This window comes from Vanellus vanellus (assembly GCF_965231255.1).
Source record: "Vanellus vanellus genome assembly, chromosome: 9".
Classification (NCBI taxonomy): Eukaryota; Metazoa; Chordata; class Aves; order Charadriiformes; family Charadriidae; genus Vanellus; species Vanellus vanellus.
In genome coordinates this window covers 7,673,603-7,745,691 of record NC_138914.1, presented here as the reverse complement: position 1 = coordinate 7,745,691, position 72,089 = coordinate 7,673,603, and the positions used below count along the sequence as shown (strand labels likewise).

Here is a 72,089-nt window from a genome sequence, read left to right as displayed (position 1 = left end):
CATGCAAAACCTCTGCTTGATGTATCATGCTGAATTTCTGGGCAGGACGGTAAAGGAAAAAAAAAAAATGTAAACACTAGAATTCAGAAATGCATTGAGCATCAACGCAGTCTGACTGGACTTCTGTCTTCAGGGAGGAGGGGGGGAAGGGAAAATCTTTTCCGAAGAAACAATAGTAAACTTATTGAAAAAACCTCCAATAAATCCACGCTCCTAAGTTCAGAGATATACAGGCTGACAATGAAAGAGCAGCTCAAATTAAGTATCTTGTAAGCAACCCTTTAGAGTTTGTGCCATGTCTAATTCACCTTGAAATTGAAGTCATCACATGGTACTTTTCATGAGAAGTGTAAGAAAAATAAAGGAAGTTTGGCTCCCTATGAAAATAGAGCAAATCTTTAGCACAATAGTAAATTATTTCTAATTCATTGGAATGGAGTCATAAAATAAATGACATGGAGCTGTCAAGTAAAACTCATCTAAACAGCTCTACAAATCTCACGGGGAAACTTCCTTCTTCTGCAAAATACAGTTACAGGGAAGTGGGTCAACCGTATAAATCTAAATGTAAATTCCTCAGGATACCACGACTAAATGAAACCACGAGGAAATCTCACTTAAAAAATCTGACTTGATTTACCTTTCATGCAGATAGTATACTTGTAACGTTTGCAGCAGAGGCAAACAGCTTCAATATGAGAACTCCTTAAAGGCAAGCAAGGGCATGACTTCAACCCCCACTGCAGAAACCTGACGTCCTTGCATCTAAATTGTCCACGACTTCAGACCAGCAGAGGACTGGACCTCTTTGACTCCAGACATGACTTAGATCTCCGGTGCTCTGTCCTCCCGCATCTTCACCTGCTGGCCAGACCCCGAGGTATGGCTGCAACACGCAAAAAACAGGATGAAGGATGCTATAAATATATATATATAATTTTTTTTTTTTCCTCTCTTGCTTTTAATTGCCCTGGTCTTGTTGCAGCTCTGTGCATGCCTGACCCCCGTTAGAGCAACCCCCAGGCTATTCGCACTGCTGCCCGCCGCAGCTGCTGTGGGAAGACTGCGAAGGTAAAGCACTGTGGAGGCTCTGGCCACTTTCTTCTCATCAGCCAGTACCTGTAGCAAAGAGATTGTCTTCCGAGTCTTACATTAACTGTGAAGATGCATTTGATATGGAGCTGAAGCTGAGCAGACCGATTATACCACTGTTGCCATCTGCGTTAAGTCAGACACAGAGCTCGAAGCAGCCAAAAGGCAAATCTGGCCCAGTTTCTCCTCTTTCCCTCTGGGGAGAATTCAATCAAGAATTGATTAATGCTTGAATTCTCATCAAGAATTAATAAGTTCCTGATGTGGTGAAAATGAATAGTCTCAGAGAAGCAGCTAAGCTTGTTGTTTTGTACGGGGGAGGAAAAAAACCCAACATATATATATTTGGCAACTCTGATGCGATGGCTAAGTTACAGAGAGAGGGAATTCTGAATTCCCTGACTGTTTATGCTTTTTTAATAATGTAATGAATGAATTGACTGAAGGCCAGTTCTCGCAGATGACTTGGAAGAGATGGTGTTTCCACCGCTGCTTTCTCAAGCTTAGGTACAACGCTTGGGGTCCTTACAAACCTCTCGGGACAGATGTGGGCACATCCCTTCAGAGCCTTGGTAGGAACCAGGTCCCAGTAAACAGGGAACACTGAAGCTCAAGATGTCTTTCATGTGTCTTAACTCTCATGCCTCTCTGGAGCTTCTGCATTATGCTGAACTCAGACTAAAAGGTGGGTTTTTTGCTACGGGATTTATTTATTTACAGCACCCCACTCTTGCTGCCCACCCACGCTGGCTGGAGCCCCATTCAGAAAGGGATGCTTCAGCCTCAGGTGGGTCAGGTCTCTGTCTCCCACCTCCTGTCATAGAATGGTTTGGGTTGGAAGGGACCTTGACGATCGCCTCCTTCCACTCCCCTGCCCTGGGCAGGGCCACCTCCCCCCAGCCCAGGTTGCTCCAAGCCCCGTCCAACCTGGCCTTGAACACCCCCAGGGATGGGGCAGCCACAGCTTCTCGGGGCAACCTGCGCCAGGGGCTCACCAACCTCAGAGTGAAGAATTTCTTCCTAATAGCTCATCTAAATCTGCCCTCTTACTGTTTGAAGCCATTCCCCCTCATCCTATCACTACATGCCCTTATGAAAAGTCCTTCCCCAGCTTTCTTGTAGGCGCCCTTCAGGTACTGGAAGGCCGCAATAAGGTCTCCCTGGAGCCTTCTCTTCTCCAGGCTGAACCCCCCCAATTCTCTCAGCCTGTCCTCCCAGCAGAGGTGCTCCAGCCCTCGGAGCATCTTTGTGGCCTCCTCTGGACCCACTCCAACAGGTCCATGTCTTTCCTATGTTGGAGGCTGCAGAGCTGGACGCAGAACTCTACTGTCACAGGGTCCTCACTCCCAAGCTACCCTGCTGGAGGCCCAGTCCCACCAGTACAGGTATGCTGCAGCAGAATATGGACCAACATCCCTCTGCCTCAGTATCCAGTTGGGTCTGCCCTGGTCATACCTGCGGAAGCGAAGCCATGAGGAAACGGGCAAACTGCTGGAAATCCTTCCTCCAGCTCGTGCACGAGGTGCTTTGCATCGTTAAGAGTGAGAGCTGTGGGGTGCGCACACCCCAGGAAAGGAGCTGCAGGGAGGTGGTAAAGCTTAGTGTAAAAACCACAGCTGTGCCTCCCTGCCCACTGCTGGCAAACACTTGCCAGTTAGGCAGCAGCTCAGCACTGGGCTCAGGTGCTTTAGCTGTTCTGAAGGTCTAGTCTCAAATCCTCAATCAGCAAAGGTTCCAAGAATAAAAAATAGATGCTGAAATACAGTTAAAGCTCAAGAACTGGAGGCGACAGATTTAGAGGAGACGCTATCGAGGTGCGGGGACGGCTGGCATTCAGTCCAGGAGGGAGAAGGCACAGGGAAATAATAACCTCAGGTGACTTCCTACAATCCCTATGTCCTCAAATCCTTCCAGAGGACACAGCCAAGGAGGTTATAAAAGTTATTATCTAAAGAGACACAGGAACCAGCAACATCCCTGGCACAATTGCTACTTGTAATTATCTTGAAGCATTTCCTGGAAGAGTCATCGTGCGTGTTGCAGCATCTGCCCGTTTCCCCGGTGTAACCACAGCAACACTTGCTTCTCCGCTCCGACTGGCAAAGAACAGAAGGGCTTTGGGATAATAGCAGGGAGCGGAAACGCCAGGTGAATACTGCAGAATATGAAATTCCGGGCTGCATTTGTTTATATTTAGCAATCTTGTGAAAAGAAGTTATCGCACGGCGATCATCTGGCATTCCAAAGCCAAGCGCGACTTTGGTTCGCATCACCAGCAGACGTGTTGGTCTGCAGAAGACGGCTGCACGGGAGAGCGCTGCGCTGCACTGCTCCCATCGCCAGCCCGGAGGGATGCGGATTGTAAAATGTAACTGAGGGATGCCTCACAGTGATGATTAAAATTAAGGTGGAACTGAATAAAATATCACTGTACAGAAATAATTTAAAAGTCTGTGTCGCGTATCTGTAACGTACGGGAGAAGGTTTTTAATTTTATTTTACTGCTTACTGCTCATCTTAAGGTGGAAACCAGAAAAGGGGTTTCTGTTTCGTTTCATTCGTTTTCTTCCCTTGCTGCATGAATGTTCATCCGCGTACGTGCAACAAAAGCAGAAAAATATACTCCCAGACAAACTGATGGAATACTCTGAATTTCCATGGGGAAAATGAGTGTTAATGTGGGGGGAAAGAGCTGGGGGAAGGGAGGGACGGGCAGGTTTAAGACCACTAGATTATTTTTTTTTCCCCTCTCCCTCCACGACAAGATCAGGTCCAATACCGATTTAATTCCACCTCAAATCTCTTTGCCCTTTCAGCTGCTTATCAGGCGTTGCTTCACCCAAAATCCACCTTTGCACACACAACTTAAAATAAAGTTGGTGATTAATTCAGCTGGAAAGTCTAAGATGGACGCGGATAGTGTTTGCACAGACACTCCACTTGGATGTGAGCTTTATTCTCCATTTTCTTCTCCCCCATCCCCTCCCAGCTACAAAATAAGCATCACCACTGCAGTAAAGCCCAGTCCCTTGCTCAAGAACAGCTGAAACTAAGAAAAACACCCCAAACAACACAAAACCACAACTCAATAACTTTCTCATCGAAAACCTCATCAATATATCTATATATACTGGTTAAAGTGAGATGCAGCAGGTACTGAAAGATAAGAAATATTTAGCGACATTCTTGGTACTTTCTTTGCCTGGATAACTAGAATACCTTAAAAAAAAAAAAAAAAAAAGGAGATGTGATGCTTTAAGACTAATTGAACCAATAATCAAAGGCTGTCTCTAATTCCTGGACTAGGAGGTCAATTACTAAAATAAATTTGACAGCAGATAGATGGTAACAGTGTGCAATTACCATTTAAAGACTTGATAATTATGGCAAGAATTAGTCTGTATTTCCAACTGCAGCAAAATCCATCAGTTTTCAGGGGTTATTATCTTGAGTATAAGAAGAAACGGATTCAGCTATGTCTTGTTAAACTGACAGAAACCTGAAAATACAATGGGCGCTGATAACAGGCTGATGAAAGGAACCAGTTGAGTTTAAAGTTTCCTTTCCTTAACTGGAAACTTAAAATTGCAGCTGTGAGAAAACGTTAGTCTTCAGAACGTCTGGCAAGGAGAGACATAGACAAATTTAAACTCATAAATAATGGGACTGAGAAATGCATATTTTTATGAGGTTTGCAAAGTTAGTCAAAACATGGGCTTCTCACTCTGACTTTTAAACTCTCAACTTTGAAAGTCAGAGTCAGGCACAGAGTCGCAATCCGGCATGTTTAAAGATTTAGTGTGCTCTTCTCCCATTCCCCGTGGCTTTTTGAACCTTTTGGTTCATGGGTTCACACTTTCAGAGCCCCACAAGGTTGGTGAGTAGGGCTCTTTTTTTTTTTTTTTTTGTAACTATTTATTTGAAAAAACAAAACAAAAACAAACTGAAATGTAAAATTCTCAATAAATCACAGACTGACCCTGATGAGCTTTCTTCCTTGAGGTAGGCACTGGTTTGTTTTTCTTTTGTTTGGTTTTTTTCCCCTTCTATCGAAACAATCTGAAAACAGACCGGTTAAGTTCTCCCTGTTACTCGGGATTCTGCAGCCCTGGGGCTCCAGGGGATGGGAGGCTGAGGAAAGTCAGACTCGGGTAAACCCACGGAGGCGCTGCTGCCCCGGGGAGAATGAACCCCCGCGCCGGGGAGCAGCAGCGCTGCTGAGCCCCACAGAGCTCAGCACTAACTACACCCAGAAAAAGCCAGAAAAAAATATGTGTAAAACACTGCACCTAAGCAGCATTGTGACAGCAACCATGACATCACTAAGTAGTATCTCGTCTGCAATTTTGGAATGGTTAAAAATTGCAATTAAAAAAAAAATTAAATGGGTTTGGGTTGTGTTTAAGTAATTTTTTTTCTAGAAGTATATTGAGGAAAAAAAGAAAATCCTCAACAAGTGATGATTATGGGACACGAAATAAGCCATTTCTCACCAAAAACCAACCCCTCCCCAAACTTGTGATGAAAATCACCGAAGTTACTCCTGATGAAGAAATAATGAAAGCAAGTGGCTTTAATTACTGCTATGATTCTTCCCCCCATCTCTCAGTGCTCCTCAAGACCTGTGTTCCAGAGCTACTCCCCCTCCGCTTGTCACTGCCGCTTTCAGATCCCTTTGCTGACACTACACTTTGCAACAATTATTTTTCCTCAAGAACATTTTTTCTAAAGTTTTTTTTTTTTTTTACATTAGGCAAATGAGTGTGTCAAATGATCTGATTTCACTGCACTTTATGTAAATTTATTTACTTAGTGGCCTCTCGGTTCCATGCTGAGCTTGGAAAAAAAGGTACTCTTTTCTTAATTATAAATAATTAACCAGAACTCCTGCTCTATTGGAATTTGCTACTCCACTGTCAGTCTAAAAAGCCCAGCAATATTTCTGTATGCAAGTTTTCTATAAATTGCCACCTAGAGGAAAATAAATGCTCAGAACGATGACCGCCTGAAGTCATAAAGGATAACATCCCGCTTGCGTGGTGAGCTTACCTTTATCAGAAACTGCATTTGTGCTTTTAATTATTTAATAAATAATCATAAAAAGAGCTCACTTAATGTAAGCAATCTCAATTGCCATGTGTCCGGCCACCTGCCCGAGACACAGTGCGGCAGAAGCGCTCCGGAGAGAGCAACACGAGTCTCTCCCGGGTTGAATCCAGAGCCGGGCTCAGGAAGGTCTCCACACCAGTAACACACTGGTGAGGACCTCAACACCTACACAGACCTTCTCTACATCACCCCGAGGAGCAAGCGGGAACCGTTTGGGCCAAACTGTTGTGTCTTCAGCTAAATACTCGGCGTCAGCCCTCTGCTGTCCATGGAGAACGGTGTTGCCCCGGTGCCCGGCCGGGCGCTCCCTGGGCTCACGCACCCTGCGTGACGCAGTGGGGGATGCAGCACAGCTCACGCCGCTCCCCTTTGAGTTTCTCCTCGCCCAGAAACGAGGATTTATTACATGGAGTCTTAAAACCTGCCAATTAACATCCCCCTCCCCCCCCCCCCTTTTTTTTTTGTTGTTGTTGTTTTAAACTTTAAAAATAAAAAGTAAAAAGTCTGGACCAGTTCAGACACCTCGACCCCCAGGAGTTTTGAAATCCCAGGTGTACCTCTAAGTGGAGCACATCTACCCTGAAGAGGTGAGTGAGGTTACAGACAGTGAGAAAAACGCACGGTGAGGAAGATGCACCAATACAGCACCGATACAAACAGGCTGAGCTTTTTCCAAGCCCAGGGACCAGGGAGTTAAGGGACCAATACAGACAAATCCCGATAGAGAGTCAGGAGGAAGAAGAAGAAAGACCAAAGCTTGCGCAGGAGAGGCGGCTGTGCTGCCTCAGGGATAACAACAGACCCGTGTCAGAAGCAGCGCAGAAGCCCAACCACACCATCCGGCCGGGAGAAAGGGGAAAACCCCACAGCACACGCTGTCACCCAGCCCTGCTGCGGCACAGCCCTTCGGTAGGGACCACAGCCCCACACATCCCCCCCAGAAAGGCCTCCTGACCTTCCCACGGTGCTATTGCAGGTAAAACCAGTAACCATCCCATTTTCCCAGCGCTGGTGTGCTCTCACCTGGGAGCCCGGCTCACCTCCCCGCAGCCACGGGGCTTCCTCCGGCTCCATCCCCAGCCCAGCAAACACAGGGGAGACACAGTCCCAGTCCCCAGTCCTGCGCTCACGCAATGAGCTGTAACACCACTGCAGAGCTTTCTCATCCATCAAGAGGTGAGGGGAACGCTTTACAGTTATAAAGGTAACCGCAGCCCAGGTTGGAAGGAAAGGCTACTGATTTGTTGCCGGGATAATTAGTAAAGGAGCACCACCTGTGTGTCGTTTCCTTCAGGAGGAGCAGTTGAAAACGAGCCAGTTTTTATTCCGGCTAAATGCTGCTGTCTGCAGGAGGGAGTGCAGCATGTTCCTCCAGCAGATGCTGAGCAGAGGTGGTGGTTCCCACTTTCCCTGTGTCAGCCCCAACTGCCCATCGCTGCCCATTGCTTCCCACTCCTCCTCACACCGACTGCTTCTCACCTCTATCCCAGGTGTCTAAACCACCACCGTTTCCAGAGGTTCCAGGCAACGAGCGTACTGCAGACGCGCTGAAAAAGCACAGCAACACAAAGCCATGGAGCCCTAAGGCAAGGCCAGGTTGTCAAAGTTAAAAAAAAAAACCAAACGAAACGTACTGCTAAACGTGTTCTGATTCAAAATGTTCCTGCCTCGATGTCCCAAGCAAATGGGGAGACCACGCTGCGACCCCCCGGCCGGGCTGGGTACGCAGCCAAGCAGTAGAAACTCTACAGGCAATTTTTTTTTTCACGTGCAAAGAGTGTTGTGGTCCTGCACGGGGCAGCAACGCCTCCCCCGCCTACAGGGATGCTCCACAAAAGGGAGGAGCACAGCAGGGATTGCCAGCGGGGCACTGCGTGGCCAGGCAGTGGGGCAAGGTGGGTTTTTACAGAAATAGCCATATCTGCGGGCAGCGATGGGGTGAAACAGCACGTTTTTTTTTTTTTTACGGAAACACCCGTATCTGCAGGCAGTGATGGGGTGGGACAGCTCTTCCGTGCAGGTTTGCCCACATCAGATGGGGATGTGGCCTCAGGGACGCCATCGAGGCCTCGAGCATGGCAAAAAACAATGCAGAGGTCTTGTTAAATGAGGCTTATAAATCTGCAGAGCTTCCACATTTCCAGCGGGTGATACTGCTGGTATTTCCACTGGGTGACTGACTGACTCTCTGCATTCTGAGCTTATTAACAGATGGTACAAGTCCAACAGCGATGACATTTCATTGTAACACTGATGAACAGAATGAAATATTTGAACATTAGAAACGATGCTCTGCCCTCAAAACAGTGCCAATAATGCCAACTTGGTATTAAAAGCCAAATGTCGAAGAAAGGTATATCAGTCCCATACCTTCTCCTTAAAGTTCTGCTCAGGGATTTGTTGGCTGAGTGTCAGCAGAGGATGTGGGATGCTCTGAGCTGGGATCTGCAGCCCATGTACCTGACGGTGGCAGCAGCATCTTTATCCTCACTCCAGTGAAGCACATGATTGTAAGACTTTTTCTCTCCATTATGGTATTGAGCAAAGTGTAAATCTCATTATTCCAGAATATGAATAATAATAATAAAAAATCTTGGGATGCCCTTGCTGCCTTCCCGAAAGGTGAATGCTATTTAGCACAGTCCAACTTGTCCCTGCATTTGCACTGAATGCATTCAAGAGTTTTTCGCAGGTGAAGAATGCGTTAAAAATAGTCCTGAAACCTTCCGGCTGATGTGAAGTAGCTAAAAACATGAGGGGAAAAAAAAAAAAGAGCAGGAGATTTTCTTTCGCTGAGTGTAATACTGTTACAATAGCACAGAAACCGCGCCAGGGTTGGAAGGCAGGGATTACGCTCCATGTGAGCGATTTGTCTCACACTTGAGCACCGCCTGGATCTTTCACACTTCTGTTAAATACCTTTTTAAAAAAAAAAAAAAGAAAAAAAAAAAAAGAAGGGGGGGGATTTTGCAGCAATATCGGCTGCCACGGATTCATCTGCTGTCCTCAGCAGTGGCAGTTTTGCTGTCTCAGGTATCAGCTGGCTGTACCTGTGCGCCTCGCGCGCGTCAGGATGACAATTATAATGCTCAGTAATAACAGAACTAAGGTATTGTGCTCTTTTCCTACTTTTTTTTGCAGCAAAGAACATTTGTTTTTATTTCTACATAATGAATACCTATAGATTTCAGACTTTCAGCAGAAGTGGAGTTTTCCTTAACTAAGGCATAAGAAAAGAAGGAGTATTACTAGGTTTCTAGGTGCCTGGATATCTATAAAATCACCATTATTCTGGTGATCACTAATGAAGAGGAATAGAAATTCACCCTGCTAATCTTTATAGCGGTATTCTACCACGTATAACTGGATCAGCTCCTTTCACCTCTCTCCATGCCTGGTATGTTGCGCTTTTGTCTTCCATTTCATGGCTAAGTGTATTTTAATACTGGATAATGTTATTTTTGTGGGTATTTCACGTGCCACTTAGCTTAAAGCTCTGTGTGCTTGAGCGGTTATGTGATGGTAACGGACACAGAGTCTATAACAGCGTGTTAGAGATGCTAACGTTATATAGGACGATAGTTTGACTCAGGAGATGATCAGACCATGAAATAAATGAGGCATTTGAATTCAGGGTGTTTGCCATTCAGGCTCATCCCTGCTGTGGTGTAGATCACGTCTAGACGGTTGTTTGTCCGCGGCGTCCGACAGTCCCAGCAAAAGCCAAGGGCAGCTCGACCCTAAGAAACCCCACCACAGACCACAAGCTAGAGAGGGCTATGAATGACAATTAAAACAGATTAAAATGGTATCAAGAGAAAAAAAACAACCAACCAACCAACCAACCAACCAAACCAAAAGAAAAACTTGCTGATTACAGCTAAGGCTTTTGAAGATTACATCAAGTCAAACTTTTATTAGCAAATTTGTATTTCATGTAAAACGAAAATATCTTTTAAAACCATACGTGCACATATGCAGGATACAAACAGCAACTACAGTACAACACGTTTCTCTAAACTTTAATCAATGCACGCTAACATTTAGCTCAAAAAAGTAACAATGTAACGGCGACACCACATTTGCTTTGATCTTTTCTCAGGAAATTACAAAGTATCTTCTTCAAAGTAATAATAATAAAAAACGAAACAGACAGTATGCTTTGGCTCAAACCCACCTACTGGTTCCTGCCTGAAAACTGAACAAATCAGTGCAGATCACTTGAGACTTTGACATGAACGATACGGAGCTGCAATGTAAACATGTACTGGTACTCCAACACGGTTTATACCCCTTATTTTGAAACCCTAAACATTAACAGAGGTGCAGCTGAGGGCTTGATCCATTGTCAAACAAAGGAAATTCTCTTGCCGTGAAGAATTTCCCTGCTTTATATCCGTTCTTACAGGTACCTAAAATAATCTAAATTTACCACTCAGCTGCAAAATAATGACTATAAAAAATTATGATGAGATTTCCTTCCAGAAGCACATGAGGATCAGTGAATGTTATTCTAAATTCAGTTTACAAAACTGAATGTGGAATTATTGTTAAAAAAACCCCACCTTTTTTATATCGAAAGATTGTGCTAGTACTTGTTTTCATCTCACAAATAACATTGGCCTGAAAACTTTTATTAAAACCTCTCATGCACTGGATCTGACCCATTCAGTCAATGGAAGTAGTTAGAAAAGAGCTGCTCGTTAAAATCAGCGTAACAATAAGACAACAGAACAGATATCATAAATCATTAAATGATATGCTAATTAGATACAAATAAAACTTTAGTGACAAAGAAGGCTTTTCAATTTATTATAGATACACTCACATTTTTATCCAGAGGGGAAAGTCATTTTCGGATTTGGTTCCTAATTGTGCTCTTCCTAACGCTCCTTACCAGTCCCGTACCGTTACCCTCGCTGAAACGCAGCGAGATTTCTTGACACTGGGTCCCCAGATTTCGCCAGAGGATGAAGCTGGGGCCATTCCTACAAGTCCTTGATTGTGCAATTACATTATATATTATTTTTTTTTAATAAAAACTTAGGCCTGAGACTACAATCCATACGAAATCTCTGTTCTGTGAACGCAAACAGCTCACTTAGGTGGGAACTAGCGCGCAGGGTTCCTTTCCCCTTAGTTAGGAGGAGCTGGTTTTATTTGTTTAATATTACGCACAGTGAAAACAGCACAACTTTTTGAGAACTGTCCGTCCCTCTCTTGTTCCAGGGGCGGCTGCTTAAATCCGCAAGCCAGGATTCCTGGAGCCAGGGAGATGCTTCCTCCTCGCTGGATGAAATTGCATCCCGGGGGTTGACTGAGATATCAAATCTGAAAGTGGCGTTTCCCCTCTCACACTGGCACTGCCAGCGAAAAGTAACGGCGAATCATAACCAAATGTAACCGAGCTAACAGCCATGGCACTGGGTAATTAATAATTCTCTATCCGACACGGTCTGCATGCTCACACGTCCCTCACTCCCTCCTCCCAGCAGGCAGCCAGAAATTCCCTGCTAGGTATTAATTAATGAAATCACCACAGATTTCCATCAACTAATTTTAATAAACACTCCTGGCCAGAGTTCAAAAAAAAAAAAAAAATTGGATTTAATGTACTATTTCAGAACTGCAGTACAGTTGGTCATAATTTTTATTCGGCCTATGGGGGCACACTTCCTCGCACCTGTAACACACTGCCCTACAAAAGCCATGGTGACAATGACAAAAACCTGCTCAGGAAAACGTGAGCTTGCTCTCTTAGTTCACTTTCGAAAGCAAATCTCTAAAAACCCATTAGTGTCTTGCACTTGCCAAGGTACTCTGTATGAGTGGTACCCTTACAATAGAAAATAAACCCCCGATGTTGGGGGGCGTGGGGGGGAGGGGAAGGAAAAGAAATGACTGGGAAAGAGCAAAAAGCTCAGGTGAGAGAGCCTCCCCGGGAGTTTCAGCCATTTGTTTAATATTCATTGGGCACATTCCTCAAAAGTCAGTGCGCTCTGTCCAAATTCCATTGCACATCTTTTTGTCACTGTATGATTTTTAGGCCCTGAGGCATCACGAAAGACCAACATTAAGATTTAAGGATCCGAATTAAAATTTTAATAGAAAAAGCGCTCGCACCAGCACAGATGAGTAGCACATCACAGGAATGTCATAAACATCTCTTAGCAGCAACAGAGCAAGTGATAGCACAGGGGATTTATATTCATTATTCGATAATTTGACACTCGCTAATGTGATTTGAAATTTGTGCCTGTTTAACATAGGCGTTTTCTGGGACAATGGGTCCAGTCGATCTGCAGCGACCCAAAGTACAAGAAAAGGGATGACTGGGGCTGGGTCGCCTCCAGCCTCACCCCCTGCGATGGTGGTAGCCTCCGTGCAGGGAGGTTAGCCAGGCTTTGGGGGAGTCCGCCCCAATTTTGTTCCTGTTTCATAGACCCTTGAGCATGGGCTGGTGCGGATGATTCCTAAAGGAAATACGATAAAACAGCCCGAAGGTTGCATCAAAGGTTGTCCCAAGCCTCATCGGTTCTTAGACTTTATGCGGTTGGGGCTGCAGCAGACAAGAGTCAGCACGTAAAGGCGCCGGTGGGAAATGCTGGTGAGATGCCAATTGTCACATTTCTCCAATCATGCACTCCCTTCTTTTTAAAATGGAGATGTTTTCAAAAATGAACATTGCTTTGGACTTTTTCAGCATTTGGATTGAGCGAAATACAGACAATAAAACTTTATAAATAATCGAAAGTGAATGACTAGGATCAGGGTGATTTTTGACTCATTTCCACTCATCCTTTTATACTCAGGCACACAGCATCGGGCTGGCTGCGTGGGGTTTGCTTTTCCCAAATAGAGGTGATTTGAAAGGCCTTTGCAAGCTAATTTTTTTTCTCTTTAAAAAAAAAAAAAGGAACAGGTATGCAGAAGCATCGAGCACCAAAGGCCATTCACTGCTTTCGGAGATCGATGAGCGCTGGGGCGCAGCCCGAGCCTAAGGTGAGCTGTGGACGGACCGTGGAATTCCTACTGGTAACCCTCTGCGCTTCTGTGGGCGACCAACGGGTCTCAGTTGTAACCGTTACTGGAAACTTGTGACCTTGTGAGTAATTCTTGCTCCCTCTCTTTCTTCCATTGAAGTAATGGAGACCATGAAGGAGCCAGTGGGGATATTTGCCTAATTACTACCAGGATGCAAAATGGCTTTTAGGATCTATTCTTCCTGCAGCAACTATTTAAAAAAAATATTATAATCAAAGTGACAGTCATTTGGTAAGTGCAAGAAGAAATGAAGCCATATTGATACTCTACTCAAATAAGCATATTCAAAAATAGGAATGCTTTGAAAGAAATTCAGGAGATTCCAATACAAAAAGACCAAAAAAATGTGCTGTACAGCTTTGCTGAGTTAGTGTTGGAGAGGCAAAGAAAAGAACCAGATTTCAACCAGCGTTCAGTAAACAAAATATAAAAGAAACTATACCATAGTATTTTCTCTTAGCTTCCGCTTTTGTTTATTTAACAACGAATAGCTGGAAAATAAACGATCTCTTGAAAGTCAGGTAGGTCTATTCTATGCGGTACTAGAAAGATGTGAGATCTCTATGACTGGTAAACACACAACTCCTTCTGAAAACTAGTTTCGCTGGTCCAAACTCATCTTGAGAAGCAATTCTATTCATTCCTACACAGCTATACAGACTCATGCTAGCAACGTGTCTCATTTCAAAATAAAACAAGGCTGATTTTCACTTGTGTCAATATTAATATCGTATGTACAACGTCTCCGTGAAATGTATGCTAGCGCACAAATATACAGATATGAGACAGACAACAAGCAGTTTGCTTAGAAATGCAGCTTGCAGACACTGGGGAAAACAAATTAAAATCCTTTCTAACGCCGGTGGATGGGAACCCTGTTTTGCCTTGCCACAGGAAAGACACCGCAGCTTAACGTATTTAAGGAAATAGTGCCAGCTACTGGACAGAAGGCTCTTCCACAAGGCCAGAGATTTGTCTTTTAAGAGCGGTTTTTCTGTGGATGAAGTTGCATCTCTAAGTATTGGTAATTGCCGTCAGCTGTAGCCACTAAAATAATTTTAGAGTATCATAAGCAAAGGAGTTTATTTCTCTATGAAAAAATCATACAATATATAGAATATATTTCTCCAGTATTTTAAATTACCGTTGTTCTCAGTAGGATGCGTTGTGTCACTTTGCGGAGTAACCAGTTGGTTTTGTTTGATTTTCCTGTTGTGTTATTACCTCTCCGATGCCGAGGCCACGGTACATGAGGGAATACTACATACAAATGTACGTACAAAGTGACAACAACCATACAGGAAAGAAAAATACTATACAGAGAAACATATTCCAAACCTAAGAAACACACGGAGTAGCACTTCAGTATACAGATGTAACACTGAGAAATCCTGTTTCGGTAAGACCGCGTGAGACATTTTGTATAGTAAAGAATTATTTGCTTTGTTTTAATTAGAAGAAAACACCTAGAAATTAGGATGGAAAATCATCTTTTAGTGGCAGTGACTTATTTTTCTATTACCTGGACGTCAGGTTCCTGACTGGCCCAACTGGCAACCTGCTTCCAATCGCCTGTGGTAACTGTGGAGTACCGATCAAGATAAATAGCACAATTAAACATAAATCATTCTTGCTTATGTTTTAGGCGTGGAGAGGAAAAGTCGCCGTAGAACTCCCAGTGCTTTCGACTGATCCTTTTTCCTTAGATCCAGAATAAGCTCCAATAAACGAACCGTCTTCATTGAACATCCCATGCTCCCCTTCTCCATAATCTACCAGACTATCAGCACTTTCAGTGGCTTTAATGTCCCCGTTAATTGACTGGAGGCTGCCTTTCAGCGGCTTTTCATCGCTGTCACTACAAAACAAAGAAATGCCTTTCCAAAAATCCAGCTTTTAATTGTCAGCATGGAAACAGCTTTTTTATTGGGAAAGAAAGCAGCAGGAGGGAAGAGCGAGGGAAGCGTTTCTGCGCGGGTTGTACCTCGAGAAGGATCTGACCCCGTGAGTCCTGTTTGCTCTGGCGCACCTCAAACAGGTCACGCGCACCCACCTGGATTCCCCACAGACACGATTTGGTGATCATTACAGCAATGGATTTGGTTAAAAAGGTAAACACCAATGAAAACTACACGTGTATTTTGGGTTTTGTTTTGTTTGGGTTTTTTTTTTCCCTTTTTGCCCTGGACAGACAGAAGAATGGAGAGAAAGTGAAGGGGAAAGAAAAGGAGATGCTGGAAAGGATCTGAGGGATCTGTTCCAGCGATGGGTGCTGGTGGGAAGCCTTTGGCATTTTACGGAAAGAGTCGTTGTCATTTTACAAAACAGTGGGCGATACTCAGGGCCTATTCATTTCCTTTTTCTTTTGAGGTGGGTGGGTGAACTGATGTAAAGTTGTGGGGCGAGGCAGCAGCTTTAGCATATATCGTACTGCTTTGCGAGCATTTGTTTGATTTTAGATGACTAACGAAGGGGATTTTCTCCCTTTTTTCATTTGTTCACCTGTTATCTCACTGTAACTGGTGGAGTTTCTCTCCGCTAAAGGGGAGGCACAGGGGAAAACAAAAGCAGAATCAGAGTGTCTGTGTCTGCTCATATGCTGCCTATGAAAAAGGACAGACCCACCACCAAACTTCAGGAAAAAAAGGAAATTCCACTGCCTGTGCCTCCTAATGGCACTGCAGAAGAAGAACCAAGGCAGCCTGACTTCTCCTGACTGAACACGGCATTTGGAGGGATTGGAAACAGAAATTAAAAGATTACAAAAAAGAAGCAAATTGGGCCTCTGAACTAGGTAGGTAATTACTCAGTTATGACAATTATGACCCTTGCTGATGCCAACTCGGTGCCAAAGCTTTGGTAACGTTATCTAAGGAAGGACAGAGAAACTCATCTCAACTGTACCTCTTCAGCACATAATCAATAACGTGTGTAATCAATACAGTAAAACTATTTGCTACTTTTCTGCACGTGGCATTTCTATTCACAAAAAAGAGAAGTTAGGAGTTTGGGGGGGAAAGGAGGGGGTCAAAGTTATTAACCTCAGGACTTTCTTACCTTTCTAAATATTTGTCCCATTAGAAAGCATTAAAAATTAAATAAAGATGAAATTATGCAGAAAAAAAATCCCTATTCCAGTACAAATAATGTATTATATATAAGTGGGATTTCAACAGAAATTTTACGCCCTTAAGGCCAGCGATACCAGTTTTCCAGCATGGTCCTTACAGTGATGTATTTTTCTTCGTACCACAGTTACCTAATATTGTAAGCTTTAGTTATTTTAAAGCAGCCAAAGTGATTGTTTCAGTTCTCCTACAGAAACTTCTGTAGTGAGGTTTGTTTGAGTTTTTGCCATCTCTTAATGCATTTCAAACTTTTGTTTTCTTGCACAAAGTGAACATTCCCCATATTGGATGATTTTTGGCCTGACTGGGTTTCAGAAACCCACCGAAGACATAAAAATCTTTCTATTGGCTTCAATGGACATTGCAGCAGGAGGCCAAATCACCATATATATTTACATTATTCATACAATGATAAATAAAAAAAAAACAAACCCAAGTGAAAAATAATCACTGATACATCAACATTTACTTATATCCCAACTTGGATGGATTTAAGTATACTGGATATACCTTTATATTCCTACTGTTATCCACTCCTATGAGGTTCGCTTTGAAAGTGAAAAATAGCGTTACTTGCATGCTGTAAGAACGTCCTAAATAATGATGACATCTGGAACAAACAAAACCCCAACAAACACAAACGCTTGTTAAAGCAGGTCCTATTTACCTATATTCCCCAAAGATTTCATCTTTTATTGATTGAGCTTCGGGATCTGGATGCAAATCTTCTTTTTCTTTCACTGTACAAATAAAATAAAGCACAGATCTGTATGCCATGTTCCGCCGTGGAGTTTTTCTTTGCGCAGGTGCAATGGGAAAACCGCCTGTCAACACCTACAGCCTAACCTGGAGGGCAGCAGCTCGCACTGCATGTCTGGCTGGACACAACCAACATGCTTCCACCAAGGGTTTGGGGCCATTCCCTAATTTTTAAGAAAGCTAGCGAGTGTTTAAAGAATTACAGAATGGTTTGGGTTGGAAGGGACCTTTAAAGGCCATCTAGCCCAATCTCCCCGCCATAGGCAGGGACATCTTCCACTAGATCAGATTGCTCAAAGCCCCGTCCAACCTGACCCGGAATGTTTCCAGGGATGGGGCAGTTACCACGTCTCCGGGCAACCAGATTTATACTTAATTATTTATACTTGAATCCTTACTCATTGCTTTAAAATTACAGAATTATTTTTAGCCATATATTCTACTGTTAAGCGTGTACCCCTGGAAGTTCTGTCAGTTAGCGTGTCACGTAGCAGTTATCAGGTGGAAAGCGAGCAGGTAGCTCTGCCAACGGAGGCTCAGAGGTGCACCTGGTGAAGGACCTTGGCTCTACGGGTGGGTTAAATACTGGAAGATTCAACGAGCAGTATCAAAGGCCTTAGCAAGATCTCTGAGCAGCACACAGCACTATCTCACGCAGAGAGCGCAGTTTCACTTATATTCATTAGAATCCATTCTGCGGATATTTATCAAAAGCTACAAATCCTAATTGGATGTTTCTGCTTGTGCCTTTGCAGCCTCCAGAGATAAAAGTCTGAAGGATGCTTGTTATTAACATGTGAACATAGCAAAAGGACAATAAATCCATTTACCTGAATATTTTCCTCCTTTATTTCTTCTGACAAAGCAAATAGTTAGCAGCAGTAGGGTGAGCAAAGCGATGGCACACATCAGTCCAATAAACCACCCCTGGGTGGAAATTCCATCGTAAATGCCAGCATAGGCTTTGTGAAACAGAAGAGGAGTGAAAAAAAAAAAAAGAAAATTAATCAGAGGAAGGAGAAGGGCATCACCCTACTCTAACGCGAATACATAACATCATCATCAGTCAATCTTAATTGAATCAGACTATCACTACTTATTGCGTTCAACTTCAAGAAATGCAAGACAGAAATATGTCCGGAGCGTGACATTTTTAGACTTAAGGGGGATGTGCAGTCTACAAGGCACAATACAGACATTTTGGAAAGGTAATTCTGAGAGAGTAGTTGACTCAAGGGATTAATGCCAAATAGGAAAGCTGAACAGAGAATTGTTAAGCCTCTCATGCAAAAGCAGTTTTGCGAAAGAAATAGAGTTAAAAGTGCCCCTGCTACATGCAAACCACTGGACTGGCACACTTAAAATGGATTATATCACAGCACTACCCTTTCGAAATCGCATAAGAGGGAAAACTGTTTTGTAAAGGTTTGTAATTGTTCCGGGCTATTGTGCGTCACGTCAAGCACAGGACTCAGCCGAGAACCGGGGATGCGTTTATGCTCCCTCGGGATCCCACTGCAAGGGTCAACTTACAAATCACACAATGAAATTATGGCGTTGGTACACTTTCACTGCACAATGGAAGATGTAACCTCAACATTTATTTACATTCCAGATAAAACTGTATCACCTCGAAGGGTTTCATGTCTCACCTCTCCCCCTCGTCTCAATTACATCTTCAAAAATGCTATTGTTATCAACCCAATTCTTAGTCACTAGACGAACTGTATATTCAGTCCCAGGCTCAAGTGCCTCAATGGGGTGAAACTTTTGGGTGGGCTTTACTGCTTCTGAAATCTTGCCGATCCCTTTACCTATGGAATGTACATATTCAAGTCATATCGATTAATGGTATTCATTGAACAACAGGCCCGTGAAACTCACAGTTACAAATAACGTAAAGAACACACAAATATGTCACACAAGGACTTTTAACATTTGCCATCAGGTAATCTGATTGTCAAAAGCAGGCAGCGAAGTAAAAAAAACATTTCCCTTATTTGATTTTTAATATTCCATCAGATAAAATAAACAGCACACTGAAGTAATCCTGATGTTTATGAAGGGGTTTGTACATTTCCCAGGATGAAAGTTAATATTGATGGGGGATTATGGATCTGCTTTAACTAATGCGTGCTTAAAAAATTACAACTTGAAAATGGGCTTGCTTTGTATAGATAATCTGGGGTTTGATGCTTCTCCCATTGAACCGAACTCAGCAGGGAAGCACAGACAGCTTGTTATCTGGAAATGGATTCTTGTATGTCTCGCGGAAAAAATTAACATTGGGATTTGTACTCATTTCTCCCCTGACAATGATTTTCCATGTCCTTTTAAATTCCCCAATGCCTGCGCAAAGCACTGTTTTAGGTAGAGCTGAAGTCTGCTTTTAAATTGATGTTTAGGCATTTAAATGTTCCCGATGAGTTTAATATTTGATTAAGAGGCAGAAGGGAACTTCCAGTCGCCCTAGCTTTAGAGCCTTTTGACTTGCAAAACTGCAATTTCTGTCTGCTTTAAGATTGCAGGTTACCAAACAAACTTTTTTAAAATAGCACTTGTGGGTAACAGCAAAAAGGACATCTCCAGAGATGAGCAATCCCTGCCTGAACGTGAAAAGCCCGTTCACGCAAGCAAATTCACAACCGCGTGCTGACGTGGGGGATCTCTTTGCTCAACCAAGGGGTACAGCGCGGGAGCGCGCCTGCCCTCCATGCCAATAAGCTCTTTAATTATGTTCAGTTGCCTGATTTGCCCCCTTTACCCAAAGTCAGCTGAACTAAGGATTGAGCACACAGTATAATTTGAAAACTACTTGACCAATTAGCACTCACAGTAAAACAATGCCCATTAATACTTAAAGTAGTAAACAAGCAAAGCGAGAAGCTTGCAGAGATTAAAGCTTAGTTGACAGCTGAAGGAAAAAAAAAGATTAAGACGGATCCAAGCACAATCAAAGCAGCAGTTCAAGATAAGTTTTCCAAGGCAACTATACATGTATTACAATAAGCAGTTAAATTAGTAGACCATCGGGACCCAGAGAGAACCCATACAGCTGAAATACTGCTGATACCGAAGCATAGCTTATTAGCATAAATTAATCCATCTATCGGTAATTTTTGCTAAATGAAGAATGTGAAAATGAGCTATAACTTCTAATCAAACTGCAAATTAAACAACAGGATACCACAGGTATATTTTAATTACATTTTCCAAAATCAAGACATCAGAAAAACATGTTTAATGCAAACACTATCCACAAAGTAACGAGAATGAATGTGAACCTTCGACCCATTGTGCATGAAATACCGCGTAACACTTATGCGTGATGTGATAACCACATGGTCCAATCTGTACACAACACGAGTCTCCTTAGGAGGCATTTCTCCTGAATTCCTGGTAAGCAAAATGCTTAACCCTGAGCCCAGTGGTAGCCCACAGCCGTGGTTCGTTGTGCATTTTCTTACACCAACTTAACCCATCCATAACTATCAGCTATTTATTTCCAGCTTGTGCCAGCCTCTTCTTTTTGAACGGTCAGCTCTTTACAGAAGCAGAAAGGGGGAACTGATATGGCTGGAAAATTAACCCTTTTCTGCCAGGTTCTTGCTCGCCCAAGTCAGCCCCTCCGAGCAGTGCAGGGCCGGAACGCACAAACTGGGATGAGGGTTTGAGCCCAACCTGACCTGGGATTGGGGGTTTACCATAGGCTCTCCAGGCTGTTTGGCATCACCTATCCCAAAACACTAAACAACTTTTTTTTTTTCTTTAAAACTTGGCACAGGTGTCCAGTGATGGGTCATTATGAGGTTTCTTTCCATGCGATTTCTTTCTGGTCTGTGTTACACACTCAATATAGCACCTACAGAGGAGAAAGCATTGCTAATTGGGGCAAGTTTGGTGGCTGGAATAGAAAAAGCAGTGTAGCATCCTGAAAAATAAAAGCAAAGATATACAGATAAGGAAAAGCTCAACATACTGAAAGGTCAGTGAGCTGCAGAAATTAGCTGCAGAAAATTGAAAGCAGTTGGGTTAGGTTTTTAATCTACAATAAGGGAGAAGAAGCATTAGTAATAAAGGCATATCACCAGCACTTCTCGTCTTCCCCCACTATTTATCAGCCATACCATGGGACTCGCATGAACATTAAACACTGAACTGCAATTTTACAATATTCCTACCGGGCTTCCAGATTTATGAGAACAACAGAACACACATTTTTTTTGTAGAAGCTTATGGTATAAAGGGAAAAACAATATAAACTGCCCCCAAAGACTTACAAGAGCGCTAGTTCTCCAAAAGTTAGCACATCTGTTATAAAACATACTTATATAAAAAAGCTGGCAGTCTCACGGCTAAATACTAATTGTAGGCAACATCTTAATTTATAACCATACCTGTCTAAATACATCTGCTGCAATAAATGGAAAGTTGAACTTTCATTAGTTTTCCCCTACTGCCTGGCTATTAAAAGTGTATAAATATGCATCACAAGTATCCTTCATCTTCTGGGCTGTTTTAGTGCACAAGGCAATTCGTGCGAAATTGGAATATTTTAAGCTATAGAGCTTAAACCTGTCGTATGTAAAGTCTATTGAGAAGAATTTATAGGTGAGTTAGTGACCATCTATTTGTACTGATTGAGTTAGTGACCGTCTATTTGTACCGATTGCCATTTGTAGGAGAAATCTGAGCTCAGACAAGAAGACAGGTTATAACTTGGTCATCTCCTGCTGCTTCTCTTTAGCTCTCTGTGTAGGCAACACTGGGGCAGGATGATAGAGGAGGAAAAAAGCTTAAAAAACTATCAGAGACAAACAGTTAATCACAAATTTCCTCCAAGTGCTCCAACACTGATGTATTTCCTTTGAGTACCCCAAGACTGATATATTTAGCATATTATATTTAACATGCTTATTTCTCCTGCTCAAAATGATAGGGCTTTGAAACAGCGACACATCACACATTCCTTTCCCCGCTCCAGCCTGTGTGCGGCACCCGGGTTCAGCAGGACTGAACAGGGTTTGATGTGTGTAGCACACTTCCCCAGGCCAAAGAAGTGGCAGCAGCATGGAGTGGCATAAACGACAGAAAAAGAAACTTTTTACTACGATTTCAGCAGATTCTCTTGCTCGTGAGTGAATAGGGTATATTTTGGGGGTTTGCTGGTAACAATACCAACGGTTACATATGGCTAAGGAGGTTGCATTTTTCCTTTTTCACTGTGCCTGTGGCAAAAGAGAACTAAACCTATATATTTTGTAACAAATGGTTACTCTCCTCATCCTATGGTGTGTCATGAAGGTAGTACCCTCTGGCTAAGATTTTCAAAAAGCCTGTGGGAGTTACATGCCAATTGCCATTGAAATATAATTAAACTGGTGAACTGCTATTCTCTGGCTCCTCTGGAAAATAAAGCTACAGTTTTACAGCTTCCTCTGGATGAATTTTTCGTTAAGGCTTGAATTTCTGGACACACAGTAATCATTCTCAACATGCAATACGTGCTTAGTAATCCTCCAGAAACACGGGTAGCTCTGGATGAAAAGGAGCTTTGTGTTAAAGAAAGACTCCTATATCAAATTATTTTTTTTTCACTTACATAAGAACATTATTTTGGGTTATGCTTCTGAGGGCTAATGCTCATTTGGAAATCGACATTTTCAAGGGGAAATTTAATTAGTTTGTAAGTCATTTAAGAAATACTGCCTGACAATGGAAAGTTAGAGATAAAACTCACTTTCTAAAGACAGTATACCTTCTTCTGTGGAATGAAACCAAGAGAAAGCCACAAAAATTAAACTATTACTTATTTTGCAGTACAACGCAAATATCCTTTCCCAGGTTCTTCATGATTGGCCGCAGTATTTTATCAACAATGATAAAGACCTTTGCTTGAGTACCAGCCTTTCACATCTGAGTTACTTTGGCTACGTTTAAGATCTTTCATAAGAAAGAGGCCTTTTATCTCATTGACTTTGTGTTACCTGCCAACGCCAGCGGTGTTGGGTCATGCAGCAAGGATGCTATAAATGAAAGCTTTTATATCGCCTCTTTCTATTTCTTGCTAATTCCAGCGGGCCTGCGTTCAATCTTAGAGACAAATATTGAAATGTGGTTTTCCTCTGGTAAGTAATTACACGGAAACAGCCCCGTCTGACAGAATTAGTGCTGCAGAGCAGAGGGCTCTACCTCCGCCGCCGCTGGACATGCGCAGGATGCAGAACGTGGCACTGCTCCACCGGGGAATGCAGAAATAAAGATATGAGCACGAGATGGTCTTTACCTATCAGCATCCACTCACTGACCTTTTGGCAAAGTGTTGCTAACCCAAAGGAATGTGTTACTGCTGACAAAAAAGGGAATCTGAATGGTTCATTCACCAGGGAAGATGCTGCAGTTGCAGAGAAAGGGTATGATGTGCCCATTTATCTATACAGGGGGTTATATTTATTTAATTGAGTGAAACTTTTTTTTACTAAATTCAGTCATTCATGCCATTGCAAACTCATCATCAGGAGACGAGTGGCACATAAATGACAGGCTGGTAAAATTATCATTTAAAGCACAACAATTTTCCCTGCACAGACTTGTTTTTTAGTGGTGACACGCACATACTCACATATGTACATATTAAAAAAACAGATTGACTGTTCTTTCTGATTCCAGACTACAGTAGCAAGGATAACTGCAAATATATGAAAGCAACGGCAGTGATGCAGATCAAGCGTATCAATGATAAAATGTGAATGAATTCCTAGCTTTCACCTCAACATCTCCACTTTCCTGGCGGAATGTGTCGTGAAATTCTGAAATACCCACGGCACAGCCTGCAAAGGCTGTGTTACAGCAGTGGAAGCTATTCAAAGTCTTAAAATGAACAATGAGAGCTTTATGTTTTTGTTACTAAAACCAGAACACAGTAGATATAGAATCACTGAATCAAAACCCAAAGAAACTTCAAGTGCTTTGTCTGGGAGTTTCATTTCAGGGGGCACCACGTTTTATACCTGTCATTTATGTGGGTCATTTTAAAGGATCAACTTTGACTTTTGAAATCACTCCCTTTCTTCAAAAAGAGAGATTGTTTTAATTTTGAGCAATCGCCTTGCTTCCCATACCACAGCTTAAAACCCCCAGAAGGTCACTGAAAAGAGTGATTTTTATTTTTTTTTCAGCCTATCATGTTTAGTTGAAAAATGTCAGAACAATTTAGCCAGCAACTAATGACTCTAGTGGCATCTCAGTGACAGATGCAGTGTCCTAATTTAGGGTGGCCTGAGAACCAGCACGGAGCACACATTAATCACAGAACTGGACTCCTGCGGCTTTTATTAATTATGCTGCTCTATTCGCAAGCATTTCACCGGAATCGGTTATTGCCACAGCCAAAACAAAGTCTTAGGAAAGAAAAGAAGAGAACAAGAATGAAACGAATGGCAGCATTATTGTCCTTTTAAGCATACCAGGCAGGGATGCATTTCATAAAATCTGACAAGGTTATTCAAAGAAATTATAGACTTTCAAGTGATCAAAACACATTATTCTGGCTGCCCAATGAAGGCCAGAAAGGGAAACTAATAAGGTGAAATTGTATATTTTTAGCTTGAAAAAAAAACCCACGATGTTTTACTTTCCTTAATGAAGAAGAAATTTTAAACCGTGCTGACAGATCAATAGTTACTGCCACGTGAGTACCTGTATACTAGAGGGAGCTTGGAGGACACAAGACAGTTGAGAAGGAGTTTCACTACTTGAGAAAATGGATGATAGTTCATGATTGGATCCTGAACTGGGATGTGATGAGTTTAAACTACTTTTTCCTCGTTTTACCAGTAACACCAGTAACTGAAGAGATTCTGCACCTTGGAAGTCCAATAGGATGTTGTACAACAAGGACCATTTTTCAATTTTATGTCAATATTGTTCCAGACTGCTATCATTGCTAAAATGATGAAGGCAGGACTCTTTTGCTTATCACATTCTCCTTCCCCATGGTAAGCGCACAGCAATGGTTTCTGATTAATAGGAGGGACTTGTTCCTCGCTGTTGTAGAGTTTCCAGACTTGCTGAGCACAGTACATTTTATTTCATTTCAGCTGAATGTGAAAGGGGAGCTACCGTATGGTGCTTGCGATTTTGCCTGAAATCACTGAATATCAGTGTTTTAGGATAGGGTAAGAGGCACACAAATGCTCACTTCCAGTCTCTGATAAAAAAAATAAGAAAATAACGGATCAAATGCGCTGCAGTCAACTTTATGTTCACCTGGACTTTCCATGTCAAATATCTGCCCCTAATGTTGTTGGCGGTCCCCCACCTCCATGCAAAGGCAGAATTTGTTTTTATATTGCTGCGAACAGATTATTTAAATCTTCAATTTTCTGTTTGTGACTAAATGCAATTCACTTATTCTAGTACGGCTTAAAGAGCTGATCGGTGGGAACAGACACAGTACTGTAAAGCAAAATGAAATAGATAAGCTCTACTTGTCTGAAGGCTGCATGGCTGCATTGATTGTTCTCATGGAAAGAAAAACAAATTTATTTCCTCTAATTACAAAGGAAATGTCAAGCCTGGAATATTCTCAATAGATTTTTCCATTATTGTTAGAGCTTCTCCACATAAAAACGTATTGCCTATTAACTTACTCCCTTGAGCCATCGTTAGTCCTTCTTCTGTGACCGGTTTCCCACAGCCTTTGACTGTACAAGCCTTTACATAGAATTTGTACTTGGTACTGGAGCTGAGACCCGAAAGCCTCCAGCTGAGCGTGGAGCGGTTGGTCACGCTGACATCGTTCAGAGGTCCGATTTCGTGCGTTTCGTTTACTGAAAGGGAAAAGGCGGTGGAGTCAGATCCAGCAGCTAAAGGCTACGAACATGAAACGTGTCACGAACGCTCCTGCGAGGGAGGCACTCTGCAGTAAGTAGGAAGGATGGAGCCTGAATAAGCACATCTTACCTTCCTGCCAAGTGCTTAAATGGGATTTATCTCTTCCATGTCAATCCCCAAACTACTCAGTGAGCTATTACTGTTCTTAAAAAGCTCTCTGATTCTCGATATGCGCATACTGAGGGGGAGGTAAAAATTACCGTCTCCTACATCATTAAATATATATGAATTGCTTCTTGCTTTGCTTCCAAACATCTGCAAACTTTTACAAGCGAGTTACCGGATGGCTGTTCTGCTTCGTTCCCTCTGCCTTGGCACAGTTGGCAGCTGAAGGAGGGGTTGCCACTCCCAAACTGCTTAAATAGATGGATCCACTCTCTGCCCATAGTTGTCAAAAACAAAGGAACAATCCAGCCTCCAGCCCCTGCTCGCAAAGGCAACTGGGCAGTTCTGGTACCAGCAGAGATAAGTCAAAAGTACACAGGTTTGGGCTTTGGGTTTTTTTTTTTTTTTTGGTTGGTTGGTTGTTTTTTTTTGTAAATAGGGCACAGTCTAATCCTGTTCCATCCTCAAAGAACTTATAAAATACCCTGAATTGTCACCACACCTCACAGCTGGTGTTGTGGCAGTCTGGGGCTGATATTGGATCTTACCTGAGGTTATCTCCTCAAAGTCTCTTCCCAGCTACTCAGTCCTTTCATAGGCAAGAAAGAAAGAAATAACCCCGGTATTTAGTTGTTTCTCAATGTGATTACTCAATAATGTGACTCAGGTGGTAGTTGTCTGCACTTCTGCTGAGGCATTCTACAGGGAGGAGCTGCTCACTGACACAATGTGAAGACCTGAATAAATTTGACCAAAGTGCTCTCATTGCATATTATTTTGTACTGAATGAGTTTCACTTCACTAATATGCACCTACAATTTGTGGGTCTTCTTAACTACTATGTTAGGTATAATTTGCAAGTATGAAATAATTGAATTAGTCTATAAAAGTGGAACAGGGCACGGCAGCAATGTAAGCCTACATCAGAAAAGTGCATGGAACACTTTTTGCTCTGGAAGACGACTTTGGTCTGCCCTCTAGCAGGCTGTGGGCGCATCGCAGTTCAAAACACGCTGTTCCCATGCTCTGGCTGTAACAGGGATCCCAGAAACAGCCCTTCTCATCAACCTCTGTTTTAAATAACTGTGTACATATAAATCCTTTTTTTTTTTTTGTCTTTAACTAACAAAGCTTAAATTCTAAAATCAAAGTAAAACAAGCACATACTTATCTGGTATTGCAAAATGTAGCCAGTAAGGTGGCCGTTTGGTTTCTTGGGAAGTCCCCACGACAGAGTGACAGAGTCCTTGTCGAAGTTCAGGATCCTTAGAAAACGTGGCTGTTCAGGGACTGGAAGAGAGAGGGATTACCTTTCAGAGAAGAAGATTGAACAGGTCTGTCTCTACCCATACTTGTTAAATGAGGATATAGCTTAGCTTGACACCTACAGTTCTCCTTTCTAGTGAAGGGTTTTATGAATATTGGAGATTTTACAATTACTTTAAAGAAGGAAATCAACTTGCCTCGTTACATGGACAATTTCTATTTATGTCCCTCCATCCCATATTCTCATTTTGCCTTACCTCCTTCTGGAGTTTCAAACACAACGGGGGAGCTTTCCGGGCCATCTCCTTTGGCGTTGTAAGCCAAAACACTTAAGCGGAATTCACTGAAGGGCTCTAGACCGGGAATCATCCCATAGTTTCTGTCTCCTACAAATGTTAGGAAGTGTTTCTCTGGGTGATGCCTTTTTCCATCCAGCATGCTTTTTGTTTTCCACCAACTGACCTGCATTGAGATGGGTACTACTATAACAAATTATGTTGTATGGGGCCGAACACAACATTGATTTCTCTCATCTTCCCAGAAATGAGAGACTGCAATCTATCCTTGATCTGGGATTCATTTAGTAGTTTATTCAACTCTATACAAATATTTAAAGAGAAATTTGTAACCTTATAGCCTCTTAAATGTCCACGAACTCTGTCCCTTGGTATTCCAAACCAGAAGACTTTGACCAGCGTGCTGTTCACAACATCCACCGATACGCCGGAAGGAGCGGCATCTGGAACTGTAAAACAAAAGTGCTGCATATTAAAGGCACTTACAAGAGCTCAGTTTCACACTGTTCACAGCTACAGGACTTGGCTTTCCAGCTCTAGCTGTGGCAGTTCATGCAGTCTTACTGCAGGCAAGAAAAAAGCCATTCCACCTGTATCCAGTGGGCGAAATGGGCCAATAAACATTATTTTGCCATATCAGGGCTTTTTGCTGAGGGCTGGAATACAGGTGCACTGGGACATATGAATTTCTACACCAATATTTATGATTTCCTGTTTCAAGTAACGCTTACAGCAGTGAGAAGAATAAAAAAAATGATTAACACAGCACTCAAGAAGGCAATCATAAAGTTTTTTTACAATCAATTTCATTTTACAACTAAGCTCATTAAACAGTAGGATTTTAATCACTACACAACACAGAAAGCCATTATAGTGCTTGAAAAAAACAGGCCTTGATCCATCAACAACTGAATCGCGAGGAAGATTTTCCACTGATAGATATAAAAATTAGATCCGCCACAGACACACAAAGAAAATAAACATGCTGTGGGGTTTCTTTCTCTCTGTTCTCACTATCCATCATCTCTTCTGCCATACGCTCTACAGGGGAGGGAAGATGCACCGCCAAACCTTCCCACTGCCCACCTCTGTGCGTACAGTGGGGATTCTCCTGTCTGAGCAGCACCGACACCATTCCCAGCACCGAAGCCTTAAGCTGGTGAAATACCAGGAAGCACTTGGCGGCTTGCAAACATCCAACTGGTCCATTCAGGGGTTGATAATGTGCTCACTCAATGAGAGGAGTGCTCCAGAGAGCCCGCCTTAGGATTCGTTTCCCTCTGTAAAGCTATTAATGTTTTTACATCTGTGGTTATCGCATTAACTTCACCGCCTGTCTCATATCACCTACCATGGGTGACAGCACTCCGTAAAGGCTTCTGCGAGAAGCTGCAGACAGTGGAGAGGCGGAGGCGGAGGCAGGAGCAGGAGCAGGAGCAGGAGCAGGAGCGGGAGCAGGAGCACCAACACTACTGCTACTGGGGAGCAACTGCTGCAGGACGTGGTGGGTTGAATCAGGGATGTGGCTGTCTGGTCGTTGTAATAAGTGGCAAAACACGTGCTTGTCTTAATTGGCTAATCCACTGCAGACCTTTCAAAGGCCATTCAAACTGTCAGTTTATTTAATTCTTACGAAAAAAAATTAAAGACTTCACAGTCTGCATGGGCTGAAAACTGACTTCACAAATAAAATTAATCTGCAGATCTGAAACACGGAGAATTCACTGGCCCTCCTGGCCCCTCTTTGCCAAGAGCTCCCACACCCTGCTCCTAAGCGTCTGCAAATGCAATACGCATCGGTATTTGGGATCAGGGGAGCTTGGAGCTCCACACAAGCACACCACCATGCAGTTTACTCCATTGCTGTTTTAAATCCTTAATTCCTACCAAAAAATCTCGGTGTGTTTTTTTTTTTTTTTTGGTGGTGTTAGTGCTTAACTGGGTTGCTTCCCAAAGTGAGGCTTGCCATTTCTTTCCTGCAGCTGGATACATTTCCAGGCCTCCAAATATCTTGTCTAGTCATGCAGTAAACACCAAAGGGGACAGGCTGCTCTTCAGAGATGTTGGGGTGGCCTCGGCAGTGGCATTATCCAGTGTCCCACAGACATAGCAGGGCTGTCACATCCCGCATGGCACCAGCACTAATTCTATTAGCAGGGCAATCCTCCTGCACTTTCACCTCTCCTAATGGGACACGATTATTGAAGCCCACCGTGAAGCCGGAGCTTGAAGAGCATGTGCAAAGGGTGGGTATCACAAGCTGTGATTTCAGAGCAGCCCAGGGCATCTATTTTGTGAGAACGGGTTGCAAGGGGAGAAAGAGTCTTTCTCTGATCTGGCCTGGATGATGCACTGTGGGACAGGCAGAGTCCAAAATCAGAGGTGGGCAGGTGCTGAGAAGACACATGGAGGGGGTTTGGAGCAGGAGTAGATTCAAAGCAAAGCCTTCCTCCAGTGGACGAAGACTTCTCTGGAGACGCAGGGAGGCCTGAGAGGGGACTGTGCCACTCAGGAGCCATGGAAAGCCACTGGACAGAAACCCAGGCTGGAGAAGACGACCTGTTCTTCAAGGACTCAATGGACAAAGTAACACCCAGCATACATGGGAATGGGGCATCATCTATAAATTCACTTAGAATGCCCACCGCCTGAGTTTTTGTACTTACTTGCCAGAATACTTAACTTCTGACAGTGTTAAAGTGTTGAATTGGGGCCCAGACAAGCTAAAGATTTTTTTCCCACCAAGTACAACACAACGACTGTCACACTGCATAGACTTCTCATGGCCCGTGGCCTTCAAACGAGTATCCACATTAAGCCAGTAACTGCGACAAATGAAAGCATAAGTGACCTTTCACAAAAAGACCCTCAAACTCCAGCAAGCTGGCATCCACGGCGCCCAGCGTCAGTTGAATCTGCCTCTCACGTAGCCCATCCCACTGAGCACTGGCATTTAAGCAATTTTGGCCACGGGCTGCCTAACCCATCACTCCACATTTGCATCACAACAGTCCCCCGCGCATCATATTTTTACATGAAAGTTTCTGCTACTTACCATCCTCTCCTGAATATCCAATGGTAACGTTTGGTTCAGGACCGGATCCTAAATTATTTACCGCTTGCACTTTGATCTCGTAAGGCACGAAGGTGGGAGTGTTTCGCAGGGTCAGGGAATGCTTCTTCACCGTCTCCTCGTTCCAGTCTGCCTCGACTCCCTGCTGCCGCCAACTCACTTTGTACTCCAGCCCTGGCCCGTTCCTCTCCGCGGGTTTCAATGGCTGCGGAAGAAGTTAAAAGAGATTTTGTCTGCCTTTGTTGCAGTAATCATGAAACAGCAGCTGAGGGGAGGGGGGGAGAATAATTTTGGAGAGCATATTACAAGATTGGGAGAGAAAAGAGGGGAAAAAGAAAGCTTTAACTTTTCGCTGTCATGTTAATTTTAAGACGACTGGAAGAAAAATGTTATGACTTCAAGAGAAAGGTGGGTGAAAGGCAGAGAAGCAGTTGGATTAAAAACAGATTAATTGCTAGTAGACACATTTCTACATACTACATACATCAGATTTTGTTTTGCCACAGGTTTTCTTGTGTGATGTAAAACCGCATGGCGTTTAGCACAACTAAAATGCGTATTTTGGCATAAGGCTGTGTGTGCCTCAGTGCAGCTAAAATCTGCATTTTATCTTAGAATTTTATGTAGCACAGCAAGTTGGGTCATTAAAATTTAGATTTGTTCTAAATATGCACCCAATGCTTGAAACTACGCCTGGACATTTAAGGTGCAACTGCTGTGCTGCTCTTTTTTACAGATCAGCTGAAGAATCCATCACAGCATGGTTCCCATCTACTTAACATTAATTTATAAAATATTAGAAGACGTGTAGCAATGGCTTGTCACGAGACATCCTCCAGTTGAGTTTATTTCTCTGAAAATGTGCTTCTTTTAATTAATAAAGTTAACTGGTCACCCGCACTACCGAAAATGATGAGGCTTACTTCAGTCCACTGAAACAGCTGTGGGTATTTCCCACCACACAGCCTACTTTTAATAATATTTAAATTATATATTGTACATATTAAATATATAATGACTGATACGTATCCAAGCTGCACACAGAGGTCTGAAATGAAATGGCATCGGCTTGCAAGTGCCAGCAGAAAGCGATGCCCCATTGATGCTCCTCCTGTAAGGTAGGACCTATGCCTGGGGGATCTGCAAAACTTCCCACTTATCTGCTCTGAGGGTACGAGGCCCTTTGGGATGACAGCGGTGAAGGAGCCGTCAGACTGGGCAGCTTTCTAACAGGCACTGCTGGGAGAATCACCTCCACGGCAAAGATCCCGGGGAATGGGATTTGCAAGAGAGGCTGAAGAAGTAAAAAATTCCTCATAAAAAATAACTTCTCGTTCAGAGTTAAACTGCAGCACTGCTTGACTCTCATTTTGATCCCCCTTAATGCTGCAAATCCTTGGCTGAAAAGCTAGTCACTAATGCTCAGCTGGGCTCTTAATCCAAAGTAGGCAGATTAACACCGTTTTGCAGCCTTTGTCTGCCAGAAATAGCGTGTTCAGTGCCTAGCATTTCCTCTGAAAAGCATACAGGAGACTGTCTAAATAAATGACTATCCTGTTTATGACATTTAAATGATTCAACAAGATTTAACAAAGCCTGTCCATCCCATTCTCTCCCTTCAGTCTCCGTTTTCACTTCTACTTTTGCCCCGGCTGAGCAGGGTATTACAGGCTTTCCAGCGAGGAGGAGCGCTCATTCTCTGTTCTCCTCACGTTCTCTTCAACGAAGCGTTGGTGACAGCGGCATTTCCCACCCACGCTGGTTACCACCACTCCCCATTTCTTCTGAGAGGCAGGATTGTCTCCCCTCACCCTGGGCTCCGTCATACAGCGGAGATCCCCATTCCAATCCAAGTCAATAGATCTGGAGGGCCATCTCCTTTGGGCTAATTACAGCCCAACCCATGAATTCACACTGGGGAAACGTTCATTGGGGTTTGCTGCGAGCAGCAGATTGAGAAGTAAATCTCATGTAAATTGTGTTTAATTCCAGCCACAAAAAAAAAAAAAAAAAAAGTTCCTTCCAGTTGTTGAAATTTGTATTTAATGAAGGAATATATCTCTCTCTCAACTGTTGGCACAGAAGCTGTAGGCTTAAAAGCCAGGGAAGTTAGAGACAGGAAACCATCCTCAAGACTTTTACACAATTCCTTTGACAAACATGCTTAGGAGCTTTATCTACACTCCTTTAGTTCTTGATGTAAAAATCCAAGCTCATGTTCTCTTGGCCAAGTGATCTGAGTCATTTTTAACCCTCCAGGCTGGAAGGGCAGAAGCTGTGGGGTAAAAACCACCCCCTCCCTGGGCCTGGCTGCTCCTCCTGCAGAGCAGGGCAACACCACAATGATTTTAGGCACTTTCTAGTATGCAAGATGCGCAGAAGAGGAACATATTCCGGGCAATTCTCACTGTGCTTTGTAGGACTTTCATATTTCTTAATAACCTGTGATGTTAGATGTAAAAAATTGTCTTTTGAAACAACAATGAAACTAGGGGAGGAAATCTGGAACACTTTTAAGTCGATAACAACTTTACCTTTGACTTCAGGAGTATCAAGGATCCTACCTAGGGAATTTGCTATTTCCTAAAAAACAGGGTTAGGGGAAGGGGAGATAAAGGCAAGGAATCCATTATTTCTTTTTTAATGTAATTATATTAAAACAACATCCTGATGAATTCCGTGCTGCTTTAGAAACTGCTGCTTGAAGGGAGAACCTGTTTCTGATATTGTGGCACTGACGGACGCGTCTGCCTTACCTCCCATTTCATCACCATTTCATTTGGTTCGGAAGCTTCAACTCGGATGTTTTCTGGGTTCTTCTCTGGAGCTGGAACCACACAGGTGATAAGGTTAGTTTGCATATCCTGGGGTTTATTTGCATTGATTATTTAAATACCAAAAAAAAAAAAAAAGGATGCAAAAACCTTTTCTTATTTCTGTATTACTGAGAGTGAAAGACACCTAAATGCAAAACGTTCATGAGATTAATTACTTGGATCAGCAAAGCTGCTGTGACCGAAACACATTGTTTATGCAGTTTTGATTCCAAAGTGCCCTTGTTGGTGGGAGCCACCAGCTAACATGAAATTGTGACTTTTGGATTTCAAAGCACCAGATGTAGGGGGATTATGAGGAAGAGATTTTTCTCCCCATGGGGATAGTAAACAGAAGGTATATCATTAGTGGGACGCACACAGCTGAAAAGCTGAAGAAGGACCTGAAATTGAAGTAAAAGGGGAAAAAAAAAAAGAAAGAAAAATGCCAAGGAATGCAAATGCTGTGCTGAACAGTTGGCCTCTAAAATGACTTTCAGGGACACAACATTTTCCGTCACAGTCAGAAATGCAGCGTGAACGGGGATTTTTGACAAGCTTAGCGCTGCTGAAAGGCTCCCCATAAACCCTGGTCTCCTCCAGCAACTGCTTCTCCATCAAGGGCTGCGATGGGCTTCAAAGGGGCAAAATCAGCAGAGCTCAGGAAGGCGGTGCGCTAGAGGTACCCTGGTAGGAAACACCCTGCTAACCGCTGGCTTCGGCATCCCCGGGCTGCCACCGAGCAGCCACAGCCGCACAAGGGACCCTGACTTCTTCGCACCCCTCTGGAAGCACAGGAGGGCACTGTTATTCCCAGCAAAACGTGAAAGATATTAATATTCAGAAAACTACATGGCAGTGTTTACCAGCCGGAGGTGTTGCGTAGCGCAGCGATGGTTTACTCGGCTGGCTCCTTCCCACGGCGTTCACGGATACGACACGAAACTGGTAATTCATGTACGGGGCCAGCGCCAAAAGGGCTGTGGTGTCGTTCCCCGGGGCTCGGGTTAGCTCCTGCCACCTCCCCGGCTCCCACCGGTTCTCTTCAAACTCTATAATCGACTCTGGGGAGGAAAAGAAACACAAAAAAAAAAAAAGAGAAAAAGGCAGAGCCTGTATAAACGGCTTATGAATAGCAAGGATGGAAATGAACTTACAACAAATTAACCGTCATAGTAAAACTGATTAAGTGCGGCTGTGAGCAGGGTTTGTTTCTGCTAACAGCCGTAACGTGCCATAATGCTGAACGGGGCGAGATGATGCTACTAAAACCCTTCATACCATTAACAGGGCTGTTATGACTGGCCCCGGCTTTCCAGGATAGTCGCACACTCCGGTTTTGATTTTCCGAGAGCTGAAGGTCTTCTGGCGGATCAGGAACATCTGAGAAATAAAGAAGAAGCGTGAGGAGCGTGGTGAGCTATTTCTGTTGGTCTTGGCATATTCCAAAGGGCTGGAACAGCCAGTTCAGTGAAGGTGGTGGTAAAACGTCTTTTGATTTCAAAGTGGAGAACATTAGGAACGTGGGAATTGCTTTTAAAGATTCTTTTTATTACAGAAAACCAAGCTGCACCCTCTGGTCCTGCATTCTCCCTTACAAACGCAATATTCCTTCTCGAGTTCATTTCCATCTACTCTCATTACTGTGCTTGCAGCAACAGATTTTTCTTTTCAAATTAACACTAAGATCTATTTAATCATTAATAAATATTGACACTGCTCTTAGCAGAAAGTTCTATTAGCATCACTTGGATTTACTCCGGCGCAAACCAGAGTGGTAGAAGGTGACTCAGCTCCGACAGCTATTGAACGTGCCCTTTCAGAGTATGACTGAAAGGATAACATTCATTATCCCGGCCATGGGGATCTATATTAAAAGGAAACAAGAAAATTCATTACCTGCCAGCTCACCTAGTGCTGTCCAGAGAATAGAGCAGAGTCAGCTGGTGGTGGCTGCGGTGATAACTGCACCGCACCTCCCGGGGACAAGTGTGGAGCTATACCTGCCCTGAGCAGGGGACCACCGTGCTCCTGTCCCTGCTCACTTTTCGGGGATGCAGTCTTAGCCAGGGCTGAGGTTACCGACACCACCGACACAGGCTGCTCCCCCTCGCAGTGCCGGGACGGGGCAAGGGGGACATGCGCTGCACCACCAGTTCTCAACAGCAGCAGGGGCAGAAAAGGGGACCTGTGGCATGGGTCGTTTGCCAAATTGCCTGTAATTGACTGGGCGCTTTCAAATGTAGCGGATTCAGACTGAGAGATGTTTATTTTCCTTATGACAGTTTGCAGTCTGATTGCACTGGATTAGTTTGGTAACTGGAACGTACAGGGCCTGATGCAAAAGGGTGATTTCTCACCGCAGGGGGCTGACAGTAACCCCTCAGCCTTCCAAACTCACACCCACCCACACACTCCCCCTCCTTAAACATAGCGCTGGCTTTTCAAAATCTAAAAAAAAAAAAAAAAAGTACAGACCAAGGAAACGAGATCGCACAACTTTGGGTCTTTGACCTTCTCTCGCCCCAATGTCCCAACAACATTTTTTGGCCGACAATGTCATTTCTTAGAGGAAAACCAGCTACCTCGACCACCGAGACTGCATCTGTCATTGCGAAAGAAATTCATAGTGTTTGTACTGAATTTTTTAAATAACAATATTGAGTTTTCTTGTTTATCTCAGGGTACATCAAAAAGTTTAAAAAGTTATAGTTGGGTTGGGTTTTTTTTTTAGTTTTCCTTACCTTTTTTTTCCCCCCTATTTCTCTTGCACTTGGAAAAAATTAGGAAAGCGCAGTTTAACCTACAGGCATTTTGATGTTCTATTCTTGGAGTGTATCTGATGTTAAAATTCAGTATTTTAATTTAAAGACGGTGATGCTACATCTTAAAGATATGCACCCCTCTGTCATCGAACAAATACTTAGAAGTATTGTAATGGACTGTTTCTTTTGCTCTTAGTTGCCCATATCCTGATGTCTCCATCTGTGCCATAGTTAGTTCTTTCGCCACCTCACAGGTCTTTCATTGCAAAAGAAGCCTGAATTTTTCATTTGGAAAATAACAGATACGGTTAATCCACCAAGACCTTTCTTATATATAACAATCAAAGGGGAAAGAGCACAAGACAATTTTTCCTCTTCTGCAAATCACCTTTTTAAAAAGGAATAAAGTGCTTCATGAAATTTTCATAAGTAATGTAACGAATAGTCTGCAAACATTTTGAATTATACAGCACTAAAGAACACAGTACCATAAATAATGTGCATAGCACCTTCTTAATTCACTATTTACTGAAAAATACCATTCATTTAAAGTGTGAAAACAACCTGAAGGTCAGATTGTCTTAGTTCTTGCAGTCACTGCCACAAATAAATAAAAAGGAAGCAAAATGGAAATTAAAGGAAATGAAAATGATGCAAAACTGTCCACAAAACAGAATTTTAGCTATTGGCTGATGCACTCAGGTACATTTGCAAAGGACTGCAAATCACTCCACAAGTTCACCCCCTTAATTTCAAGTGGTCCTTCAGGAAGGGAGGCAGGTTGTAAGGAGGCTCACACAAGGTCAAGCTTCTGACGCCGCGGGTCAAGGCTTTTCTCGGCTGTAAACTTACTCTTTGCCCCTGGACAATAATTTATACTCAGATTCACAGAGATAACGAATCCTTTTAGGTGTTTAACTTTCACTGATCTTCAGAGGAGTTGGACATATAAATACCGGCTTAACATCTTTCTTCTTCAAAACATAGTCCAAGCGGTAATTCGTGTGCAAATCTCCAGTAGAGTGGGGTGAAGGACTGACCAAGGATGTCAAAGCAGAAGCAGAGCCATTCTTGATGCTACTACACCTCCCAGCCTGGGCGAGGTCCTACAGCCACTGCGAGTGACTCCTGAACTGAGAAAAACCGCTGCCTCATCTTAGGTATAACAAAGAGCTGATTAAATATAAATGAAACGCTTGTGTCAGCATCCCCACTCCAGGAGACACAAGGGGAGCAGCGCTGAGGTTAACGAGCGAGAGGTACATCGCACCTCTGTGAAATTGGGTTATTGAGGTTCCGTAACTGAACCGGGCAGAAGAAGCAAGTAAGCAGAAGTGCTGCAATGGCATTACTGTACTGCACGGAGCTGTTTGCGCACCAGGAAAATATCCTCTTACCGAGAACGATTAACTGCGACTCGGCTGTGACGCTGTCCAGAGAAGTGCTAGCCACGCACGTGTAAACTCCCTCATCCTCCAGTGTCACGCTTGATATGAACAGCGTATCCCTGTCCAGAATTATCCTACGGGGGGAAAAAAAAAAAAAAAAAAAAGTACATACAAATAAGGAAGAAAAAAACCTGTAAGATAAGCATATGACGGACACACACTGTTGTTCTCCGAAAAACTGTTCATAAAAAAACTTGGTAACAGGACATTTTGAATAACATAATTGCACGTTAGGCCTATTACTTTAAAATGTAATTGTAGTTGTGTTACACACTGCGCTGTAGACTATTATTTGTATTTTGTAGCAATTTAGCCTCCATGGCTGGAAGTTGGCATGTCTCTCTTGGTCTGAAAAGAGCCACATTGATACGCATCGACCGAGTGTCTGGAACATAGGATTTTGGCACATCATTAATGAGGCAAACACGTGGGATTTATGTCCGAATTTTTGAAAGGGTTGAGTAGAACTGAGCATTTCCAACCCACTCATGTGATGTCCAATGCACCAGGGGAAGTCGGCGTCAGCCCAGGCACACGGGCTCTGTTGCAGACATGGCATTTACTTGGCACTATCTCCCCACACTACGTGGCCTCAGCAGGATCTTCAACCTCTCCAGCACCGCGATATTTAGGAAACCATCTCTCTTTTGTGGTAATTAATAAAGACGTCTGATTGCCCACTGTGGGACCCTTCATATGGAATAAAGGCTGAGCTCCATCCCCTTAAGGTCAATGGTAACACAAAAGTAGGGCAAAATTCAGGCTGCCCTTGCAAGTCCTAAACTCATTTGTAGGAAGAACTCATTCCTTTTAATGTGTATGATTTTAGGCAGAATCCCAGAAATCTATTTTACATTCATTTTAACATTACAAGGACCTGTTTTGGCCAAACAGGTATAAAACACAGGAAAATAATAGTTCTCCTGAAGAGGAGAAACAAAACCCCAGTTGACTGCACTGGGGCTGGGGTTGTGTGTTTGGGTTGAACCAACATTTATGCAATATTCTGCTGTGATGGTGAGAGAGTTAATTAAAAATAAAATCATTTGCCATCCATGTCTCAAAACTCATATAGATGCATTTATATTTATATGTATATAAAATGCAGAACTATTCACATACTGCGTGAAGAATTCTTGCAGACATAAATTTGCATTTCAAGCTATTAAGTCTCATGTTTGTTGAAACTCATGCTCCAGCACCATCCAGCATAACTCAGCTGAGATCAAGGAAACTCTTGTTTCTTCCCAGCTTACCTGCCATCTTCCGTGCTCTTGACTGGCAGCTTATCTCCGTCTTTCCTCCAGGATAATTTAAAACTGTGTTTCAAGTGTGAATCATACTCAGACTGACATTTCAATAAAATCGAATGTGATTTCAACACTCGGGGGTTCTTCGGAGTAACAACAAGTTTTGTAGCATCTGATTGATCACAGAAAAACACTTTGATTAGGAGAGAGAGACTATTACATCAAATTCTCACCAAGCACTTCATATATATAAAAATCAACCTTAGGAGCAACGTTCATGTCTTTTTTTGTTATATATACAAATATTTCAAGTGAAGGATGGTTGTTTTTGAAATAGATATTTGCCAGGATTTAATTTTCTATCTTGAAACATTCTTTTTCAGTTCACTCCAAACCAAAGAGCTCCAGAAAAAAAATAAAACCACAAAAAAAAAGTCACAGGTGAAAATCCTTGTTAGCAGACTGTCATGAAATGGATGATAAAAAATATAGCTTGAATATGATTTTTATGTCCAATTGCCATGTGAAATAGGCTTTGGCAATGATCCAAGAAAAATTACAAGCTTATTAAAGTCAAGTGAGAAAAAATTATTGCAATCAAGTTTGTTCTTTTAATTGACTCTAATCTAAATGCAGAAGAAGATGAATAAGTAAGAAGAAAGACTTGGCTGAATTTCTTTTTACAGTGAAATGTTGCTCTGTGAGAATTTCATTGTGTATTTTCATGTTTATTATAACTGTAAAATTTACAAAGCAAAAGGGGGTGGGTGGAAACAGAACACACGAAAAGTGTTTCTTTCTCAAGTTTGTCACAGCAAACCTGCATCTGAGAATCTGAGTCCTTTTGAGAGGTCTGCTAATTGAGTATTTAAGTTTATTTTTTTTTATTGGCAAGCCCTACATCCCAAGTAAATTTGTATGCAACCCACTAAATTTAACCTGTGTGCTCAACAGAAGGTGTCCACTGCCATCACCCTCCCAGCGGAAACCCCCTCCTGCCCAACCAACAAAATAAATCCCTTAAAACAGAATTAGAGCACAAGGTACCTATCTGAAATTTATAAGTAAACGCATTTCAGTACTTTTTTTTTTTTCTCTATTTACAAATATTGGTCAAGTTGATAATCGGGCAAAGGCCCCCTGCAGAGCCCCTAAACCAGCAGCATCCCCCCAACTCAACCCGCTGCACTGTGCTTGGCATTCTCTGCGGTTATTAATTCGGTTTGGGATGTACCTTCTGACCAACAGGCTGGAAGTTGCTTTAGGGAGGAGGAAGTCCACGGCTGTGGGAGGTGCAGAGACCCCGTCTGGCTCAGCGAGGACCCCACCAAGCTCACGAGCACAGGGAGGGCTTTGGGCTCCCAAGGGTCAGCCAAGAACCTGCTCTGAGTGTAACAGGGCTGATGGCAAGGAGGAGGGAAAATCCTCTCAAGCTGATAAATTTAACAGATCTGGGAAGTAAACTGCAAGTTTTTGGTGGCTTATGAAGCTTCTTAAGTGTCAAGAACAAAGTAAACTTCATGTATGAGCATGGAGAAATTGCACAGAAAAACGGAGACAATGCTAACTGCTACATCTGTATGAGACCTCAGGTCTCAGTACACAGAGAATTTATAGCCCTACAGAATATATCTGTATCTTGGACTGAGTACCAATTCCTTATTTATTGAAAATTTTTAAATATAAAACCTTAGCAGATGTCAGAGGTCTTTCTATTCACAAATGAGACTTTACCTCTTATATCCAGATTAGCAGTGATTGCTCTTTTTCCAACAGAGTTTGCAGCCCAGCAAGCATACGATCCGGAGTCTTCCTTCTTTGTTTCTTTGATCTCGAGGGTGCCGTTCTTATTTAACTCATAGCGTAATGTTGAAAGTGGCTCTATGCTGTCATCCTTAGTCCTAAAGAGGACAATAATAATAATTATGGGTTATTTCTAGGGCTGCAGGAACTGTTTTTGCATGGTTAGCAGATATTGCAGGGGACACGGGAATTTTGGGAGCTGGTCTCGGATCCGCCACTGAGCAATCAAGCCAAGATTAACAAGTCGCTTTAATCACGTGCAGCAAATCGTAAAGGGGCGTAAGCTTTCTGCAGACCAAAACCACACTGACAGCACCTAGCGAGGTCTTTAAACTAGCCTGGCCGAGTCTTTAATCTATAGCTGTCATCTGCGATTTTATTGCACCTGTCAAGCGCTGGGACAATCCTGTGATTCCCAACCGTATGGAACCATTTCCAGGTTAATATGCTCTGTAAGTCATCGCGTTTCCACCTCAATAATGTGTCCAAACTTTAAAAGTTGCCAACATTAAACTAAGGCCGATGAAGCTGTAGCAGGATTTGGCTATGCACAGCATGGTTTGGTTTGATGATTATCCCAGCACTTGTCTCACACAGGTATTGAGGACTTTCATTAACCGCTGCCTTAAACCAGTTCTTCAGGGTTCTTGAAAGTGCATTTAAACACAGAATACTTATATTATATACAGCGTTGTTACAAATGTCTAATTTTAACACTGTAGAAATAATAAGCAGCACATTTTTCAGTGTTTAGGGAACCTGTATGAACTTGTTTCACATGAAAACATCAGTTCTCAGTGACTTACCATCTAATATCTGCCGCTGGCGAGGCAAAAATTTCACAGTGCAGGAAAGCACTGTAACCCACAACTGTGGCATAGTTTTCACCATCTGAGGTCAGAATTAAGGGAGCAATATCTGCAGAAGAGAACGCAAAATGAGCAGCACTACATTTCAGAACTGGGAATATAAATACTGTCCCTGCACCATCCCCTTTTCCAGCAAAGGTCAAAGGCTTAGCCACCTAATGGGAATATCACTGCCTTTTGGAACCAGTTGCACTGAGCAACTGAGCTCTCCTAAGCTTTACTGACAAAGATAACGGTGGCTGACTGCTGGACACGCCAGAACATGAAACATCAACGTGCTCCAGGAGAGAAAACAGACCCGGTTCTGCTTCCTCTAGAGAACTCTTTTATTAAGTAAATTCCCTTTGCTCCTTTCTTCAAAGAACACGCTGAGCATCACAGCTGAAATGAAAGATTAACAATACATTTAATAATTCAAAACCAGAGTTGTGGTCATAATTTAGCTCCCAGTGGTTTTAGTACATTTGTATTCAAAAGGTTTTGAGCCCAGCCACAGCCATGTTTTAAAATAAAGAATATATCAAAGCTCATGAGCACTTATGCTAACCTTATAATATTCCCCATGATAAGGCTTGTTGCATTAGTTTGGACAATATATTTCTTAAAATCTGGGGCTAATACAAAAGAACAGTGACCTGGTTACAATCCCCAAGCTGCTCTGAAGCATTCAGTCAGCAGAATGGGACACTTCAGTTTGATCTTTTCCCATGAACAGGGAAGGCCAGGAGGGTACTCACTGAGGACGTTCACGTTGGCGCTAGCAAGGATGGTGCCGTGCTTGTTGCTGGCCTCACACTGGAACACAGCACTGTCGTGAAGCTGAAGGTTGGTAAGGCTGATCTCTCTGGCAGAGATTCTCCCTCTGAAGGTCCTACCTGCAAAGAACCAGACTATCAGGAGATGGAGAAAACACGACGACTGTGGAGTTCACAGTCTCTCCTCACAGCTTTAAAGTCAAAGGCAAATGATAGAATCATAGAAAGAACTGTTTGGGTTGGGAGGGACCTTAAAGATCATCTAGTTCCCTGTGCAGGGACACCTCCCCCCAGCCCAGGTTACTCAAAGCCCCATCCAACCTGGCCTTGAACACCTCCAGGGATGGGGCAGCCACAGCTTCTCTGGGCAATTTGTTCCGGTGCCTCACCACCCTCAGAGTGAATTTTTTTCCCTAATACCTATTCTGAATCTGCCCTCTTCCAGTTCGGAGCCGTTCCCCCTTGTCCTACCACTGCATGCCCTTGTAAAAAGTCCCTCTCCAGCCTTCTAGGGTCCCTTCAGAAAGTGGAAGGCCGCTCTAAGGTCTCCCTGGAGCCTTCTCTTCTCCAGGCTGAACAACCCCAACTCTCTCAGCCTGTCCTCATAGCAGAGGTGCTCCAGCCCTCGGATCATCTTCGTGGCCTCTTCTGGACCCACTCCAACAGGTCCAGCACATTAGGATTTGTGTGTTCCCTCTAACTGGGCGCAACACAGGCACATCCCACCCGGCCGTCACCTAAAGGAGGACAATGGACCTTGTACTTACTATCGATGGGCATCCCGTTAAGTTTCCACTGAATGGTTGGCTCGGGGTTGCCAATAGCTTCGCACAGCAGCACAAGATTTGCTCCTACGCTGTAAACACCACCTTCGGGCTCCTTTATCCACCGAGGAGGCTCTGTAAAGAGGGGGACAGTAGCAGGTATCAGGAGCCACAGCGAGGACATGTCTAACCCTTGCTATTGCTATGATCGTCCAGGAGATGGCAAACGCTGCCAACAGTTCCCAGCCAGCTCTTAGCAGCCCACCGTGGAGCGGGATTGTATTTTTTGCAAACCGATGTTACAAAAGGTAAAATTAGCGTCAGCACCCATCAATCCCTGACTTTGTGAAATGCGAGCGTCAGGGAGAGAGTGTAGGGAACAGGCAGTGTTTATCCAACTGGAAAGCAACTGCAAAGCGGATGGAAGGTGAGAGGCTGGGGAAGGAGGTAAACCTGAACGGGCCGGAATTTTCACAAGGACCCTCAGACACGAGATTGGGGTCTGTGAAATGAGAAGAGAGTATTTCAGCAGCTCAAACAAGATGGAAATATCCATCCAGCTCCAATCCCTCTCACTAGGCAGGAGCACGTGGCTCCCACTGACTTGCCCAGGAGGTGCGGCGGAGCTCCACGAGAGGATGCAGCGCCTCTATCTGCCCATCTACGTGTGCTGGGGAAACGCATCGCGATTTTCGACAGTCTGGTTTTCCATCAGGTGTTCAGCTCAGAGGCTTATCTGTAACGTACTTAGGAATGATGGAACATTCTTTCACCGCCGGGGATGAGAGAACCATCATCCTGCGGAGCGGTCCAGAGGGTTGCCCACAGGGTGGCGGTAGAGGAGCAGCAGTGTGCTGCTGCATTCCCTGTGCTCTCCTCTTCCCAGCACTGCCAGCTAAACTGGGGTAGCTCTGGGGAAACCCTCTTCTCTGTAGAGCAGCCCCCGAGCATCAAGCACCCAAACATCATTGAGAAAACACAACCATGGGAGGGAAGCGAACTGATTTGGGGAAAAAAGCATTGATCTGATGAATGCTTTGTTCTCTACAGACTGCATGCAGGTCCCTGAGCCTGCCTACCCTTCAGTGGGCAGCCTCAATCCAAAACACAGCCTTGAATTCATCACTATCTCTCCCTGAGAAGCCACAAACTTCCACATTTTAATCCCAGACCTGACCCTACCTCTTCTGCATGTGCTGGGCAGATCACTGGGCCTCTTTCCCTATTTGGAAAAGATGAGCTAATGTATGGGAAACATGAAGATTCATTAGTTAATGCTCATAAAATGCTTTGAAGAGTAACAGAGCTGTTGCCTGGTAATACATCTCCAGATGTTATCAGTGTGATATGCTAAAACAAAGCATCATTGCTCATATTCACACAGATATATTAAAAAAACACCCCTGAAGTGGGATGCACAAGACCTTCTACACAGTAAAGCACCTGTGAAGAGTGTTAAGTAACAGCCAAAGACTGAAGAAAAATTCAAGACACCGAAGCTTATCTAAAATTATAGCATCTTTGCATTTCCTTCACATAGCACAGATCGCTTCTACCGCCTTCCTCACCGCAGTGCTGGTTGCCCTCCCATAGCGCAGCGCGTGACGTGACCGTACTTGTTATGCTTCTTTGTATTTGGCTTCAGGAAAAAACTCTGCAGGTGGCAGAACATTTTGGTTTTGCAGATCATTTTCCTTCTATCTCTCTCTCTCTCTCTCATATACATCATGCTTTCATCAGGAAAAGACAGGTCAAAGGCATGGAGGTGAAAAGGTTTGCATCAGTCCTGATTAATTTGTTTTTTTTGTTTGTTTGTTTTTTTTTTCCCTCTATGGCTGCCACAAACACTGTACTTAAGATATTTCCTTGTTTTGGAGGAGGTGAGACATCAAGCAGAGACTGAATCCAAGCCACCCGATGGATCCCTTCCTGGTTTCATCTGTGCATACACCCTGGAAGCGACCTGCAGATACATTACGCCACTGCTTTCCTTCCTCAGCACGAGAATTGCTGTGGTTGCCCCAAGAAAGTGATGCAGCTGCGAAGCCAGAGGCAATGAGATTTTGCCAAGTAGGAAATGTAATTTCACGGAAAGGCTGAAGAACCTCTTTTCTGTGGGGCAGATATGCTATACTACTTAGAAGTATATAAAATATAAGAATAACAAAATATACACTTTTTTTTAGTAACTACAAAACCCAGTGATTGCATAGTCAAAGAGTTAATCTCTGTGAGCAATACAGTATGGCAATTATTTCACTGCATAATATATTCTTCTTGGTAAGAGTTATAATTGTGGGGCTCCTGTTTAAGTGATTTATGTCTTTATGGGGTTATAATGACAGGTCCAAAAATACAAGGGATCTAAAACGGACATCTCCTCCATCTTTCTTCAACAGAGCAGGATCATACACACCTAAAACACCCCCGATGGATCCAAACCTTCACCACAGCCTCCTATGCTGTTTGCAGCAGCACTACGCTGTTCTCCGTGACTAGAACAAATTTCTAACATCTAACCAACTTCTCCCTTGCTGCAATTTCAGTCTATTTTATTATCTAGACTTTAGTCTATTGTATATCGCATTATGCCCAGGGAACTTGGTGAAGAAACTTTGGTTCATCTGAAGGCTCCTATGCATTCCCCAGATTCATTCTTTCCTAATTTAAAAATATCTATCTTTTCTTTTTTTTTTTAAATGCCATGTTTTTGAGCTCTGTAACCGCCCTTGCTGCTTCCTCCTGAACCATCTTGAGTTAACCCCAGCCTTGATGAAGTGCGCGATGTCAAACTGGTTACCTTACACGAGGCCTTATCAGTTCTCAGCAGTCTCTCTTACAACAACACTTCTCTTTATAGTTTCCAGGATGACTTTTGCTTTTTCTGCAAGACTAATATTTCCAAGCCACGTTCAGCTGGCGACCCAGTATATCCTCCAGACTAGTCTAACCAGACATTTTCCATCCTGTGCTTATAAAGCCAATTAGTGCTGCCTGATGAGAACGGCTTTGCGCTTGTGCTTACTGAAGCCCATCCTTTTTATTCCAGACCATTTTCCCAATTTGTCAAGATCATTTCAAATTCTCCTCACGTCTTCCCAAGGGCTGGCAATCCATCCCGCTTTGGGGGCATCACCGGCAGCTTCGGCGGCAGTTCCCACCTTGGGGTCCGCATCCCCGTTGAAGCAGTTTTCCAGTGAAACACAGAACCGCAGTTTGATCCTGATTAAACCAACCAGCCATGTTTCTGCCTCACATTAATTTCATCTATTTTATTTTTCTCTAGCTGAGTAATGAAAGTATTATGCGATTTAACTGCAAAGGCCCTTAGCTATTATATCATTACTATAATTAATCATTATATTGTAATAATTATTTCTATCAAACTCAGTCTAGAAGCCTCAGTCAAGATCAAGGTACCATGAGATCAGCTGCTGAGATAGTGACAAGGTTTTGAGGTTATATGTACATTTTATATTGGGTTTGGGGATTATATACAACAACCAAATAAACAAACATTTGAAGAAAAGACAATTTGTGAGCTTGCTTTGCTTTTTTTTTTTTTTAATAATTCTCTCTCATTCTGATAACAACAATGGGGATTTTGTGCCCGTTGCCATGTTCCAGGCTACACCTTTCCTTGCAAAGAGAGATTAAAATGCTCAAGCAGTCAAGCAATTTGCTAGCTGAATATTTTCATATGCTTGGTAATAATTGCCTGAATCTTTGCCCTCAGACTACTGTAGGATTAGCAAGTGGGCTGCATGCAAATATCATTAATTAAGACTGTTATTTAGAAGGCTGGGATATTACTTTGAGATCCTCAAATACCAGAAAGAAGAACAAAAAATGTGACATAGTGCAGAAACGATAGCAAAATCCTGATTTATACATCAGTACTAGATTGAGAATGGTTGGCGGTTAATAACTGAGATAATTTTTCTTCCACATTTAATTTTCTTCTCCCTGCACGCATTCTTTGAGAAGAGCCTGTCAGGTGCGAGGATGCCCTACGTCAGCACAACCTCCCTGAAACCTACCGAAATTAATGCTCACTTCCACCAACTCAAGATGTGCCCTTGAGTGCGCGCACAGGAGTTGCTGCAAGAATGATGAACGCGCCCATCTCTGATTAATGGTAGTGACATTTTCTGGTTAGAAATTGTAGAAGGCGACAGTGTTTGGGCTCAATTTTACCTTGATACCCTGCTTGTGAGGTGACTCCTAACAGGAAGAATTCCGGCTAGCGACAGCAGCCAACATTAGTTACACATACAGAAAATTAATTCAATAACAACGGCAAAGCATTTTTTACGTTGCAATGGCCAGAGTGGGATTATTTCCTTTTTTTTTTTTTTTAAAGTACTTGTTTGCTAATGAGCAAGAACAACGACTTGCCGGAAAGCTTTCCTCCCTCTAGAGACTGGGGGAGAAGGGGGTCAATATTCTGAACTGCTTAATTAATGTTACTTCTCCGGTATTTTAGTTTTTGCAGCTCCTGCAATTTCTTTGAAGGTTTCAATTTTTACAGCCGAGAAAATCATAGCCAGATTGTTAAAATATTCAGCTACAGCAGAGATGCTCCAAACCATCTGGAATGATTTCTAGGAGTCAGCACTTCCCCTCCATCGCAGCTGAAGACTTGCCATGCCCTGGTATCCCCCTCTGCCACGCTTCCAGGAGGGGAAAGAAGACTGTGAGACACAAGGTTGTGTCAAGTGGATGGGGATGATCCATCACACACTGGGAGAAAAGGCTTTTCCTCAGTTGACGAGTAAATACCGAGCAGGTAGCTGAAAGCGCCTTTCCTCCCGTCAGGACTCCTTGTGACCACGGAGTGAGAAGAAGCACAGATAGAAATGAAGCAGTTGGCAGACTCCGACAGTTTAATACCGCCTGTGATTTTATTTTTTTTTTTTAACTCTGCAGAGCAGAGGCTGGAACATTTTTCATCAGTAAAGAGAAAATGTTTTCAGCAAGTTTTTCAGCTGTGCTTCAGGATTCTCATCTTGTAGCTATTTATGGGCGGCTGAAAGAGTTGCAGTAGCAGTGATACTTCTGCAGGGCTCGCTTGTCTCCGCTAAGTCTCGTTGGAGCTCTGCTTTACTCCTGGAAAAGAGCATCTGCTCCTGCCTCTTGTGAAGGGCTGACACCTTCAGGGTTTGGGGAGCAGGAGAAGAGAGGACGGAGGATGGAGGGAGAGCAGGCACCAGGTGCCTCTATCTGCGCTCTGCAAGATGCCTGTTTTGGAGGTATCTTGGCTGGCTTCATTAACCTGCCTTCTTCTAGCAGGAACATAAATAAATGATGAGCAAACGGGTGTGCAAACATACCAGGTTCTCCGTCTTGCTAGCCCAGCACAAGCAGCCACCGCTCACCCTGTTCTGCCTCCACAGGGACGCACCACCCTACACACAAGTGTATGGTATGCACGAGCGCAACCCTAAGACTATTCATGAATGCTGCTAGTACAGTATCGGCCATCCTTCCAAGCACACAGCCTAGGGTGGGAATGGGCCTGGGATACTCAGTGGGATGACAAAAAAAGGGTCATATTTCAGTTTATTTTTAAACTGCTAAAAATTAGTAGAAAGTTGGGGTTTTTTTTAGCTTTGTTTCATAAGTTTTTCTGTTCCCTTGCAGGGGCTATAGAAATCGCTCTTAGCTCGGGTTGTCCCTACACAAAAACGATAGCAAGGGAGCACGTGAACAAGAGGAAGAGAGGGGTGCTATCACGTTTGCTAACTCCATTTTTACAATCCTCCCCTAGGCGTTCACTTTTTGTGGAAGCTAAAGAAAGGAAATTGAGCTAAATGTACCTCTGATCTGGCCCAGTATAGCCATTTTCACATTCTTTAAGAGCAAGTAGAATAATTAGATTTTTTGGTCTGACATTCAGCTCAATACGAGACATTTTATCAATATCTCCACTTGACTAACTCACATCGTCAGAGTATTGGATCTGCTCACGTATTTGTGCTCCTGTTCACCACTTTGCAGAGAGTTCAGGAAAAAAAATGCATTCTTTCTTGATTTCTTTTCTTTTTTTTTTTTTTTTAGAAAGGTGCTACTTTCTGCAAGCTTCCCAAAACTTTAAGGCGGGTCCTTGGCTAGCACAAATTGATAGAATCACTTGAATTTATGCATCACACCAAGTGATATTAGCAAAGCTCCTTATTTACTTCCCTTTGACCACCTCCCTGTTCAAAATCAACAAGCTTAGTAGAGTGTACTCAGCACCTTCCACGTGAACGTGGAACTCATGCTTCGCTCTCCCCATGGGGTTGCTGGCCGTACACTGGTATGTTCCTTCATCGGCTGCAGTCACTTGGTCTATCTTCAATATCTTCCCAAAATTTTCTGTTTCTGGTTCATCCTTGGGCAAGTTCCCAGTGACCTTGACCCAGCTTAGATGAGGAGTTGGGCTAATAGCAAAAGAAAAAAAAGAAATATATTTTGAGGTGAATACCAGGCTGCTGTAATGCTTCATGTTGTCAGAGCTGCTGGACTTCATAAATTTGGGAAGTTTTCAGAGTCTTTTGAGCCCTTTTAAAACACTGGGGCTATACTAAGGGTTATCCTATAGACGACAACTCGTCTATACCACTTCTTGATTTGAAGAGCCCCTATGAAGAGGTTCTTCGCAGCCAACACTGGGCCATGGCATGAGGCTGCATTCCTTCTACGCGTATTGGCGCCGACTGCGGGAGAGGGAACGGAGCTCATCTTGTCCTACTCCAAAAGGGCACTTAAGGACAGACAAGGAGGTAAAGACTTCATTACAGCGACTTCACTCGGTGCCCTGCCTGGTGAGAAAGGTGGCCAACCATTGGAGATGGCTGAAAATGCTCCTTACGTTTTTAGAAAGCAAACGGCAGTGGCACAGAAATTCGGGACAGACTGTTGTCTGCACATTCCCAGCTGGGCTTCACGACCCCGACACCGTACACGACGCACATACACAGTGTCATATCTGCTTACTCTTGTGTCCATCTGTTAGCGTGGCAAGATGCCCGGGCACAATCTACTCCAAGCCCCAGGTACCAAGAAATTATGGTTTTCCACGAGCAGCGAGCACAACCGTGCAAATATCCTATTATTTCCCGCAAGAGCCCTTGTCCTGCTCCTGTACCAAAGTCAGGCACTGGGTTGCCGAGGTGTTGTATTGAGGCAATGCCCTCCTGACACTGTCACCGCTCGGATTATAAATCTTCAAAAATGACAGATTGGAAATGGACTTAATTCCTTATTTTGCAGTTGGCTGCCCCTGATCTTAGTTACTTGAAATCTGGCTCTGTCTATCCGCTTCTGTGGTTTGTGGCCATTTGGTGGGATGGATTGGCAGAGATATAGGCAAAGCTGATCATTTTTCTGCTGAAAATGGGAATTTTAACGAATAAAAATATCGCTTTATTTTGGTCTAAGTGTTGCCTTTTTTGAAGAGTTCCAGTGAAAAATGTTTTTTGGTGATCAAAGAAGTACTTTGTCCCTTTTCAAAAGTGATTACTTTAAAAAACAACAAACTTGTTTGAAAAATAATTTAAAAAAATTTCTTGGAAAATTTTGAATGAAATAAAAATATTATTTCTTTTTTAACCTTTTTTTTTCCCCCCAAATAAGCAGTGTCCTTTTTTGTCTTTTTCTTCTTGTACGTGATATTAATTCTCGCACCTGAAAATTTGCGTTTGCGCATTTCCAAGGTGATTTGCCTATTAAGCACCTTGAAAACACAACAAACTCATAGCGGTGGACTTGCGGAGGTTTGCGCGCCTGCGAATCAGCCTGGTGGGCAGCGAGTTAGATGAGGAAGCGCTGCAACAGGGAAACCAAAACTCTCTGCAGCTACTTGGCGCGGATCCAATCGAGACAAGTTAATTCGCCGTCCCTCAGAAATGGCAACCAACTGCAGAGGCGCGACCGTGCCAGCTCAAATGAGCAACGCCCTTTCAAGCCCATGTGGAAAAACAAAACACCCTAAGCATGTTTGTTCAGGCAGATAAATATCCTGATCTGGGAATTTTATAGAGGGGATAGAATTGCACAGCCTTTAACGTGAATTCTCTATCTGCTAAGCACAGTCCGCGTCCGCAGACCCGCAGCTCTACCGTACAGCACGAGGAGACGATGATTTAAGTCTCCGTTCCACAGAAAGCTCTATCGCAGATAAACCAGACGTGACTGTGCTTTCATCGCGGGTTTAGTGGTTGGAGAGATATTTGCTTTACCTGTTTCTCTGGTGGCAGCTCTTGTGCGGCAGACTATGGCGTCTACAAGCACACAGTAAAAATTGGAAAACCGGGCTGAGGGCAAAGCGGAGCTTCTGTCCGCCTGAGTTACTGCAGGGGGAGCAAGGGCTGAGAGAGGCATTCACAGCTTCATCGGGAGGAATGCACTTAACATTTATTTAGCCATTCCCTTTCCTTACTTACCCCTATTTTGTCCTGTCTTATTTACAGTAAGGAACAAAATTGTCCCAATTTCTCATTGAATACCATCTACTTTAACCCTTCCCTATATTATTCCCGTGAGCATCTCCTCACTGAGATATTCTGCCACGCTTAGTACAGCCAGATCCGCGACTAGAGCTTGAGTAGTGCTCTAACGTAAATGCTAATAGCGATAACGAGCTTGAGATACCCATGCAGCACAAAGCACCCGAGGCATGCACAGGAATGGGCCCAAGCAGGAAACACGGGACTGGAGCTAAATTTGAAGTTAGCCCATTACTGTTAGTTTTAGCAGGATCAAACCAATAGGGCTGACCCCGGTTCACTGTATTTTACGTAGTTGTGGATTCTGTTCCTCCACATACTGCTGTCTGTGAGAACATCATGGAGAGAACATCCTCTGTATGGAAATTCTGGATGCTGGCGAACGGACCACAGAAAGCAGCCAGGACCACATGTGCTCCCGAGCCAGCATCTCCACTGCAGCTGGGCTAAGTGGACCACCAGTTTCACTCAACGGGGCACTTCCTTAATGGATGTCTTGCATTAAAGTCTCTCAAGGACTTTCCTTTCAAATACCTGAAATCTTAGGCAAAATGGTGAATAATTTTTGAGCATTTGAACCAAAAGGGAATTGGCAAAACAAGAAAAGAAACATTACAGGTTGTGAGCCAAACCACAGAAGCGAAATTCTGATGTTATTTAGTTTCTCAACATCTCAAAAGTAGTGCTACTGAAAAAAGCTCCATAATATTTTTTTTAATATAATAGTAAAAAATAAATCAATACTTACCACAATATGATTTTAATTACTTGTTTATAATCTATAGCAATAACAAATACATGACTTGCATACTAGCTTTTTGTGCTGTTTCACGAGAAGTATGCATGTTTTCAAAAAACTCTGCATAGAGCTTCCATTTAAAGTTGTTTGGGCAGGTAGGTACATTCATTTGCCGTTGTATAATTTTTAGTATAGCTTTTTCTTTGCTCGGTTCTATTTCAAAAGGTGATTAAGTTTGTGCAGTATTGTGCATTACTCACAGCCCTTCAGCAATACATTCGAGTAGCAGGACACCTCCCTTGATGACAGTGACTGATGAGCTACTGCCAGCGGATTCAGGAGGGATCAGCAGTTTGGGTTTTCTTTCCTTGATAAAATTTGCTAAAAAATAAAATAAAATAAAAGTTAAGATATGAAACCTTAGAGCCTTTGCTTATCCTTCAATAATGCCACAAACACTACTTCGGTCAGAAGGTGTCATAGAATCATAGAATCATAGAATCAGTGAGGTTGTGTCGGACATCGAATTGTAAATTCACTTTTTTATTTATATGGTTTGAGACCAACCCAGAACTCTCCTCTTTCCCCTGTTTACAGTCAGAAGATGGCTACAGCAATAACCACAGGCAGCAGTACAGGCGAAGCCCCTTTTCCTGCGGTTTCATGTCCTGCTTTCCGAGCACTGGCCCTTCCTCTCATCCACCTCAGCCAGTCTCTCCTCAACTGCTGATCTTCTGGTGCACACCATCTTTCTTAGCATTTTTCTTCTGCATTGACCCCATCACCTTTTAAACCTCAGAAGAAAACCCATCTTTCCTGACTGGAATATCCCACAGAATTGTCCTTCTTGCTACAATTATTAAATCTACAGTAATGGAGATACAATTTGTAAGGAAGACTGTAAAAATAATAAAACAAGATTGACCTGCGTCTGATTTCAACGGACCATTTGTTCCAGCCTGCCAAACAACGGTTTCATGATGAAATACCCATGGAGTTAAATGACTACCCAGTTATCACTATAATAACAATTACCACAGTAATGAATAAGTCCCCAAACGGTACTAGTTCTTCAAAAATAGTGAGTTACGGATGATTTGGTAAAAGACCACATGTATCTCTCTGAACCATTTTCTAATTTTTTTTTCCCCTCCCCTTGTTTTGTACCTCTACGAGTCTGTGCCCCAAGTGCTCAGAGCCGCAGCAAAATGCTTTGGCGCCTGTGGATACGCTCACATGTTTTCCATCTGCCCTCCACCTCCCGCTGCCAAAGGCAGGCAGTCCCCCTTCCCGAGTGGTGACGGGAGTTCAGACATCTCTCCGAGGGAAAAAAATCAGTTTTTGAGCGGCTGTCACTCCGCACAAGCCCCGCTTGTTCTGCTCCCAACGCTCAGCCTCCGCGGGCCAAGGCTTGAGGGCTGAGCAGCGCTTTGAGTTATCCGTCCCGAGACACTCCAGGAGAACCCACTTGTCGAAAACTTCAGTGCTCGGCCAGCAAAACGAGGTCTTTCAGGAGTTTCAAATTGGGCATCTCAATGGCTCTCAGAAGCATTTTAACCAAATAAAGCAGTGAAGAGCTACATGCAAAAACCGAGACTCTCATTTTTCTATATTTTAAACAGAATTAAGTGGGTGGAGAATTGCAGAATTAGCTGCTAGCTGTCTTCTGACTTCTCCACATTACAGAATCACAGAATCCCAGACTGGTGAGGGTCGGAAGGGCCCTCTGGAGCTCCCCCAGTCCCACCCCCCGCCAGAGCAGGGGCACCTCCAGCAGTGGCACAGGACACGTCCAGGCGGGTTTGGAACGGCTCCAGAGCGGGAGACTCCCCCCCCTCTCTGGGCAGCCTCTGCCAGTGCTCTGCCGCCCGCACAGGAGAGAAGTCCCTCCTCATGTTAAGATGGAACCTCCTATGGTCAAGTTTGTGCCCATTACCTCCTGTTCTGTCACTGGGCACCACTGAAAAAAGACTGTTCCCATCCCCCTGGCACCACCCCTTGAAGTATTTATAAGCGTTGATAATTGCCTGCATAAACCTCAGCAGCATATTTGCAGGATATTGCTCCACAAAGAGGGGAACGCAAAGCGAGGGAAGACGTGAATCCCCAGGAAGAGAAGCGCTTTGTTGTAGTGCTCACCCGGGGTGTGCATCGGTCAGGGCAACGCACCGCCAAAGAGAACACCTCCCGTCTGCCCCGAGCTATAGGGGACAATCGACACAGAGCACCTAAAGCTCTGTAAATCCTCACACCTTAAGCTCACGCTGGAGTGCTGCAGCCCCAGGGTGATCCTTTAGACACCAATGAATGGTTTCAAAGCATGGGTACCTAAGGGCAGTGTCTTCTTAACTGCCAGAGGGAGATTCGGAGCACCCAGCTCTGGCTCCTGCTCCCGACTGATAACAGGAGACACCCGCGACGTCAGTCTCCTGACTTACATCCCATAATGAAAGGCGAATGTTCTGTTCTAAAGTAAGAAAACTACCTCTCTGTTAAAAACCCTTCAGATTTCTGTCAAAAAGCACAAGATGAGCAAATTGTACTCCACGGACCACTTAAATCCATCCCATTGCAATAAAAAGGCTTTTGTGATTTTTTTTTTTTTTTCCTGAGCAGCAGATCGCATTTCATCTCAGCTGGGAGATTCTCAGTTTAAAGGCTAAATAACAAATGCATTCAACTCACCCTTAGTAACCGCAGCGTTAGGTGAGCCTGAGTCATTAGCATGCTTAACTGAAATAAATAAAAGTGACAACCAAACACAAACATGCATAGTTGATATAGAATCAACAGAAACAATAAATCAACCAAACCAAAACAGTGTCATTCTCCCCCCCCCCCCAATTTCTGACGTAAAAGAAAGAAAGAAACAAACAAAAAAAAAATAAAGTAAAGCAACAGATGAACAATGAATTTTTGAAAATACAAAGAAAATCTTTTAAAGATACGTATTATTCTGCAAAATACTTCATGGGTGGTATAACCATCATTTCATCCTAGCTACCCAGTATAATAAAAAAATCACTAAGCCTTAAGTATCCACTATAAAGAAATTTTATAAAATTTATGCAGTCTCGTTTTTCCTTCTTGTCTAAGTTTTTCTATGTATATTTTTTATACAGTCCCTCAACAGGGACTCGGCACAGGGAGGAGTGGGCAGTCTGAAGATGAGCTTACAGAACCCTTTCGGTATACGCCTCAGTGTTTTGCCTGCACCCAGTCCTGTGGCTCTGCCGGTGAGAGGCACGCACTGAAGGGTTTTGCTGGGCCACTGCCAGGGCTACCAGAGTCCCCACAACCAAACCCCGTCTCATTTTTCCGTAATTTGTGTGTGCAAGCGGGTGGGACTGGAGCCACGAGAAAAGCTACGGAGAGCAACATTTCATTTTGCTATTTTTCTCACAATTATTATCCCAAGATATGGTTTCAGCAAGTATTAAGATATACAAAGCCACTATTAATCCTTTATCTTTTTATCCCAACAAGAAAACTCTCAAAATCATATATTAAATATTAGGTTTTCATTCATGAAGAAAAATCTCCTTGGCTTTCTGGGCTGCATAAGCCCGAAAGGTCAGAAGTATTAGTGAAAGAGAAGACTGATATTAAGGGCAGAGGCAGCCTCAGCGAGTGGTAAAAGCGATACCAGAAACCATTACAGCCCAAAGAGATTCCAGCAAAGCGGGATGGATCTCCAGCGGGTATAAGCTGCCTTAGTTCCACCCGCTTCCGCCGGGCTTTGCTGATTTAACGCAGCTGAGAGCGTGCCCTAGCAGGCTGCTTTTCTTCTTTTGGGTATTTGTATTCTTTTCCTCTTGTTTCTAACCCTGCTGCCTGTTACACCCCTTGCGCTCAGTGGCGTTATGCAGCTGGAATTAGCGGGTGGATACGGCAGCAGGGAGGTGTACACCGAACAAACGCACGCGTAGGAGGCTGGGACAGCAAAGCCCCCCCACCCCACTGAGATGCAGGGGCAGTACCCGAAACCATCTTTTGTATAAGACCCTTGGAGACCACCGGAATACAGAGCTGCTTAAACAAATAAATGAATGAGATGTTATGTTTTCTACACGACGTGTCATGAAGGAAATGGAACGTGCCGCTGCTGATGCTCAAGGCAGCCCGCAGAGACCTGGAACGCACTGGCTGCCTGTCCCGCTGTCTTGGACCATCGCAGAAGTCACTGCTGGGGAGATCCAAAAAAATATGGGTCTACAGGGCTTGCTGCCAAAGAGCAGCCCATTTTCTCCTTAAAGAGGGGAGGGACAGCTCTGCCTCCTTTATCTCGATGCACAGTGAAGGCAAATGCAAAGAGGTCTCCGCAGCGGTGCCTTCTGGCAGGGTCGAGCCCTGCAGCCCAGGGCACAGCTCCCTCCCAGCTCCCTGGCAGGCAGGCAGCGAGCAAGAAGCTCCGAGCCGGTCCCTAACGCCATCCTTCCCAACCTCCTTGCTGCACCTGGACCAAACCAGGCCTGCGCCCAGGGAGGAGGTGGCCACAAGTCCTCGAGACCCAAGTGAAGCCCCGTCCATCAGTGACCCGCTGGACTGCACGAGAAGCAGATTTCCCTAATGCATCATTAGCTTTCACCAGGGGGAAGAACGGGGTACTTTTGGGACCCAGCAGCTGCAAAAAGCTTTTATCGGTTGAATTTAGCCCTTAGAGTAAGGTTAATAATGCAGGAATAAGCACAGTAACGCGCATTTTCTTCAGAGAGAATCGCATCAGGGACACAGGGCACACATCTGCATTCACCGATGCCTGGGGAGTTAAAAAAGAAAAAAAACAAAGGAAAACAAGAAACTACTCATCCACAGACTTACACCGGGAAACCTTCAGCGTCATTGGCATTTTCTGTACAATCGTCCTCAGTCTTGGAAATGCTGCAAAGCAACAATAATCACTTCGACTGTCATTTTCTTCCACATTTGCAAAGTAGAGATCTCCCTTAAGGCTCATGGAGACCCTTTCATCTTGCGGAATGTGCTGCAAATCTAGCAAGAAAAAATAATTATGATATGGTAATGACACTGAGCAGTTTCACCAGTATGACTACTAATGCTCTCCTGTCATATCTTCACTTCCAGATAGAGAATATAACTTTGACGCGAAAGAAGTAGAAGACTCAGCAAAACCAATGGATTATTTACCAATATTCAACATATGATTGATAATTGATAATAAATATTTTATATATAATATGTTTATACATAAAATAGATGAAAAAATATCGATATCAAAATATTGATAATTGAGAACACTCAGTACAAAGTTTCTGCTCAGGTCAAAAGAAATTTGCAGCACCTCTCCCCAATACAGAAGACTGTAATGACGATGTGGAGGTCACCATCTACAGATGTCCCCCACGGTCAGTCTCCCAAACACTTGGCTCTTCTGTAACTACAGATTACAGCGGGGAGTGTTAGTATGAACTAAGGTTGCTGCACTGTCTCGTTGTTGATCCAGCCAAATGCAGGTCTGTGCTAAATATGTGTGTCAGGAGCAGAGAGGCTGCCTTATAAGATCAGAGGTTTAATGTGGCACCCTGTCTCTGCAAGTACTGGGCCAGCATCAGAAGCAAACCCATCATGTCATGGAGGCAATCCCAGTTACTTTGCTTCCCAAGAGCCAGAAATCCCTGCAGAACACAAACGCTGAAGAATACCGTGACAGAAAGCCACAAGGAACTAATTATACATACCTGACAGATTTTGTTTTTCTTAGTATCATAAATCAACCATTAGTTTATCAAAAGAGGAAAACAGTAATGATAAAAATAATATATTGACATATTTTATCCTCTCTGCTGCAAATGCAGTAATCCTCATCACTGTTAGGCTCATTTACCGATACGTAAGCTTTCTGATATCTCATATTTAATAATATGTTGTGTCAATGCACTCTACAATTAAACTTTGTTATGTAAAAATATATCTCCATTCTCCATTTTTCAATTTTGTTTTTCAATACCCACATCTTTTTCCTAAGCACTCGCACAATCATCATTCCCATCAATTATGAATCTGTAACGAAACTGCTCTGGAAGACAAATGTTTTGAGTCTCCTCATATGAATTGTGTAAAAATTGTTTACTTACCAATATTCATCCAATAGATATGCAAAGGCGGGATGCCTTTCGGGGGGTTACAGTGCAAAATGACAGAATCACCATGCTCCACATCGAGGGGCTCGATTTTTTCTTTTGGGAACTTTGGTACACCTGTACAAAAGCAAAGAAATTCCTCTTTTATTGCTACTCGTTGAAGTTTTGCCCTTTGCTTCCCCCTTAATATAGTTCTTAATAAAATATTTACCTTAACGTCATCCTTTGCATTCTCTGCCTTTAGTTACTGCTATTATTTACAAAGCGATACAGAGTAATGATGCATTTTACTGAGGGTAAGAAATGTCTGCTCACATTCTTCATTCATAAAGCGCACAGCCTGTAGTTCCGAAAGCCAGGCAACGGAATGGTGATGTGTAACACGTCTCTCTGGTGTCCACGAGGTTTTATTTTAATGCATTTATTTTCAAATGCTTTCTATAGCTCCTCTGTTTGTACTGTCCAGAAGGGACAACTCAAAGCCACGCAGAACCGCGGCCTGAGGCTAAGATGGGCACAGAGGACCGTGCACTGATGGATGCCAGGTTGTCCCTGGGAGATCAGGAACCCGTCTGGGAGTGCAGTACCTTCTGGGAAGTCTCAGCTAAGAAGCAGTTCCCAAGAAGCCACAGCAAGTCAATGCAGGCGAGGACGGACATCGGGCAGCTATTCCGCCTTGTGCCTGGAGTTGGGAGTTGTCCCGGTTCTTCTCCATCTCCAGAATCAGATGGAGCAGAAGTCTGGTTTAAAGACTGTATTGCCTCCTCATCCCCTCAGGTGTAAAACCTGCGCTGTGCAGACCTGCAGACGTTCTCAGCAAGCTTCTCCTTCGGGATGCAGAGGCAGGATTGGCACAGAAGAACACGCCGGGGCGCACAAGGGCTGCCACTATTTGGGCTTAAATATAGGTTAAATAATTAGCGGTTCAAGGACTTGTTTAATCACCCAGAGCATCAGCACTGATGCCAGCGGGCTGTTCAAAGCCTGAACCATGCTTGGGCAACCTGGCCAGGCTCGGCAGCCCAAAATGCGACCGGAGCGCATGCAAGAAGAGGAGAAGCAGAGGTGGGTTGGAGCCCACACCACACCAAGCACGGGGAGGCTGCAGCTCAGAGATGACTGCAAAGAAATCAGTCTGCAAAACGTAACCACTCCTCAAACGACCGTAGCTAAGACAGTTTCAGGGCGGACGCTGTCTCCTGCTTTCATTGCAGGCAAGTTCAAACTAGCCAAAGTTTCAGTTCAGGCAACTGCATTAAACAGCAAAATTAACAGTAATTAAACAGCGAAGGAATGAAAGTATCCTGGCTGTGCAGAATAAACTGGCACGGCAAATATTGCCATCCCGGCGTTCAAGTCATAACAGGGAACTCTGATAGCGAATAAACAATTTGAAACGCCAGTGGCCCCGCGGCTGCGTGGGAGAGCTGCAGCGTCACATCGCGGGAGTCAAACCAAAGGAGGAGGGTGAGAAACGCAGCGTCAGGACTCTGAGGAGACTTTATACATCGTAGGATTAATAAACATAAAAAGAAACAATCACTACAATGCTGACTGCTTTTATGCAGATAGTGCAGAGATTTTTAACTCCAGGAGGATTATTAATACATTATGAATTTTTAGGAGAGGCTAACGAGCATTACCCACCCTGTCGGTGAAATTTCAGATAACAAAGGGAACTATATATTCACATCCAGTAGGTTCAGTAACCTGTAGTCTTCAAGTCCTGCAAAACACATCTGCTGGCTGCTGGAGAGGTGGAACACTTTCCAGTAGGAAAAAGCCAATTTTTTGATCTAAAGCTTAATTGTTCCCAAAAGCACATCACTCCCAACAAAACTTTAAGAAAGCTGGATCAGGTAAAGGATAAGGATTTCTGACTAAACCAGACAGACCAGCAAATAGACTAATAGTGACATCACTCATTTAGGGCACCGGAAACTCTTGTTCAAACCCATTTTCTGCCTCATTTGGCTCAGCTAAATCTGGGTCTCCGATATCCCAGTTGGGTGCCATAACCACTGGTCTTCTCAGTCAATTTCTGTAGCCAGTGATTACAGAATTATACAAAAATATAGTAAGTCCCACCAGGAGACAGTGAGAAATCACGGTCTTGGTGTCATTAGCTGGCAGGGCAGGAGTTCATCTCCAACGCATGGCGCAGGGGCCCCAGTGGGGCAAGCAGCAACTCGAACCCCGGCGTCCTCCATCTCTAACAAGTACTTGAACTACAGGCGGTCGGGGCTTCTGCGTTCTTCCAGGCTGCTTTGTTTCACTTTGTTCATTGTGAAAAACATGGAAAACGTTGATTTTCCCCTCAATGCATAACTTTGAGTGTTTTGAACCCTTGACGTTTTGCAAGAGAGGAAAACTCGACTTTCATGATAAATTCCTGAGCCAAACCTTCTGACAAGCATATTTTCTTGCTGGGGTCCCATCGGTCTCAAAGAGTAGAAAAATAACTGCTTCTGAATTCTTCATGAGGAGATTTATTAAATCTAAGAAGCTAATATCACATTAGACTTTGGCTCTTGCACATTTGTCTTCAGCATGTATATGCAGGCAATATTTTTTTTTTTTCAGTGTTCCTCTGTTTTTAATTAGTGGATATTCCTGAATCAATCACTACTGATTTGTGGCTGATCACAGAATCTATTACAGCTGAATTAAGCTCAAAAGTATCATACAAGATTAATTGTGTCATGAAAGCGTTTAATACTGTATGGAGTTATCAATGCAGCACGTGGACACTGTAAAATTTACAACCAATTGATCTCTTTGCAGCGATACCATTAAAACTGTCATGTCGATCTTTCATGCAATTCCCCCCACACAGGTATAATGAGAGGGGACGGAGAATTCAGCATAGCTCCGAGTGCTGCCTCTCACATATCCATAACACAGGGGAGAACAGCGTTATTTAGTGATTCTGAGAAAGGCTCGCTGAAGTGCCAGCAGGACGGCTCTCCCGACACGAGCAATCGAGTGGCACGTATGAAACGGCCAGAGGGAAGATGAAAAACCGCACACCTGACTTCAGGTACGGAGACATCTTCTAAAAGCCCACTGTGACACGTAAAGCTCTCAAAACAGTCTTGGGAAAGGCTTCGTCGCCCAAATATTATTTCCTGACAAAGCTGTACTGTGAATGTTGTACAGCGCTCAAAAACCAGAACTGCAGTGCTCTGACAGTGTGTAAACCACAGAAATGGAAGATTATCAGTGCCCCGAGTCATTTGTGCAAGGAACCAGGCTCTGTTTAATCCCTGGGGTGACTCAAAGTTTAATGACCGAACGGTACTTTTGATTAGGCTGAAATACCACTGGCAAATTACGTTGGTCAGGAGAAATTTCAGAAAGGAGGTTGGGTCCTCCTACTTGTTCTCTGTTCAGAAAATGCAGTATCTCAACTAAGAGCAAACAGGAGGGAGACCAATACAATGCAATGTGCAATCTAAATTTGAGTTTAGCAGTATAGATGGATTCAGAAACACGGCAGCCGGAGTTGGGGTACTCCAGTCCCCAGCAGGATTGCTTCAGATTTACTCAGGTACCTCTGAGCACACTTTGTCCTACAACTTAGTTTTTCTCCTATTTCTGACTACAGTGACTTCACACAACTATAACTGTTTTGAGTATGGCAATTTATACCCGTTTATAGAGAATGGAATGGATCCATTTGATCTCATATTTGACATGTTTCTGAGTAAAGCGTTGAGAAATTGAACTGAAGGAAAAGGGTTTCTCCAGGTAACTGTAGAAGTCCTTGAGACTCCTGTGCCTGGTTTCTACCAGTATCTGGTGTAAAATGGGAGTCAACTCGTTAAGGTAAATCAGCAATTAGTAAATATTTTGGTAAACTGCTGTAGGAAAACATCACTATACACCAGGTCTGTTTTTATAACCTTCTCTGTGGAGGCTGCTGGAGATGTGCCCTGGGCTGAATGGATGCTTAGCCTGACTTAGCATGGATATTCTTAAATAATTCCATGCAAATAAATCCTTAAAGTATATAAGAGTGAGGGAAAGTGGAAATAGTCAAGAAATTTCTATATCCTGGAAATTCCCAGCTCCTCAGACACTTTAATTAGTAGCTGACTGATTTGTTAAACAGATATAGGTCTTGTGCAGTGAACATCCCGACACATGGAAGAATCTTAAACGTGACTTACAGTCACCGATCCCATGAGTTGTACTGCATACAGCTTGGGCAGCTCCCAGTACTCATCTCACTGCATCAATTGATACTCTGATCCAAGTCATATAAGCAGTATTTAAATCTGTGATTTTCATTGCAGCCTTTGAACTGTTTATGAGATATGATGCTGTTATTTATAGATTTTATAATTGCTGCATTAAATTAGGAAAGTCTGGCTGTCAGGAGGACTGTGGCTGTCCGTCCTCTTGCTCCCAATGAGGCTTTTATGAGTGAATCAGTGATGGTCTTTTTTCCCTGTGTAAATTTCTGTCTATCCAAAATGATGATCGCTGGCAACAACCAGAGTGATCCCAAAGATTTAGATGGCCAGAAAAGTTGTCAAAGGTATAGGAGACTGGTTTAGGAGGCAAGAAGTTTAAATTTTATTCCCATCATCTGCAAAGTCTCAGGGAGTTACTCTCTTTTGTCTTCTCTTCCATAAAGGCTATACTGAACGCCTTCACAAAGCGTGTTACTGAGACCTCCTATTTTAGTATCAGCTCAGTATCTTTTATTGATTTAAAAATATTCACATCTGGGTTTTGCTTTCTTTGGGAATTCTAGAACGAACATCATTGGCATAGTACAGCCTGCCACTGGACAATTTTATGTTTCCATCCTCAGATCTTCGGTCTTTTGGAGCAGTGGCTTTAGAAATACTGAGCATAAATCTTAATGCAGTCTACCATGAAGAGTCTTTTACACTACAGTTAATTAAAGAAGTTTAAATTGTACTTCTTCTCCTTCCCCTGGCATTGGGCCTACTCAGTAATTCAGGCAACAGATTCCCTAAATACAGGAGGAGGGTAGCTGAGGTCTGTGTTCTCACCATTTAAATTCATTTTCGTGCTGCACGTATCTTGTAACAATCTGGACTGGGTAAACGATGCAAACATATAGAGATCCTCAGACCCCATTCTTGCCGGCTCTCCTTAATGTCATCATATATAGGGGAGGTGTGGTATTTTCTTTATGTAGGTGAGATTTAATGATCATTTCTGCTGACATTTCTATTGCTTTCCTGGAACGAATACTGTGAGTAAACAGTCTTTTGTTCTCCTTTTCAGGCACAACTTTACTTTCCTTACAGACCCAGTATTCTCCTTCTGCAGCGTAAATGTAATTTATGAAAAAAACCCTGGCCTAGGCTGTCTTGCTGGGTTTTTCTTCACTTCACTGGCATAGTGACTTGCCAAGTAGTTTACATTTTAGTTGAATACAGCTGGCAAAGCACCGCCACCTCTGCATCATTATCATGAATGCGTGTAGTGATCTCACATGTACCAGTCTCTGCTTCAAAACTTGAGGGTGAATAGAGGTAATTTATCCCAAACTCTTCTGTGTCAGTGATTGCCTAATTTACAGCGGATCTGTGCACCAGCAGCTCTCTTTCACTGGAGCACAGTTGTAGTCTATCCAGCACTTTAGAAAATCAAAGGTGTCTTCTGTTACTCCCTGAATCCTGATGTAATTATCAGCGTCCACATTGCACCATTAAATGAAAGAATTTATGACAGAAGAGTACGAATGAAAGCAAATGTGCCTTAAAAGGTGTGGGAGTCGGGTAAATCCCTCTAATATATTATCTGTACCATTTATTTATTTTCGGGATTTAGGACTTCGCATGCATTATCAAATGCAAGAGGAATTTTAGTGCTAACAACCATGTTTGAAACTTCTCAATTAATTTGTTGCTGACTAGCCCCAGTATATTTAATAGCTACTCAAGCTAGTATAGACCATTTTCCATTAGAAGCAAAAATTATCAGCTCTGAGTACAGATTCAATAATTCCAGATACAGACATCAACTCGTTCCTGTTTTCCATTTTTAAGCATCTTTTTTAGCTCAGTAGCAATAGAGTATCAGAATATTCTGCTGCTGGAGGTGATATACCTTCACTGAATCATGACACTGAGGTCTTCAACTCCTCTGAAAATTAATGAGTCTGAGACACTTTGCTTAAGAGAAGTCATATCAACCCCACCACCCTGGCCAGGCCCCAAAGTGAATAATTGCGTCCTGCCTAAAGCTCTGAGTGACTGCATCACTCTCCTGTTCCTGCCTGAAACTCCAGTTGATATCAGCTGCGCTGTCCTACCTGTGGAGCCAACTTACATCATTAGTTCAATAAACTTCAACTTAATATCCTAAAACTCTGTGCAGCTGTCCTCTGCTAAGGAATGCTATTCCCTTAAAGCAATTGCAAGTTGGTAGAGATTAACCATACAGCAATATGTGTAACCTTGGTAATTCCTCACCAAACGCCAAGTTACTGCACTAGGGAATACTGTGCGATACAGCTGAATGTGGAATAAATTTAGCTAGGAAAAAAAAATAAATCCATAAAAGTGGCTGGAAGGAAAAGAAATGCTGTCTTTCTTGAGGAGCACTCGTAACAATACATTTACACGGCATCCTTAGCAGCCCTCTTCCAGGAACTCTCCCAGCCTCTGCGATGCGTCTTATTTCCAACGTAACCACAGCACCATGACTCTCCCACCCTGGCTATGCCTAAAATACTTCTCAGGATCATTTGCTATGATAAAAACATGCCAGAAATTATTATGCATGTTTCTCATAGCCTGTTTCCTCTACACTGCCCTGCTAGAAGTAGGTTTTTGTAGCTAAGTGGCTGTCTCTTGTCACTGCAAAGGCTGAGAAGACTTTGGAGGTATCCCCCGCCATGTGGACGCACCGATCCCACATGTGCCCAGTTCTTTCAGATCCCCTGACAATAAAATATTGTAGGAACTTGGAAATGTAGGATCTAGCCTGGAAAAAAAACCCTCCACTGCACTGTTGATTCTCTTCTATGCCACTTGACTACAACACACAGTCTCACCCTGCTCCACGTGGAGCCTGTGCCATTTCTTGTCTTTTCTACTCCCACCAGGAAGTTTCTGCCTCAGATTTTCCTCCTCTCATTTCATATATTTTGGTCCTGAATTTATGACCAACTGTGTCTTCATCTTCCTACGTTCCTTCCAAACTACAAGCACTTAAATGTATTGGTAAGAAGAAGGTTGTATCAATGTTGTCTTAATCATGACCTTCAACTTTTTATCAGCAAATTTCATCTCACTTCTATAAACTTGGTCCTTAAAAATCACCCGTTTTCCCCTCTGCCCTTCCTCTGACTGAAGGACACGTTTCTAGGATCTGTAATTTTCACTACTATATTTTTGAGCTTATTTTCCATTCAGTTCCAAGTCTTTAATAGGGTCCCTGGAAGTATTTATACCAAACCCTGAACGCTACTGACATCAGAGTAATGAACACGCAGTTGATTGGATCGCTTCCCCTTCAGCTTTCAAACATTTGCATCGGTTGCTATTTTGCAGTACCAAACTGCTCTTTCTCCCAACCTTCCCCCCAGCTTCTGATCTCACATTCCCTGCTCGGAGATGGAGACCATATTGTCCTCCCAATTTCTGGGCACTCAGTCACAGTTGCCAAGCTGAAATATTACAGTCTTATGACTCTTAACAGCATTTGCTCTCCAATAAATGTTTGGAAAGTGAAAGCATCACATGATTCCTAATCCTTTCTCAAATAAATTTCTCCACTATTAGAGAGATCACTCCAACTTTAACTCAGGAGTTTCCTCAAGCTCACAAAGTGTCTTTTACAACACTTCCCCAAAGGGATTTGACTCAAACCAATTTTGTTTTCTCTGACAATGACTTCCTATTCCTTTATTGCCCAGTATATTTTTAATTTTTAATATATTTCTAAAACTATTTCATTACCTATGCCATTATTTCTACCTTTCATGAACAGCTAATAGCTTTCAATAACTGTGCTGCAGTTAGGATAGCTACTCTGCCATCTTTTCTGCTATTTGTTTTATCTCTCCAAATATTTTAATTTCTGTATTTTCATGATGTGCTGGCATCAGCTCACAAACAAATCGTCTCTCTCCAGATTAGGGAGAGAATTTACCAGACTACAACTCTCATCAATATTTATGCTTTCTTCTTTACAGAAAGAGAAACGTATTAGGAGAGGAAGCATCGCAAGAGCAAAGAGTGGCTCTAAGCAAATACAAATCAGAAAATAATTCTCATGGGTTTTATGGCAAAGGCAAAACAAGTGCTTTATAAAGGCATTTAAATAGTCAAGTCAAAGCAAATAATTTTCTATCATTGAACGTTCAGCTCTCCTGAGCTGGCTATTAAAAAGTTTATACTAATTTACCCACTAACCCACCCTCTAGAGGCAAAGTGGGGCAGATGAGACTCAGTAAACAATAAACGTTTTCAAATTAATAAATCCAGGAAAATATATACATTATTTACCCAGTTGCGTTTGTATTAATTAGAGTTGATAAGGAGTGTCAGTATCAGCACTTGGAAACCTGTAAGGACTCGTTAGTCCAGTGGTACTGTCTGAAATCCCGCATTCAGATTTGCCTTCTGCCCTCAAAAGCAGGAACGAAATCAAATAATTCCAGGGAGCACACAGACTTTTTTCCTTCCAATATCACTGAATAACAAACAGCGCACATTTTACCATACACCTCCTTAGTAACTAGTTCTTTCCCATTTAATTTAAGGAAACAGTCTTCACCTTAAAAACCAAAACAAAAGCAAAGTGAAAGCCCTTACTTGGAACAATTAGCTCAATTTCTTCAGACATGGCAGTCCCCAGCACGTTGGATGCATAGCAACGATATTTCCCTTGAAAATTGGTGATGATTCCACGGTTTTGAATCACAAATGTTCCAGAGTTGTTAGATGCAACTATTCTCGGGTCAGATAATAAATCAAACGGTTTTCCATCTTTAGTCCAGTTGAAGCTGGAAAATAATACGAGTGTTGCAAAGGACAGGTCACAGAACTGAGAGCAATCTGGTACAAAAACAGGGGTGAATATGGGTCCAATAATGCACTATTCAAATAAAAGGGATAAACTTGATATAAGAGGAGAGAGTTGGATGGTAAAATCACCACTGTGCTGCTATAACTTGTGTCAGCTATTGGGCATCTCTCCTGCTGGACACTTTACTTTTGCATAACCGACTGTGACACGAAATAAGAATATCAAGCTTAGGGCAAGGACAAAAAGTGAGAGAGACCATCTGTGAAAGCAAGAGCCACGCAGCGAAAGGAATTAGAGCTTTGCGAAAAAGCTGTCTCTTGCAGGAGAGCTGATACTTTTGACTGGCAAGGATTGATAGGAGCTGTTCTCACCATCTACAGGAGATACCATGGCGGAAACCAGAAGAAACCAAGATGACTTGACTGAGATTCTCCCAGTCTTCACATAGGATCACTTGTAGTTTTGGTACTACTGGGGAGTGATTTTGATAAGTGCTGAAGTATTGGTCATAGCTTATGTATCTGGAAGCCTCAGGTGGCTTGAAATCGGGCTATATTGATGCAAAATCAGAGATGGATGGAAATCACAGTATAACATGCATTTAGTGGAATACTTACCTTTTCCAATATTTTGCAATGTTTTAAGAGAATAAATTAATCTCAACAGAAATGTATGTTTTGGCACTTCACTAGTATTGGCAAAACTGCTTTGTGACTCTATGGAGGGCGTACGGGTTCCTATCACCTAACCAGCACCATCACATACATTTAAATATACCAGAAAACTTTTCATTGATCTGCTGACGAACAGTGAAACAAAGGAAATCTGTTATTACACTACAGACCTCCATTCAGAGCTCAGTTAAAAATGATGTTCAAACCATCTTGATATAAAAATAACAACCGCCTTTTTTAAGCAAGTTTAAACTGTGTTGTTGAGAAACAAGAAAGGAAGGATAAAAGAGTAAAAATAACATGCGAAACAGCTGTTAATTTAGCCCATACACCATCCAGTGGGAAAAGTCTCAGGAGGAGCTTTTACTATGTTATTATTACATTTTTGTTAATCACATTTTCATTAAAAATATTTTTCCTTTTTACAGTGCTGTACAATACACAAAGCTTATATCTTTGGATATTTATTTCAATAACCCCTTATGTGTATATTTGTAACATCGCCACGGCCATGACGATGTCAGGTACAGACAAGGTATCTCATAAAATGCAGATAGGATCTCTGAATACACAGTTTAATGTGCTTGGTGGTTTTAGGGTTGCTGCAGAAAAGGCAGAAGAGCAGCTGGGACCCTTTGATTACCATAACATACCTCCTATCTTTTGCAGCACAGCCCAGAGAAGCGCTTTTAAATCATGGGGTGAACTTAGCACGTGCTAGAGATATGGAACATCTCCCAGCAAGAAGGCGGCATGTCGATATCTATTCGCAGAGCGTGTGGAAGTGATCGAGCAACAAGAGCTGAATGGCTTTAACGGAAACCCAAACCTTAACCTCACCTTGCAATGATGAGGGGGTTCCTGTACAGCATTCCTCCCCTCCTCAAAACCAGAACAACGTTTGGCAAAGGCTAAAAGCAAACTCCATTGCTGCTTGCTCCGCCAGGTGAAAGCAGTACTCACGTGGGCTGTGGGTTTCCTCTAGCTTCACATTTAATTGTAAAGTCCTCATCAAAAGGGTAGGCAACCTGGGTGTGAGATTGCTCCGTGATCGTTGGAAGCTGAGCAACTGAACACAAAGAGGTACCGGGTTAAAACGCCATTCAAGCAAAACTGTGCGTCACTGAGGCCCTTTCTTCAAAAGGGACAATGTCAGGAGTACCTTACTCCTGCAAAGAGCGAGGCTTGCTTTAAAAGAACAAAAAAGGATGGTTATCGTCCTCTTCCCGGCATTGACAATACTCTCTGCTCCCAAAGCTGAACACTACCATGGCCTCAGCAGCCAGAGGAAGGCTTGATGGCACCAGGTTCGGCCAGACGCTCAGGGGCATGACTGGCGCACGCCTCCACGTACAACCAGCCCACCCAGGGCAGAGGAGAGCTGGGGCCATGCTGAAGCTAAAGCCAAAGCCTGGGTGTGTGGACTGGTAAATTTATTCAGCGGTGAAGTCAATAACTGGCTTTTTAATCCAGACACATAGACACACACACGTGGAGTAGCAAACTGCTATCTCCATCCTGGATAAAATTGCCAGGAAATCCATGGACTGCAAAGATGACTTAATACCCCCTCCAGGGTAGAGCAGGGGAAGAGCCGTTACCAGTCGCACGGTCACGCAATGATGTTTCACTAACTTCTTTTTTTTTTTTTTTTCTAAGGGAATTAGTGTTGCGAATGTCTGTGTAACAGAGCCGCACGAGGAAGAATGCTCCCCGCAGTGGAGCTGGGGATAATAGGATCATCTCATTGTTATAAACAGCCAGGAAGAAAATTAACATCCTCTTTGCTTTCTCTTTTGAGTCCAGGAAGCTCAAAGCTGGAGCGAAACGTGGTGTTTTGCCATACCATGTGGCCTCAAAGCCGACCACTTCCAAACCCACCAGCTTCACTGCTCAGACGTAATTCCTTTTTATTAAAATATAAAATGCTTCATTAACGTAAATTAAGGGCTAAATGGTTCCCCCGTGTAGGTACATAAAAGCAGTGGATGCCCAGACACTTTGTCCTGCACTTTACAGCCACAGCTCCGCTTTTACCTTATTTAAACACAAGGAGCCATCGTGGTACTTTCCTCCAAAAAACTTCTACTTTCAAATGCTGTTAAATGAGTTTGGATAGCTTTAGAAAAATATCCTGTAAACCTGCTTGATTGCCTTCCCCTTTGCAGCGGGGGCTGTTGGCAGAGGCCAGAGTGTTAACGGCTCACCGCAGGTCCGCACCATGCCCTGAACTGGCCCATGTGCTACCCAGGCTACAGCACCCAAAGCCCTGCGAAGAGCCTTTTTCTTTTCTTTCTTTCTTTCTTTCTTTAACCCCACCATCATTCATTCAAAACCCAACATTGTTGGGTTTTGCTTTGGGTTGGGTGTTTTTTGTTTGTTTGATTGATTTTTTTCCCCCCAAAATACCCTGTAGTTTGTAATCCTCCTGGTCTATTTATGTTTGAAAAAACGCAAAGCCTGGGAGGTCTGGGCTGGACTCCAGGCAGTGGGGTCCATTGGCTTTCATTGGATTGTCCCCTAAGAGCCTCATCCCATATTTTACACGTGTCCCGAAACCTCACCGACCGTGTAAAACAGGCAGTTTGAATGCATCGCAGCCGGAGAGGGATAAAGGAGGTGCTCCCCAGGGCGCTATGCGAGGCGTAGGAAATACTTCTCTGGGGACTAATGTACGCCCTGAGACATACACCTGCTCCTTTTTCAGACTGAAACGGCAGGTTGCAAGACAAGTAAGTAAGGGTATCCGTACATCAAACAAGCTTCGGGGAGATTCAGAGCCAAAACGAGGAATTTACATGAAGGACAAACCCAAACCCTCGCAGCTAAGCAGTCTGCTGGATCGCAAACACCAGATATATGTTATTAGACAAGTTTACTGCTACATTTAAACAGGTCCAAACAAAGTAGCTTACATTTTTATCGCATCTGAATTTCCCAAAGGCCATGTTCTGGCAGAATTAAATTCAAAATGGAACAACTGAAAAGTGGGATTTAATATTTTTTTCTTCGGGGAAAGGTTTAAAAAAAAAAAAAAAGAGGGATACGAAAACAAAACAGCAAAATGTTCAGTGAAAAGCTACAACTCACCTGATAATGGTATTTCGATAGCTGCTGCCAAACTCAATACAAAGAAAAACAGGCATATGGGGATCCCTTTTGTGCTTAATAACGTCTCCATCACTCTTCTGTAAACGAGGAGTCCAAACAGAATGAGAGACACCTTATGCTTCCTCTCACCGTCACTTCAAATCAGATGTAAGCATGTGAAATTGAAAGTCTAGTGAGAAAAAGAAACAGCCATATTAGCTCGCAATATTAACTTGGTTCTAACAAGGTTAGCAAATTAAAGCAATGCTTCAGGATTTGCAACTAAATTGCAAATTGCACTAAGTGGTACAATTTCCTCCCCTCTCCCCCCACCCCCTGGCTTCAGGGAGGTGCTCTATGAAGTTCCTAAGAAAAAAATACATTCACAAAAGTACAAAACCATTATAGCATAGAAGTATAATTATTTTGTTGTTGTTGTTTTGCAATTAAAAGTAGGGATGGTTTAAAATACAGTATATTTGTCATCATTCCAGTTCATAAATTCTTCTAATGAGAGTTGTGTAAGTTGAAAAGCAATGTAAGAGATCTAATGAGAGAAATTTGGCACACTAATGACCTTGTTCATAAATCCCATATGACTTTTATCTTTCATTTATGTTTAAAAAAGGACACTATCTAGTTTAGTTCATTAACGAGGACCAGAACACGAAACCTTTGCTTTTCCTCCATAATCCCAGAACTACTACACGGAGGTTTTACACAATCCATTATACATCC

The 72,089-nt window shown here is 43.1% G+C and overlaps 1 protein-coding gene across 1 annotated transcript; it reads right to left on the bottom strand.

The window, feature by feature from the left end:
- Positions 1–14,886: 14,886 nt before the first annotated feature.
- Positions 14,887–71,442, bottom strand: CHL1 (cell adhesion molecule L1 like; the record flags this gene model as incomplete). The annotated part of the gene is made up of 26 exons (XM_082487980.1): positions 14,887–15,103; positions 17,041–17,113; positions 17,963–18,094; positions 18,785–18,946; positions 25,784–25,963; positions 27,300–27,422; positions 27,656–27,860; positions 28,028–28,143; positions 30,750–30,972; positions 33,524–33,594; positions 34,447–34,644; positions 34,862–34,963; positions 37,743–37,867; positions 39,050–39,215; positions 40,778–40,944; positions 41,653–41,764; positions 42,453–42,590; positions 43,238–43,369; positions 49,475–49,659; positions 52,726–52,846; positions 55,151–55,198; positions 57,287–57,457; positions 58,561–58,683; positions 67,374–67,564; positions 69,225–69,330; positions 71,352–71,442. The coding sequence occupies 26 exons, from the start codon at positions 71,440–71,442 to the stop codon at positions 14,887–14,889; spliced, it is 3,678 nt and encodes a 1,225-aa protein (XP_082344106.1).
- Between the last annotated feature and the right edge of the window lie 647 nt (positions 71,443–72,089).